Raw genomic sequence first — 60,998 nt, 5'->3', positions numbered from 1 at the left:
AAGATAGAAATAGTTTAGTGTAGAAATTTTGCCAAAAAATATTTAACCAGAAAGGTAACAACTTTCAGACATGGTCCACTTAGTAAAGAATAAAAAATTTTAATATTTATCATGTTGCCCAAATACAATAATGATGTATGAGAACAAGACTATGTGAATTAAAATGTCATGTATTACGTAAGTATTCATGAATGATTTGAATTAATTATACACAATCTTCTTTGTTTCCAACCTAAGGTATTTTCTTTAGGAAAACATGTAACTGTTAACTATTACAGTGAATTCTAGAAACATGAAAATTATTTTAGTAAACAATTAAGTATAGTATTAATTTAAAAAAGAATTGTGTCAGGACCAGCAGTTAGTGTAATGGCTATGTCACTGGACTCCCATGTAGTCAACTGCGATTCAAGTCCCAGACCCAGTAGCTTAAACTCATGCCGGACACATGTGTGTGTGTGTGCCCAAGATCCCCAGAGAAGAATTGTAGGACAAGGGATTGTGGTGTGGCCACCCCCGCCCCTCCCCCACGTATGTTATCTCACTTTCTGTCTCTCTCCCACTCTCCAGTGAGTGGAGTGCACATGCCCTATAGCAAAAATCTCTCAAAAAATTAAAAAAAAAAACAGAATTGTGTCTAGCCAGTAATGACCAGTGACTGTAATGAATACTAGTTCGATCCCAAAATTCTTTCCAAAGGAATTTAGCCAGTACCGCAAATTGTTGCTTCCTTCTAAGTCTCTTTCAACAAATATCAGGGCTAGAGGCCAAAGTGGGGCTGAAGAACAGAACTACAACTTCCACTTGCAGAGGGCTGCAAAGACTTGGAATTCAGCTGTGATTCAGAAAGGAAGTCAGTGGGAGGGAGGGAAGATGGCTCCAGTGACTTGTTAAGAACTCAGGGTTCACTCAGACAATTGATCAAAGCAAATTCAAGAAAGTTGCACTTCTGACCTTGCACATACGGAACTCTCAGTCTGAGATTTATCAATTCCATTTCTTCTTCAAGGCTTTCCTTGAACTTAACATTACCCTGATTTCCCCTGTGAAAGAACATGGGAGCTGGAGAGCTGAGGGGGAAGGAGTTGTTCCATACTTGCATTTATTTGACTTTCCTACCACCTACTCTAGGATGTCCAGAAATGAGCTAAGGCCAACTACATTTCCTGAAGTCACAATAGTGGCTATCTTTATGCTTCCAAGTACAAAATAAGTGTAAAGCAAACTATACCCCCCCCTCCTTCTACTCTGAGATCTAGGTCAGAAGACCTTCTCTTCTCCCAGTGCATCATCTCACCTGCCAAAACTTTTGGAGACACACACTTCCTCACCATCCCAGTTTGGAAAAGAGAAATGCAATTGCTGCTCCCAGTAAATAGCTCTTACCTTTTAAAACACAATGAAACCATCTCATTTTCATCCTTACCAGGGAAGTGCTTGAGCAAAGGGGCTGCACATCATTCACTTGTGAATTCCCTGTGCTGGCATGGTGCTTGGATCACAATAGTTGTTAACAGTGGTGAACCACACTCATTTCTAAGTCCTCTAACACTGAATTTGTTAAATCTTGGGATGCTCATTAAAGTCAGATAATGTGTTCGAGGCTCACCATTTAGTCTTTCCCCTAACTTAATGGCTGTATTTTTTTTTTCTTTGCTCATCTACCCAGAAAGCTTCACTTCAGGGATAGTTCTCAGAAACACTACATTTCTGATAGTATATGTGCTGAATAGAATCTAGTCTCATGCATCATCAGTGAATGAAAGAAAAGATAAATACTTTGCAGATATCACATCTTTGCATATATACCTGAAACAGGGAAACAAACCAAGTATAGCAAGCAAGCAATCCCCCTCATATAAATTAAGTTTCTCTTTCACTTCTTAGTTCTGCTTCTCTGCCCCTTTTCTTCTTGTCTTCATGTTCCCTCTACTCCCTTTTATATGTTATTCTTCTTTACTAGGGCTTTAGGCTGGTTGGGCATCCACAAAAGTGATCAACACTACCAAAGGCACTCAGATTTTCCATTTCATCTTCCTTATCTTAAGGATAGCTCTTGTCATCAGAAACAGGATGTCCAGGGTCTAAAAGTTGAAACTGACTTCTCTATTTTTTTTTTTTTAATTATAGGGCGCTTGTGCTCGCCAGACAGACAGAGAGAAACATAGAGACAGAAAGCGAGAAATCACCCCCGCAATTGTTTGTCCTCCACTCTCCTCTCAGGATCTTGGGCACGCACGCACACAAGCCGGACGTGAATTTTAAGCCACCGGGTCTGGGACGCGAGCAACCTATGTAGAACCTCCCTGTATATCTGTATGCCATGGTAAAATGACAGCAATCTACTGGTTAACTCAGAGAAGTTTGCATAATTTAAACAAAAATGAATTATCTCTTCAAAATCAAGATAACATTAGTCAACTCCTTATCTATGAGTTGTTTATTGAAAAAGAATTGAAATGCCCTAAAAGATTTTTTTTAATAACTTGATTTGAAATCAACACATATTTTTAAAGAAAAAGCATATTCACAAACACCGCTGGTTTCTAAGACACATGACAAATAGATCAGAGAAGCTGGTTACTGATGTCATAAAAAGAAAAAACAGAAACAAACAGATTTAATTCATTACTGGTTCATTTCCAAAGAGTTCTTACTTTAAGATTTTGACATACAATAAGATTTCAATTTCACCTTTCTTGATCATTTTTTCTCTCTCTTTTCTACTTCACAATATGTATATTTCTACCCTCAACCAATTCAATTATATAGTAATTTTGTAAATCATATCTATTAGCACTGGTGTCTTTTTCCTATAGACACTGTCCTAAACCAAGTAAAGTCAGTTACAGTAAAAAATTTTAAAGCATTAAAGAACTATTCTATTTTTTAAATTATATGATTGTAGAATTATTCTAGCAAATTAGGAGGCTTTCCATTAATATCCCCATTGTTTAAGAAATCTATATCTTTAAAGAATCATTCTGAGAAATCAGATCTCTTACAAGAAGTGAAATAAAATGTTTGAAACTCAGTTCCAAATTTTGCCCTTAAATTATTTTTAAAACATTTCTATCTGGATTTCAAAGCTATCTTACCATTCATACTACATAGCCTTTGAAGATTAAGCTCGATTACAATTTTTCAGCTTCTTCTAGTTTTTTTTTTATAAATTTTTGATTGAACAATGAAATAGAAGATTGATACTTTTGTCAGTTATATATCTATGTGGTCTTCAACAATACAGGCTAATTACGGCACCAATATTATTTTACCAAATGCATTCATGTTAATCACCTCAATGATTCCTTGGAGGGACCAAGTATTGAATCAAAACGAAAAACAAAATTCTCTCCCATACAATGATGCTTTCTTGGTTACAAGTCAGCCCTCAACTAGAGAAGATTCTATGTTGGTAGGTCACCATACATGAATTTGCAAAGGTATATGACTACTCAAGGCCAGTAGTATTTTCATTTAAAGCAGTGCCCTTGATTATCATCACTATGTATAAAGTGCTATGATAGCACAGCAGGAAGCAAAATTATTCCGAAACCCTCAGTGATGTTCTTCTATCTCCTGTGCAATCTGTAGATTTTCACCTTCATGATTAGAGTCCTCCTGTCACTCATCTTTGAGTCTTTGGTATTCTCTTAAATACTCCTTTGGCACCTAGTTTTTCCAATCTGTTTTTATCAGTTAATGACAATTCTTCAAACGATACGTTCCATCCAACAAAACTCCAGACGTTGAAATTAGACATCTCATTCAAACCTCAAAGAACTTATGAACCACTTCAAACAATTTTATGAATCTATCCAACCTGTTAAAGAATTATCTTTCAAGCTGCAAAATATAGGGACTTATCTAAACTTCATCACTAAAGGCATTCTGCAACAAAATTTATCAAATAGTGAATGATTGACCATTATACAAAATTCAGTGCAAAGTTTCATAAAGGTAGCTTTAAATGCACTTTTAGCCAGTTGAAGAAATAACATCCTGTAGACTTTCTGTTTTCACCAATTTTTGCAGGTATGGATTTTCAAATTACCAATTTATTTTTTAAAAATTTACCTGCCTATCCTTTTCCTGAGCTTCATGGCCTATTAAAAAAAATGATACTATAAATAAAATTTGAACTCTTAACTAAATGCCCACTAAAATTTTTAATCAACCCCTGGAACTTAGAGATAAGCCCATCTGCAAGGCTATTTTAATAAGTTTCATGTTTAAAAAGAAAAGCCTGTCAAGACCACAAAAAGAAAAGAAATGAAAAAGAATAAAATGGATCACTTTGGAGTAATCTGGTTGTTACTTTCAGCAGTTAAATTGCAGTGTATGTTTGGCCCATTTGGAATTGAAACTAATGGTAAAAGGAGAATGACGTCAACAGTTATTTGGCACGATGCTTGGCAAGCCAAAACATTTTAGAAAGAATCAACCCTCCTTCTCCTCATTTACAGAAAATTAAATTTGTTGTACTCTTAATCTTCAGGGACACAACAGTTTCTATTTAATCTGTTAATTACTTTTCACTAAGAATGTCAGAATTTCAAAATGGAGGCTTAAAGGTTCTAATCCCTCTACAAAACCTGATTTAAAAAAAAAAAAGGAAAGAAGAAATCATTGCTTGCCGCTGAAGCACTAATTCACTGCTTTATGCTAGGTGGACATATTTTCAATTCCACTTGATGGTAATAAGGACTGCTGAGTAACAACCATGGTTCTCTCCAATCAGGTCAGCATGCATCTCATCTTTGATTATCAAGTGCACGGGCAATTAGTGCCTTAAATTAACATCTTCACTATAAACGGTTCAGGCATTTAGAAACAAAGTATCAATGGACTTAACAGTTTACTTTAATTCATTTTGTAAATAAGCAACTGCGAATTTTGCTCCAAGTGGCTGCTACTGTAGCCCATCCCATAAATGGCATTCTCCGAAGTGTAAGGCACAATATGATACGAATGCAGCTCTTCGTAATACAGAGACTGAGAACAGCATTCCTGTACCATAAACTTCAGCCGTTTTCTTGTATCCGAATAACCAGTCTTATAACAGGGAGCTTCTTTAAAGTATTCATAGCTCTCTTTCTCCGTCTCTAGATGGATCTTCCGCAGCAAATTGTTAATTAACACAGACCTTCTTAGGTAGGTTTCTGGGTCTTCAAGAAACCTGAGCTTCTCCAGAGAAAGTTTGAGAATGCAAGTCCTGTCCTCAGGTAATATCAGGTGCTGGAAAGCAAACATAATCATTAAATCTACAGTGCAGAAAATGAAAGTGGAACTTTATGCCATGGACAACATTTATAAAATGAACAAATAGGCCCAGCCAATGACATGGTGTTTAAGGCGGCCGGATCCCACTTCACCCACTGAGCAGTTTGAGTCCCCAACACAGTAGCTTGAAATCAAATCAGATATGTTGTGAGCTTGCGTGCCCAAAATCCTGAAAGGGAATGAAGGAGAAAGGATTGCTGTGTGACCATTTGCCCCGAAGGGTGCTTCTCACTTCTCTGTCTCTATTTGTCTGTCTCTGTCTCGTGACCACACATGCCCCATAGCACAATTTAAAAAAAAAAAAAAAAAGATAGATAGATAGATAGAAAGAAAGAAAAAGTAATTAGCAAACTCTTACTTTTGGAAAATACCCATGGTAATCTTGATGTAAATCTTCTTCTTCTGCATATTTTCTCTTAAAGTAGGCTACCTTCGACGTTGTTAATGTATATGTTAATACTTTTGTTGGATAAGCTAAACAAGTAAAATAGTGGAAGAAAAGTTAGATTTCATTTGCTGAAAAGAATACTTAATCATATAAATTCTATTTGTAAAAATAAATTGGTGACCCCAGAAATGGGTGCCCTGTCTTGTCTAAGCAATATGGTGATACAACCAGCTTCAACTAGCCTATGATTAAAAAGCCTGTAGGCAAGAACATGCCATCCTCAGATGTGATGTAGATGTTCTAGGGTGGAGATTTATGTTGATTTCCTCCTGTGGCCCCTCAGAAATCAAATACAAATACTCTATTGAATTTCACGCCATTTAATGTCAGAACACACCCAAATTTGAAATTGATTCACAGAATAAAATGGGAAATAGTAACATTTTTTTTTTAGTTAAACTGCCTCATACACAGAGGACATTTAATGTTGCAGAGTTAATCAAATCAGCCTAAAAATAGTTGGCAAGTCAATTACATTTTAATGAAATGAATGTGTATCTACAGACGAAACTGTTAGGATGGTGGAGCACCGTCCTAATAAATGACTTAATAGCGGCTACTCATAACACAAATGAGAGATTTATGTAATGTTCTGTCTAGAAAATTTGACCTTGGAATAATATCTGAAAATGAAGACCTTTGTTTCCTTCATTAAAATGCTACTGCCATGGAAGATTCTGGTTTGTACGAGGAAGAACAGTGTCCAAAAAGATTTTTCAGAAAAGACATGGTGTGGTTTAAAGGGAGTTCCTAGGATCTCCTGTAGGTGGCACTCATACCACAGGAAGGACACAAGTCCAACCTGAAAGCAAACTACAGCAGCTTCCTAGTGAAAGAAAGCATTGAATGAATTCAAAAAGCAAAATTGAGTCCAATTCAGAACTCATTCAACTGCACCGGGCCAGACCAGGAAGAAAGTTCATATTTAAACAGTATTTATTTTGCCCTTGAACCGCACTCTCAAATACTTCTTTGTGTTAAAATCATTTAATTAAAAAAATGAATGGCCTTATTATCTAGGTGAAACAAATTTACAGTAAGAAATGTGGTGATTTTCCTCTAAACTCTTAAGAGCTTAAATATTATAAATGTGCACCGCAAGAACCTGCTTTTTCTAGTTTTTTCCTCCAACTCAGTAGCATCTGTCTAAAGCTTTCTGCAGGTTTTTGTAGCTGGATGACTTTCCTGAACCAATAAGAAAAGCTATAAAGTCACAACTCAAGCCTTCCAAATTTTTGTGGATCATGTGGCGTCCTTGTGGATTAGAAACTCATGAGAGCCTTAAGCTAGAATTGGTATGTTTCATTAGAAATATCAAGAATTTTAAACCACTGATTTATCTGAACCAAAAAGAGATATGCAGTGCTATTATGTAATGCATAAATATATAAAATGATCATTCACAATCGAAGCAAACACAACAGTTGCTACTATACATACACAATCTTTGCATTCAAAAAACAAAACTCAGCTTACATAAAATTTTCAGTAATTTCGAAATGTCAGAGGGAGGAAAAAGAGAACACATTTGATTACATAGAAAATAAAGGAAGGACCACTGAACACAGTTTCCTCAAGGTTTTTTGTTTGGTTGGTTGTTTTCGGTAAAACCGAACTTGCATTTTGTTAGGCATATTTTAAAAGGATTTTATCAAATAATTAAAAGAAGCTTCGGGTTATCCCATGTGACAATTAATTTTACTTCTTTCTAAATTGTTTAATTGATGTAATAGTGGGTCTCAAATGTTAGTGAGCATCAGGGTCACCTGTAGAGTTTGTTAAAACGCAAATAGTCGGGCCCCACCCTCAGACTTTCTAATTCAGGGCAGAGAACTCGCAACACTAACAAATTTCCAGATGCTGCTGATGCTGCCACTCTGGGATCACATTTTGCAGCCTGTATGCTACAGAGTGGGGCAAGGGGTGTAACAGTGCTACCACACAGCCAGTTGAAAACAGAACATTCAATCAATCAACAGATTGTCTCATTATCAGAAGGCAAGTAATTGCTGGATTAATTTTCGTTGCTGCTATTGCTTCCCTAAATTGGCTTAGTCGCTTAAGTGTCATGCACGAAGAGACTGCATTTTAACTACATAGTGAAGAACGAAGTCATTCTTCAACACCAATTCCTAGGGTTACATTAAAAAGCATCAAGAAGGGTCAGCAGATGGCGTAATGGTTACATTGCTGGACTCCCACGTAGCCAACTGCGGTTCAAGTCCGGTTCCAGTGGCTTAAACTCACACAGGGTGCGTGTGTGCCCATGCCCTCCTCTCCCAAGAGGAAAACGGAGGAGAAGGGATTATGGCATGGCCATCCCCCACCCCTACCAGGGGTAATTTCTTGCTTTCTGTCTCTCTGTCTCTCTAGAAAGCTCATGTGCCCTCTGGCAAAAATCTCTCTTAAAAAAAAAAAGAAATAAAAGAAGCCTCAATGGCTGTTATTAGCATTATAGCTGGGAAGATCACTGTTTCTTACATAAGGTCCAATGAATTATGATTACATGGGAGAGACTGATGAAAGTCTTGTACATAAGATTAACTTTATGACAGGTAAACATTATATTTTTATATGTATTTTTAAAAAATATCTGCTCACTTTATCTTCCTAAGTAATGCAACATCAACAGCCTTTATGACCAATTATAAATTTTTAATGAATGATACAGGAGAGGGCAGGTAGCAGCTTGGAGAACCAAATGCCAGATAAACTTAATGTTCTGTTTCTCACAGATTAAGACCAAAAAAACATATACTAAAGGATTCCAAGATTCATAAAGATCTGTCTGGTCATATCCAACCAAGTCGAAGATACTAATATATCAGACCCTTGAGAAAAACAGATGCACTCTCAGGAGGTCTAGATTTGAGTATCAGCTCCTTTGGGAGCAACACACTTAACCACTTAGTTTATTGCTCTTAAAAAACAGCCCCGTGGGTTGTTGAAATACTGAGAAGCTTTCACACTTGTATCAGTTTGGCAATTACCTCACCACAGACCGTTTAGCTATTGGCAATGTTTTTAGTATCAAATTTCGGTTTTGCCACTTTTAGGCTAAAATATATGGCAAATATAAGTTCCTACAATTGTTTGCCTGGCTGAACTAAAACTGAAAAATTCCAAAACTATTTCTCGATCATCCATTCAGTCTTCACAGGGTACAGATGAGGAAACTGCAGCCTGAGAGAATTCAATGATTTCCCGTCTGGTATGTGGCTAAGAATCTGGATTTTGAAGGCAGGCAGAAACTGGTTTGTGTTCCTGATTGAACTAGAACTGAAAGATTCAGAAACGATGTATTGATCATCGGATTCTGTCTTCACAGTGTGCAGATGGGGAAACTTCAGGCCAAGAGAGTTCAAAGCCTGGTGTGTGGCTAAGAAAGCAGGCAGGTTTGAACTCTAACTCTGCCGCTTCTTAGTTATACGCCCTCGAGCTGATGATGTAAACTCTCTACAAATCTCATTTGTAAAGTGGGATAGAAATAACACTGGCTTATAAGATCATTGAACTAATTCATGGAAAGTGACTGGCACCGTGCCTAGTACATAGTAAGTGCTCAATCAAATCCTAGGTCTTTTCGGTGCCAATAGGCAAGTTCTATCACACAGAAGCAAAACACAAGCACTGATTTGAAGACTTTCCATTCCCATCCCCGGCTCCCAGGCCTACTTGACTATATGTAGTTAAAAGACTGCAAGAAGATATTTGAAATAGTCCAGTTAAAAAATAAAGTATAGATTCTATATACCAACCCCCCAAAATGTTTCTAGCTTCTTGTCGCTAAACATGTTAGGTGAAGAAAATGCATGTTGTCTTTTAAATATCCAGATAATCATCTAGATAATTGATTAAAGTATATCTGAATATCCAAAGACGTTTGCCTGTTACATTCCAGTACACATGTAGAAATGTGTATCATTCTCTTGCAACCGAAAAGTGAAACTCAGTCCAGCCTGTAACTCAAATAAAGCTGCTGAAATGGACGAGAAAAAGTAAAATGACTTCATATCTTTACTACAGCGTCTTGAGCTCTGAGAACAGCTTATAAATTATAAAGTGGAATTACGCTGAACCTAAATTTATCTCTAAAGGTGAAATGGCTAAGCCTAGCTTGAATATTCAAATTGCCTTTAACGTGCTATCCCTTGGGCACATAAAACATCTGTGCCAGACTCAGAGCATTTCATCGTGTAAAACTTCAACAAGCCACAAACGTGGAGTCACCGAACAGAATGACCATCCCTGCCGTTAAGAGTTCTGGCAGGACAATTGATACATATTTCTTTAAATAAATGTTTAAAATGTAATTACAGACGATTGCTCACATGCTCTTCCTTATTGTTCTGCCTCTGCCTCCAGACAACTAAAATCCTATTATTGTGCAAGTGATTTCATTTGGTACACGGCCCAGGGACAGTACATTAAGGACACATCATCAGCAAATTAATTTACAAACACTCTGAGAGAACAGACAACAGTGAAAGAACAACTCCTATCACAATAATCCATTCTTTGACCAAGACCGAAAAGCCCAAGAGATGGTGAAGAAAGGATAAGTTTAATGTATCTTAATTGTAGTAGAGTTTTCATTTTCTCCCCCTTAACATTTTAATCAACGCACTGCAAAAACAGAGTTGAAACGATCCGTCTGGATGTGTGCCTCCTAGCCACAGCGGATGTGAAGGCTGGTCCGGGGGGAGAAATAAGGTGGGCTCTGTCTCAGATCAACAACTGTCTTGTGTTGTAGAGAAACCATACCCCCTAGCTTCATAATCGCTTAGTGATTTCCCTTTGTATGACATGAGCCTTAAAAAGTGCAAGCATTCCTAGCTACCTAAATAATGTTCTGCTGGTGGTGAAACTACCAGGTAATCTTTCCTCAGGGCCATGACCACTTTTGTTCAGAAACAGTTATCCCATTGGTCACTGTTGGCCATTTTCTGCAGTCTTGCTACATGGTTTAAAAAACTTAATCATCAAGACCAGCAGATGGCGCAATGGCTATGTCGCTGGACTCTCATGTAGTCCACTGTGGTTTGAGTCCCAGACCTGGTGGTTTAAACTCAACCTGGGGGCCTGAGTGTGCATGCCCAAGATCCCGAGAAGAGAATGGAGAAGGGATTGCAGCGTGACCATTCCCCCACCCCGGGGGGGGGGGGGATTTCTCGCTTTCTGTCTCTCTGTCTCTCTCTGTTTTTCTGACAAGCACACGCACCCTACAGCAAAAACCTCTCAAAAAAAAAAAAAAAAAAAAAACTTCATTGTCACCTTCTGTGCTGTCCCAGAGTCCTAGTTCAAATTCCAGCTTTACAACTTGTTTGCTTAGGGACTTTGACCCAGCTCTGTAACCTTGAAGGGCCTGAGTTTCTTCATCTTTTAAATGGAGGAATAATGTCAAACTCTGACTCATCTGTGAATGAGATGAGATGATGTTTCAAAAAGCACTTACTCTGTGCCTCTCACATTGGCTCATATTTTCTGCTCCATAAATTTATATATTATGATTATTATCATTGTAGTAGCTTCACTTTTGAAATCAGAAATGCATATCCTACTCAGAAGCATTGTTATATGTTAAGACATTTGTCCTCTCTTTAATGTTAAGCACAGGTTGCATGAGACAGTCATAACTGTATTCAAGAAGGAAGATGAGTGCAAAATTTGAGGCCATACCTCTGTAGAACTTCAGTTTTATGGATGTCTAATAATATGCAATCAGCCATCTTTCTTCTCTTATAACTCCTTGCCTAGCACCTTTCTGGTTACTATGCTCTACAGCAGATAAAATGCTCTGTAGCAGAAGTCAGTGCCAGTTTTTCGCTCTGAATCAATGGAGCAATCTGTTTCTTCAGATTTATCTGCCCCCAAGCACAGTATTGACTTTATTGGCAGTTTAGAATTACCAACAGGCTGTAGCTCCTGAAAGACTTTTCTAGGAACCTGAGGAATACTGACAGCTGGGAAGGTTAAAGAGTTTCTCAAGATACCAGCAGCATTGTCTGATACTAGATTCTACGTCCCTTGGGATAGCCAAATGCAGGCATGGAACATTAAAAGAAATACCCCCAGTTCCACCAACTTGTCATGTCCCAATACTGAAGGCCTCTGAACCAAAGAGAACAGCCTAACATGAGTTGTGAGCAGCCATGTATCGTGAACTTTTCTCGGATGCTTCACCAAAGCCAACTTAGGCCATAACATGGCCCTACTCCTGACAGAGACCAAATGTGGTAGGTTTCTTGAGTAAAATTTATGATTGGCCACCCTCCAGAAGTAAATTCCTTACTTTGAGGAATGATTCTTTCTTTCACTCCATGTTTCACCTTGAAAAGTGGGACTGAATTAGAAAAAAAATTGGCTAAGCAGCATTATTGGATATATTTAGAGAGATGCTATGACTTCTTTAGCTATGGGGACTAATTATCAGAGAGGAGGATTTAATTCCGAAGCAGAGGATGAAAGTGGCCTTTTGAAAATTACCTGCTCTATACCATTCACATTGTCCACACTTTGACATCACTCCTACCACCCCATGTTTGGGTACATTAATAAAAACTTTTATCTGGACCAATGTTGCTTCTGGTTATCCCAGAAGGCTCGTAAAGAAACAAAGTGGAACTAATCATTAATTTTAGTCACAAAGAATACATGAGGGGACTAGCAGTTAGCGTAATGGTTATGTTGCTGGATTCCCATGTAGTGGACCACGGTTTGAGTCCCGGACCTGGCAGCTTAAACTCATGCCAGGCACGTGTGCATGCATGCCTGAGGTCCTGAGAGGGGAATGGAGGAGAAGGAATTGCGGCGTGGCCATCCCCCCTGGGAGTGATTTCTCACTTTCTGTCTCTCTGTCTCCCTCTGTCTGTCTGGCTGTCTGGCGAGCGCATGCACCTTATAGCAAAAAAAACTCACACACAAAAAAAAAGAACTGCAAACTGCTTGGATGAAAACACAGCACCTGGGATGAAAACATAGCACCTGGGACCAGCAGACGGTGTAATGGTTATGTCACTGGACTCCTCTGTAGTGGACTGTGGTTCGAGTCCTGGACTCATCAGCTTAAAACTCAGGTCAGGTGTGTGTGCATGTGTACCCAAAATCCCAAGAGGAGAATGGGGAAGGAATTGTAGAGAGACCTTCTTCCTGGGGGGGTAGTGGTGATGATTCCTTGCTTTCTGTCTCTCTGTCTGTCTCTGTGTCTCTGGCGAGTGTATGTGCCTTATAGGAAAATTCTCCCTTAAAAAAAAAAATGAAAGAAAGAAAACACAGCACCTGGCCAGGTAGCGAGTTGAAACAGGCCCTTGAAAATGTGCCAGGGAAGAAAAACCCAATTCAAACCTCAGCAGTTTTCTGGGCAATTCATCCCAGCCAAGTAATTCTTCTTGGCTGGCCGGGCGCCCCCGCCCTAAAAAAAAAAAAAAAAAAAAAAAAAAAAAAAAAACCTCTTCAAAGAAAAAGAATCATGAGAATTTGCTCTGGAATTGGGGGTCATCACCCTCACACATAAGAGGAAACTTCAAAAAGTTCATGGAAATAAATAGGAGTTTACATTGGTGTGAAAAATAATTTAAAATTCATGCATGATTTTTCATGTTATGAATTTCCATAAACTTTCTAAAGACTCCTCCCCTGTGTGGTGTTTGGTTTGTGTCCCCATCTGGAATTGCTCTTGCATTCACAGGGTTCCTTCCTCCTAAAGAGATACGGGGGCCTCTTACATTGTTGTGTTCAAGTTCACACCATCCACTTAAGTATATGGTCTTATTCTGCACGTTAGATATGGAGAAAGTGAACCATAAAGTGGTGAAAACAAGTAGCATGCAGAGACAGAATTGAGACTCTAGGCTTTTGAATCCTAACTCCCCACAATACTTCTAACTTTTCTTGACATTCCTAGCCCATGCATCCCTTCAATGAGCACTTACAAAATAATGCATGCTCTAACATAACCTTGCAGAGATTTCCACTCCTCAGACTGTTCCCTACTCCACTTCAAAGCACCACTGATATTTAGAAAATGCTTAAGCATCTACCTACTAAAAAGGCTTTTTATTACACTTTATTTTCTATACTTTGCTTGAGAGGGATTTTTGCTATAGGGCCTGTGTGCTTTCCAGAAAGACAGAAAGCAAGAATCGTCTCCCAGTGGGGATGACCACGCCACAATCCATCCTCCTCTATTCTCCCCTTGGGATTTTTGGGCACACACGGAAATGTGCTGGTGTGAGTTTTAAGCCACTGGGCCTGGGACTCGAACCATAGTTGACTACATGGGAGTCCAGCAACGTAACCATTATGCTATATGCTGGTCCCACTTTCTATAGATTTTTTTTTTCTAATATGAGTCTATACACTAGTCCCCTCTTCTTTGTGATTTCAGCCCTTAGTAGTCTGCTCATTTTAAGAGAGACAGAGATCACATTCATATAAATTTTACTATAATATATTGTTATAATTCTATTCTTATTCTTGCTAATCTCTTACTGTGCCTAATTTATAGATTAAACTTTATTACAGTATATTGTTATAATTGTTCTGTTTTATTATTAGGTATTCTCACTAATCTCTTGCTGGGCATAATTTATAAATTAAGTTTTATCGTACGTATGTATGTATAGGAAAAAATAAAGTATTTATAGGGTTGGTACTATGTGTGGTTTCAGACATCCCTGGGGACCCGGAATGTATCTCCTGTAGATAAGGAAGGACTACTCCAATATAGTACCGAGCATATCGTTAGTAAACCCATAGTGTTTTTCACTAGCATCCTCCCAACATCCTCACCAAGAATTATTGCAGTAAACTGGATGACTCTGTTATTTGCCTGTTCATATAAATTTATTTAAATAAAGGAAAATAAAATAGTTATATTAAATTAAAAGGGGGAACATTAGTATAGGGCATATGTGCTTGCCAGAGTGAAAGAGACAGACGGAAATTGAGAAATTGCTCTCTAGGAGGGATAGCTATCTCACAGCCCCTTCTCCTCCATTCTTTTCTCAGAATTTTGGGCACACATGTACACACGGCCAGCATGCTTTTTTTTCCCTTTCTTTTTTAAATTTATGTATTTATTATTTTTATTTTTAATTTTATTTTTTATACAGTCAATCACATTATTTAGCTTACAAAGTGAATATTTTAACATGTGAACATTTCTCCCTAGTCCAGTTGACTAAATTATAAAATATCTTTAACAGAAATTGGCACATGTCTTTGTCCCATTAATGCTTTTCCTCCCCATTTTTCTTCTAATTGTTTTTCCTCAAATCCTGCACTTTCACACACTATATCTGTATTTACATCCGTTTACTGTGTTTCTATATCTGGGTCTGGGACTTGAACATTGATTAGCCATTTGGATATTCAGCCGTCTTACCCACCAGACCACATGGATGACCCAATAGATTATATATATATATATTTTTCTTTTTTGGAGAGGTTTTTGCTATAGGGTACGTGCACTCGCCAGAAAGAAATAGACAGAGAGACAGAAAACGAGAAATCAACCCCAGGGAGGATGGCCACGCTACAATTTCTTCTCCTCCATTCTCCTCTCGGGATCTTGGGCACACATATGTGCCTGGCATGAGTTTAAGCCACCGAGTTCAGGACTTGAACCACGGTCGACTATGTAGGAGTCCAGTGACATAGCCATTACACTAACTGCTGGTATATATATATGTATATATGTATATATATATACATATATATATATATAGTTTTTTGCTATAGTGCGCGTGCACTTGCCAGAAAGACAGAAAGAGACAGAGAGACAGAAAGTGATAAATCACCCCCCCCAGGGGGAATGGCCATGCCACAATCCCTTCTTCTCCATTCTCCTCTCAGGATCTTGGACACGCATTCACACATGCCCACCGTGAGTCTAAGCCACTGGGTCTGGGACTCGAACTGTGGTCAACTACATGGGAGTCCAGCGACATAGCCATTACACTAACTGCTGGTCCCGTCCCTATATATTTTAAGCGAGATTTTTGCTATAGGGTGCGTGTACTCACTGGAGCAACAGAGGGAATGGCCACACCACAATCCCTTCTCCATTCTCCTCTCGGGCTCATGAGCACACAAGCACACACCCATGGTGTGAGTTTTAAGTCACCAGGTCTAGGACTCTAATCATGGTTGGCTGTATAGGAGTTCACTAGCATAACCATTATGCCATGTGCTGCTCCCAGACACCATATTTTTAAAAAAGGGGTGGGAGGGAGAACTGACAAGGTTTGGCTCCTCAAAACCTGAAGGTATACTTCCTTAGTTTGGATCCTAAATGGTTTGGGTCGATTTATTCCTACCTCTACTTCTGAGATAATTATTTTATTTTAGCTTTAGTTTCTGAAACATATTGCTTTGACAAATAGAGCAATTGGAGATGGTTATTCCTTGGTTTTAGAGCTATTGTTAGGATGTCAGTGTTTTGACAGTGGAAGCCAGCTGGCATGAGTCATCAGTAGAGAGCCCAGGTGTGGAGGTAAGGTTTTATGCACTTCATACAAGTTCTCAATCTTTCCCTGTTTCAAGGTATGTTCCAAATCCCATGAAGTTTCCATGACATAAAACTAAACATGGAATTTTCACACATATCTAAAACCTTCCGAATAGGCTATGTGAGGAAAGAAGACTGAAGTTAGAACTTGGTTTCAGTTTCAACCTTCTTAATCTCAGTTCATTTCATCTTAAACCCTTAGATGCACGCCCTCATTATGAACCAACCCCAGCCGGTACGAGCACAGCTGACGTTTGCATTGATGAGGACAACTAAATCCTTAAATACAAATGGGCAAATTCTTTTTTCTACAATCTCAATTTGAACCCACTGGCTTGCCTAGGTTTATATTACAATGATATCATGACATTTGTTTTATTAAAAGCTAATACAATGCTAAAACTTTTTGATTCATGACATTTTAAAAAGATCGGTGCATCAAAATTCTACAGAATCTTTTCTGCATATTACACATGCATAATAAAATAAAAATTACATTTAAAAAATCTCTTCAATTTGATCGTTTTGACCGTTCTCAAAAAGGGCAGACTCGGGCTAGCAGGTGTGTGGTAGTTAAGATGTTGAATGCCACATGGCCCACTCTGTGGTTGAATCCTGGATCCCAGGGCCTGAAAAACATGTCGGGTGTGTATGCATGTGTGCCCCAAATCACAAGAGAAGAACAGAGAAGAAGGGCCTCCAGGGAGTGATTTCTCACTTTCCCTTTCTTTCTCCCTCCAGTGGGCTCATGCACCCTATGACAATATAAATAACTAAATAAATAAAGCTAAAGAAAAAAAAAATAGGCAGACTAGTTCACATAAATTAAAGAGTATTGAATAATTTTATATATTTTTTTTCAGAGAGGTCTTCGCTATAGGCCGCATGCGCTCGCCAGAAAGAGAGAGACAGAGAGTGAGAAATCACTCCCCAGGGGGGATAGCCATTCTCCATTTCCTCTTGGAATCTTGGGCACACATGCACACGCACCCGGCATGAGTTTAAGCCACTGGGTCCAGGACTCAAACCATAGTCAACTACATGGAGTCCAGCAACATAGCCATTACGCTAACTGCTGGTCCCCTGAATGATTTTAAACTTCTATGCATATTACATAAGAGAGAGGATGTATATAAATTACTAATGCTCAAGACTAATGCATATACATGAAGCAATAATTGTGGCTGCTTTAGTCAAACTTTCCTTAGATTGATAGCATGAATAGAACTCTGTACACCCCTAATGGCAGATGACAATAAATCTTATTGGCCTCTTTGGATTTGTTTCTCATCATAAAATGCATATAGTAATTATGATAAAGAAAAACGAATGGGCAATGGTAATAGCTAATGAAACCGACATTTCTGATGTTTCAATGGTCCTCCACAATATTTAAAATCATTAAATATTTTCATAAGTGACTACAGAGACTAATCATTTGAAAGTCTCATGATATTCTTAAACCTATACCACCAGACCAGAATTAATTTTTGCATAATATCTGAATACAAATTTTCAATTTTTTAAAAAAATAAAGATAGGTAAAGAACAGGAAGACATGCAGCATAGTACATTTTCATGAATGTGATCTCAATGTGCTAGATCAGTTACCTACAGGAACTGCACACGGCTAGCTCAGTACATATGAAAATTATACGGTGCTGGAGGGCTGAGCACTTGCTCAAACACTCTATTCAGTCTTTAAAAATTCCGTTTAAAATAGGTTTCTATCATCATGAACTTAATGCAAATTACATTTAAAGCATCACCACAATTTCTTTTGCAACTTGGAGAGTTCTCTTCATTTCCTTCACTCAGACATGCACCAGTGTGCTCAGAAGGCTTCTGCTTGACATGTTCCCAGAGCCAGGCTACCTAATCTGGCCCACGCTATTCACACGGGTCTTCGAGAGGAAAACCGTAGCCCACAGATATCTTTTTTTACAGAAAATGTCTATTGACTTCTACCCGGCAACCATCTCTTTAAACAACCCTTTATGTTGATCTTGCAAGTTACGGCAGTGCTACATGAGCATTTATTTCTCTGGCTCCATATTTAAACAGTCATTTCTTTTAAAATAGTGATTACCTGGTAATGCTGAATCAATCTGAAGAGTGTATTTCTAGGACGGCTTCAGAAAATCTGGTGAGAATTCCCCACTGCACAGCCAGCATTTCTCACAGCCTCGGGCTCATGAATGGTTACCTGAGCTCTTGAAGCAAGCAGACAGGCATAAATAGCATCGGACAAGTCAAGACCGCGCTGACATGAACTGGCTATCAAGTCAGGAGAGAGCACGCAATTGGAGGGCCACTATCTAAGATATTTGAGGTGGGGTTGATCTGGACTGGAAAGATAGATAAAGCTCTAAGCACACACAACCCCTTCGATGTCTCCGGATTTAAGGTTAAACATGAAGAATCTTAACTATCTTGAGAAATTTGGAAATAGCTGATCTCACCAGCTGTTTACTTGGGAGACTGTTTTTGGAGAATTATCAGTAGGTTGGTTAGGTTGATTTTTTTTTTTTAACATAGATCAGAGTCAGTTGTCCTTGTTTTTAAATGCCAGATTTTGTATTATTTGAAGAAGTAATCCCTCTAAAGTAACCAGCAGCTAACTCAAAACAGACTAACTGGATCTCTCTCGCTCTCTCCCTCTCCCCCCTTCTCTCTGGAAACACACTCTTTTTCACAAGATGTGAAATAGCCAAATGCTACTTACTGCTTCGGAAGACAGTTTTTATTTAGAGGGATATGTTTCACTGCACCTTTTCTACATGGATGTGTGCTTACAGATCTCATCATCTTCTATATTTAGAGAGATGAGCTTTCCAAAGGAAGATAGGCAGCCAATAAGGAGGATCCCATCAAAAGAGAGGTGAGTTACTATGGTTACTTTTCAGAAGGTTGAGGAACAGTGAACGGCTGCGCCTCGCCAAACGGACCCTTTCCAGGGGAAGACCCCCAAAGCATGCTGCTCTCCGTGCGTGTTGATTCAGCTAGTCGAGGTTACACTCTGTCGTTTTAGCCTTAACCACAGGTTTCTGTGGGGCTTGCTGCTTCCAGCTCTCCTGATCATACACAAGCAGCGAAATCACAGCAAAAAAAAAAAAAAAAAAAAAAAAAAAAAGGAGGATTGAAAACTTCTGAGCATAACCTAACCACGATGAGCAGGGGCATTCTCAAGAACCAATTCCAAGATTTTTATTTTTTTAATCAAGTCAGGTTATTTGCAATCGGCAGCTGGCCACTTCTCAATAGCTGGGGGCGGGGTGGGGTCTCGGAACTCGTCCCTGTCCTACCCTCAGAACGATAGAATCTTCTCTGAGCCTCAGAGGAAGGCATCCGGCTGGAGGAGTCCACACATACCTTGCGAGCTGGGTCCACTCACCAGGAGATGGGCGGATGCACCTGTTTGGTAAAGGCGCGCGGGGTTCGGTGCACACGCCTGCTTTTGCGGCGCTGTCACTCTTCAGACCGGCGCTGACAGCGACAGCGGCGGCGGCCCGGCAACTGCAAGCTCGGCGGGCAGCCCTGGCTCCTGCAGGTCCGTCCCTCCAGTCTCTGAAGCGCCTCTCACTCCGGGTTCGAACGCGAGGCGGGCGCGCAGCTGTTCTAGGCTCGCATTGGACCAGAGGGAGCAGATGTTAGCCGGTTGCTAGGAGCGTTGCTAGGAGGCGATGACGCCCCTCCATAGCTCAGGAGCAACTTTCCTGTAGGTCGGATGTGCTGGGCTGCTGCGAGCCAGGTTGAGAGGAGGAATTCCGAGGGCCGCGAACAAAGCCCCAGACAGAGGGGTCCCAGCTGCGCCCGCCTAAGCTGGGTCAGAGAGAGCGAGCTGGGGAGCTGGAGATGGGTGAGAGCCGCGGGTGCTGGCGGTGATAGCACCGCACCTCTCCGGAACAGGTCACGGGCTGCAGGCACTTGGGTGTCCCCTATGGAGATCTGGTTTGGGGGTGGGTAGGGATGCACTTTCAGCCGCTGAGGAAGCAACAAGATTTGGTCTGCCTTTTAGGACTTCTGGGATGCTCTTCGCCTTGGAGTAAGACCCTGGGGTGGCAAGGGGAGAGAGGAGTGTGTGTGTGTGTGTGTGTGTGTGTGTGTGTGTGTGTGGTGCTGTGGGGTGAGCTGAATAAGGTTGTCCGCCTTCTGGGACTCTCTTGCCCAGTATGCTCCTGTTTGAGTCTGCAGGTTTGAGCAGCTGATAGATTTCAAAAAGGAAAATACTAACTAATCCATGAATATCAGCCCAGAGTCTAATTCCATTTGGCGCTGTCTGTGACTGCCTGCAGGCATGGTGCCAAGGATTTCAAAAAAACGTTCCTGCGATATAAAATACCTTCTTTACACAGTTGGAAAGTCTTTATTTTGACTCAATAGCTAGCTAAAATCCCAGGCGAATGTGCAAAGTTTTGAAAAATAAAAATTCACAAAAATCCAAAGTACTTTCCACAAAGAAGATATTTTCAATCATTTTCCCTTTAGTATAAATTTACCCAAAGACTGCATTATTTCTAGCATCTTACTCAGGCTATAAAAAAAATTTTAACCATTGTTTTTTGTCATTATTGTAGTTTTTGCTAAATAGGGATGCTTTCAAGGGGGGGGCGGTGTAGGGTATGGTTAAATGTTAAAGTGGGCAAATTAGGGTACTCAGTAATCTAAATTACAGAGAGAAGATGAAAACCCTAGCAGAGCAATGTTGCCCAACGCTCTCCTCAGAGAGAGACTCTCATGGAAAAGGGAGGCACGCCACTTCTCTGGTTCCCTATTGGGTCAGGCAGGGCCTGGAAGGAAGAAAGCACCACTGGGAATCAATTAAAAAGGAAAGGTGCTGTCTCTAGAGAAAGGCAGGGCTGCAGCATGGTGTGATGCTGACTCCTGTGGCAGACATTCTGTAAGGCCAAAGGGGCTCTGTAACGTGGCCCTACAACTTTCAGAGTCCCCTGTCCCTTAGAGCACCTGATACCTGCTCAGTGCCTATGGAAACACTTCGAGTTAACAATTTGTTAGTCCTAAGTTTAAAAAGCTGGTAACCTAACTCAAGCTGACAGAAGAATAACAAGTCAAAAGGGGTTGAAGAACTGATGATAAAGCATCAGCTATTGGGTACGGCTTTGAAACTGGTGTGCCTCCAAGTCAGGAGGGGGACACAGTCAGAACATCCCCACCCCCTCTTCTGCTCTCTTCATCACAGTCAGCGAGGAGAAGAGCTGAGAGCTAGATCAGCCTCCCCTTCCTGTCCAGCTCCTCTCAAGAGACTCTCTCCCTCCTCCTGGGCTATTTTCAGTTTCCCCGAAGGAAGGTTCATTTGCCTCAGGTATTTTGTACATGCTGTTTCTTCTTTCTTAAGGCAGCTCCTTTCACCTGGCTTCCTCCTACTCACCCTTCACATCTTAGCTGAAAGGCCACTTCCTCACAGTGGCTCCCCCACCTCGCCTCCCTGTCGCCTCCCACCAGCTCCATTAGCCCCCTAATTTCATTCCCAAATGACTCTATACCCATCCCATTTCACAACGTTCATCACACCAGGTTCTGACACTGTGTCCCAGTGTCAAGCACACAGAGCCTGCTACATCAAAGGCAGTGAGGGCACATGGGCATAGATGGGTTCACGCTGATTGGCAGGAGGCGCCTGTTTTCACCTCTGCTCTGCAGGTATTGGTTAGAGAACTTACACAAGCCACCAAAGCAGCCACTCATTCTTGTCTTTGTAGTTACTCAAGAAGAGAGGGGAGGGAGTTATTAAATTGAAATTAGTTCCCTGCCCTTAATGAGATACTGTGTTTATACAACAATTTCTTTTCCTTCTCACAACATTTTATAAAGGTCAATCCTTATTTTTTTTTTTTCCCATAAGATACATGTACTCACCATAGACACAGAGAGGGAAAGTGAGAAATCACTCCCCAGGGGGAATAGCCACTTTTCTGGCACTTTGGGCACACACACACACATGAACCCAGCATGATTTTCAAGCCTCCAGGTCTGGGACTCAAACTACAGTTAGCCATGTGGCAGTCCAATGTGTCACCCACCATGCCACTATGTGATTTTTAATAGCATTGGAAGTTTTCAATTTACAGTAATCTGTACTTTTCTAATTCTCTTCTCCTCATGTCCTCCAATATGGATGTGAATCCTCTGAGCTCAAATGTCCCATCATTGCTTAAAATACCACTCTACCTTGGGTAAAAGCAGTCTTCATAAACATATGCTATATCTCTGTGGAGCAAAAGCAAAACCAAAACTACTTGGGAAGCACCTAGCTAACTTCACCAGTATGGACAGTCTTGTACTATGATACTCTATTTGAATAGACCAGCATTTTCTATAATCAGCTCTCTTTGTCTGGGACTCCCCTCAAGGAATAATACAAATACTAGATGACGTGAAGAAAAGATCAAGATAGTCTCAAGATCAGAATTGCTTCATGGTACGACTGGAAATAGAATACAGGTATGAGTTTAATCTTTATGAGATTACTTATGTCTGCTGATATGATTTTATATTGCATCAATTTTCTCCTAAGAGATTAGAACAAGCTTCTCATTAAACAATTTGGGGTTAAATACTAAAATACCAGGCAATCTACCTTAGAATTCATCCGAATTCAAATTCCAAGCTTCTCACAACTGAGTCATGGTCCTCCTCAAGTCAAGATGACCACAGATGTAGTGTTAATCCTGGAACCTATTTTTCATCTGCTGACAAGAGTATGTTTTATTACCCAGTGCAATGCACATAGCTCTGAAATATCACCCAAGTTTCTCCTTGAACCATCTTTCTGAATATTCCTAAAGAAACCCAAGAGAAAGTGTAAGAAGAGTATGAAACTTACAAGGCATATCATATGACTTGATTCATTGATAAAATGCTACTCAAGATGGGTATTTTTAAAACTACTACAAAAGGCTCACACACACACACACACAAAGAACAAAAGAACCAGCGTCAAAGATGGCTACCTCAATTATTTTAATATTTAAGGATTAGTAAGCCTCTGCTGATATGTCAGAAAACTGTGCATGTTTACTGGTGCACTTACAACGTGTGAAATGCTCAACCTTGCTCTGTCTACCAGCTCAAAACTCTTTGCCCTGGGGACCAGCAGTTAGCATAATGGCTATGTCGCTGAACTCTCATGTAGCTGACCACAGTTCGAGTCTTGGACCCGGTGGCTTAAACTCACACCAGGCGCATGTACATGTGTGCACAAGATCCCGAGAGAAGAATGGAGAAGGGACTGTGGCATGGCCATCCCCCCTGGGGGGTGATTTTTCACTTTCTATCTCTCTCTCTGTCTTTCTGGTGAGCGCACGTCCCCTATAGCAAAAAAAAAAAAAAAAAAAAACCTCTCCAAAAATGATTTTTATTTTCAACAGCACCCCCTTAACAGTGTTGAGATGCTCTAAATCTAAGATGACTCTGGGTGAACATGTAGAACTCTTAAGCAGTCCATAATATTCTAATGCAACCCTGAACTAGAAAAAACTTAAGCGAATGAGCTTACTGTTAGCAAGTCTTCCATAAATAATCACTACTACCACACCGTCAAAAATAAAATAATTTGAAAAAGAAGAAACATTTGTAAATGAGCCAGGTAGTGACTAGAAGAGTTTTATCCAGCCTTCTTAAATGTGGGTAAAGCCATGTGACTCGTTCTAGCCAGTGGAGTCTGGACAAAACCAAAGATTGTCATCTCTAAACCTGGCCCCTAAAACATATCATTTGATTCTCATTTCTTTTCTTCCTCCTCCAGAAGGACTCAGAAATGGGCAAGTCACAAAAGGAGCCTCAATCACTGGGAGCCCACTAGGAAGAAAGCTGCGTGGATAAAACTATCCCAGATGAGCAAAAAAATAAACCTTTTTTGTGCTAACACAGACAACTAAGGTTGTTCATTACACCAGATAGCATTGATTACCTTAACTAATATGATATGTAAAATGGTAAGATAAATTATCCCTGAAACATCTTAAAATGTTTTTCCCTATATTCTTTTTTGTTGGGTGACGTCAGCCATGTTTTTATTGCTATGGAAGCATCTGCTCTACTTCCAGCTTGCTGTATCCACAATAATCTTGTAAACTTGTTAGAACCAGATACACAGAGAGGGGAAAGGGTTCTAGACAAGAGACTCTGATAAGGATTTGCCTATACTTCTGCACAGGGACACCTACATTTTGCCTTCTCAGAATTCTCTTCAGATATGATTTAGTTCATTGAGGTGATTTTTATGTTTATATAACCCCTTACTTACCTGATTTTCTTATATTAAACTTAATACTTTTGCATTTGGGCTGATATATTGATTTGTATTTGCATTCGCCATAAAAGCCTACAGTACCTTGAAGCCAAATAAATTATATAGGTCATAGATTCAATGCTTAGAGTTATAATATATTTGTCTGAACGCGGTATGGTTTTGAAGTTAATGGATGTTGTATATACTAAAATAAGCAATATCATTCAGGCCCCATAAAATTTGCATGTTGATTCTGCAAAACTGTATCCTTTTTTAACATAAAAAATTCACACATGTACATACGAGCCATCTGCTAAAAATTTTATTGATAAAACCAGAAGCAGCAGTTTTACAAAATTGGAATGATTTTCAGTTCTGAACTATCATGAATTCAGTTGCTGCAGACATTTTGTACAAACTGGAGCTAATGCTTCTCCTATGTTTCTGTTTTAAACAAAAAGCAATTAGAATTTATCCTCATGCATTTAAATATCTAATACAGAAATAGTTTTTAGGCTGCATAATATATGCTTTCCAACATCTCCATGAGACTGAACATCTGCCTTAAGCATTATTTGTACAAGAAAAACAGCATAATTCTTCTAATCACAAACTTATTCTTGATCACAGGTAAACAATTTTGTATTTTCTAACATATTTTCCAAAGCATGGTTCTAACACAAGAGTATCGACATTAAATATTTCACTCATTTGCTTAGTTAAAACAAGATTTAACAGTAGAACCGTAATACATTAAAACTATTGTTATGAAATCTCAAACATTATAAAAGATAGAAAGGTATTCTAGTTTTTAAGTTCAACAATTTAAAGATTTCCAAACCCTTTTCTATACATTAATTATTCATTGATAGACATAGATTCAGGAATGGGATGGGTCATTACATTCAATGGCTGTTTGTTCTGGGAACAGCTAGAGATACATTCATGCTTCTTTAATAGGAGACACCATAAGTCAATAAGACTTAATATGAGAAATACAAGGGCACCTACATAGTATGTCCTGAAGAGTTTTAGAAGTTTCTAAAATGAGGCTTCAACCCTTCAGAGGAGAAAGTAAGTTTTCTCTCTCTTGACCTCTGGATCATGTAAGGACTCTGTGCTGGAAAACTCTAGAGGAAGAAATATGATAACAGACAGGTCTGAAAATGCCTATGAAGCACTAGAAGAGGTTTGGGGCAGCTCTTCCCTTACACGTGAAAGTCTAGGCTTGATGAGTTTGCCAAGGAATCCGTATAGTGACTTAGAAATCTAGAGGGAGACCAGGTTTTAAACTAAGTCTTGTGATGCTAAACTACCCCCAAATGTGCAATTCATAGAACTATTGCCCACCATTGACAACCAACAAAAACTCAGCACAGTCTAGTGCGTATAAATAATGTAGTAAAGTAAACATGGAACGGACGAGGTACAGGTTCACGATGTGAATGCATCTGCAGCATCCAGCTGTGAGTAGACTTGTAATATAATAAAGCATATTCCCTGCCAGGAACAGCGTGCTCCATGTAGGGTAAAATCTCCTGAAAATCTTCTAAAATAGTTACATATGTTCAAAATGAATGAATCATTCACATTTACATTTTTTTTTCATGCAAGTTCTTCAAGGACACCCATCAAAAGTTGAGATAAAAGGAAAACCAATAAAATATTTTAAAACAACAGAGCTGCACACAGCATGCATATGGTGAAACATAAATGTGTGAATGTGAACAACTGTTTCAGATGCCATATGAAGATAAAAAAATGGAAAGAGTCAGATTTATCTTGCACTGTGAACACAAATAAAATATTGCTATGAAATTCTAGCTGTGCCTTCAGAATGATTTTTAAAATCTTTTCTTGGGAAATAAAAAAGGGTATTTGGGAAGAAAATGATTATGTGGGTGAGGAAAATCACTTGGGAGGGGAGAGATGAACAAGACTGATTCTTCAAAAGAAAAATAATAATGTAGACCGAAGGGCCTTTTTTGGTGAAAGAAGACTTTTTCCAAATATTGTATTTAAATTCCATTTCATAGGAGGGAAAAAGCACTATGCAATTTAATACTTGCGCTGTACACAAAATTGTTCTAAAGAAAGATCTTTATTCAACTCAAAATAGGGTACGCCCACCGAAAAGATGGATTTGCAACTTTTTGTACAATTTTTTTTTAACAAAAACATTAGAACTTTATTTTTGTCTTCTCTGAGGCAGGTACAACTGTAACTTATAGATAAATTAGAGACATTTTATGAATATAGCTTAATGATTGGTAGAGATCTAAGTTTCAATTGTTGAATTGTTGGAAAAGTCATGATATATTTTTCTGTTTTTCTATGCAAAAATGTATCATGACTCTTCCAACGACCCAAAATTCTGGTATATTAAAATAAAGAGTTGATTTGATCTTAATATAAAAATAATAAATTATCTTACAGTCTTAAAAACCTAACAAGTATTCAAATAAATTCTGTAAAGTGCTTTTCCTTCAATTACTTCATCACACATATGACTCTGGTACCTACTACGGACTTTCATTATATTAATAAAAGAAAGAATGAATGGATCTTATTTCTACAACAGTCAGGAGAAAACAAGGAAAGTATTATTATTCCCATCTGATAGATGAAAAAATAAAGGCTTGACAAACTTGTGATCTGACATTTATTTTAGAGCTCATTAGTAGAAGACTTGATACCAGACCACAGGCCTCATTAATTCTAATCTAATATTCTTTCACACCTTCATCTCTGCAGTAATGCCATGTTACATAAGTTTCTGTAGCTACAAAGCAAATACAGTCAGTACACATAAAAATAATCTCAAAATTTTCATCAGATATCTACCATCTGTCAGGCCTTCCCATTTCCCCAGTGTGACCAACCTTGTTATGATCCCAACTTCCATCCACTTGCCATTCAGCCTATGTTTATCATGGGCCATCCTTACACTCAGAATTCAGAGCTGCTGTCTAATCCAGATGCTTACATGTCACTTGTAATTAATTTGTGTAATTGACTGTGACAGAGGATGTTCACAAAGCTTCCTTTCTCTTGGTAGTAGCAGTAAATATAAAGTCAAAGAAACCAGTAACAGAAGGTGGTTTCCTTTCATGAATCAGCAATAATATAATTAGCACTTTTATCAACATTTATTCAAAGTATTGTTCAACAAAAGAAACACTGCAACGTCACCAAATTTGCAATCATATTCTCATAGTCTTCAGAACTTCCTCAGTTTAAAATCCAATGGGGGAAAAAACAGACTTAGATAAGTTAACATACATTTTGAAATTATCTGATATATTTAATACATTTTCTCCCAAATGTAAAACAAGCCCAGTATCACATGGGTGAAATTAATTTCAGTTTGGAAGCTGCTACCTTTTATCTGATAGATCATATAAGTAACCTTTTTTGTGTTTTGCTTTTTTTAAAAAAACATGCGCTAAAAAAATTTGGGATGGCAATTAGAACTAGAAATAAAAATAAATAGGTCATAAACTGTGACACATCCAAACCACAGAATATTATTCAGCACTTAAATGAGCTATCAAGCCATGAAAAAGCATAAAAATTATATATTACTAAATGCAAGAAACCAGTCTGAAAGGCCACACCCTGTATGCTTCCAACCACATGATATTCAGGAAAAGGCAAAACTACACAGACAGTAAAAATATCAGTGGTTGCCAGGGCTTAGGAGGAGAGGGAGAGATGAACAGATAGAGCACGGGGCATCTTTAGGGCAGTGAAACTATCTTGTGTGATACTATTGGGATGGATACACGTCATCGAACACTTGTCAAAACCCACAGAACATATACCAAGAGTGAATCATACATACACCAAGGACTTTGGATGATGATGAAGTGTCAGCGTAAGTTCATTGGCTGCAACAAATGTCCACTGTGGTATGCAGGATGTTAACAGGGAGATTGTGTGAGAGTAAAGACGGGGGGGTTGTAAGGGATTCTATATATTTTCTGCTTAATTTTGCTGTGGATCTAAAACTTCTCTTAAAAACAAAGGTGGTATAGTGGTTAAGGAACTCCCATATGGCTGACGGTGGTTTGAATCCTGGACCCAGTGATTTGAAAATCACACTGGGTACATGTGCGTACATGCCTAAATTCCCAAGAGGAGAATGGAGAAGAAGGAACTGCAACACTGCCATTCTCCTGGGGGGGTAATTTCTCACTTTCCCTCTCACTGTCTTTCTCGGTCTCTCTTCAGCAAGTACACACACCCTATAGCAAAAACCTTAAAAATAAATAAAATAAAATATATTCATTATTTTAAAAAGAAAACGGATCACAAAGACCATTATGTTTTTTCATGAAGATACAGGTCAAATCTTATTCCAACAAATATAATTTATTTAATCCACAACAAAATATAGAAATATTAGCTTCTTATTCACAAACTTAATATAATAAAATCTATAATTAAATCACATTTAAATATTCTGGAATGGCTCAGCTGTGATGGCATAGGCAAAAGCTGGAACCACATGGGGGGCCTTGGTTTGGATCCTGGGTCAACCTGAACACACTGGGCATGTGCACACCTGTGATTCCAGCTGGCAGGAAAGAATGGGGGATGATCACAGTACAATGAGGCCTTGTCAAAGATACCTCTTTTCCTTCTCTCACTCATGAAAGATTAAAAACAAATTTTTTTGAAAGGACTTTGTATTTCATAATAATATAAAATCTAATTTGTGGCTGCGTTAGTATGGTGGAACAATAAAAGACTGCATTATAATTTGGTAAAGCTTTGAATTAATAAAGATTACCAGGGCCCACGGGGAAATGTGGCAAAGTGGAACTTGACAAAGAAAAACTCTTCAGGATGAACTATGGGGGCCAGCCACTGGCTTGTTGTTTGAGGCAGCTAGATCCCACATGGCAACTGCATGGTGTTTTGAAGTGGCCTGGAAGACAGGCCAGGTGCATGTGTGTATATACCCAAAATCCCAAAGGAGAAATGGAGAAGAAAGAATTGAAAGGCTAACTTCCCGGGGTGAAGGGTTGGTGCTTGCTATTCCCACCTCCCAGGTCTCTCTAGCAAGTCAAAAAAAAAAAAAATTAAAAAAAAGACTAAACTGTGGCTCTAAATGCGCCTGTATTATACAGAATAATTTACACCAAAATATCTTTTAGTATACATGTTCCTCATCTAATCGCAGTTTTTATTGGCATCTTTCTTTTCTCAAACTTCAAGATCTTTGAAGTTTGGAGATAAGCACATTTTATTATGGTCATCAACTGGGCAACACTGAAAAATTGTCTTCAATAAAAATGTTTAGGCCACCAAAAATACTATTGAAATAACCTAGGCGGTTTGAAGCATAGTAGACATTTGAGATGACCTTTTATGACATTAAGAGGTATAAGCAATAAATCGATTGGAAAAACTATTCTTATCTCCTGTTACAAGATTGAAAGCACCAATAGTGAGATTCAGACAAATTTTAAAATTTTTACTAGAAAAAATTATTGATTTATCTGCTAAAGTAGGGATACTCCAATGTTTACTTTTACCCAGTTCATAAGAATATTGTAAACAACTTATGTTTGATAACTAAGGCAAGTTTTAATTATAAAAACAGAGAGATAAGCAGTGCTCTTTGTTCAGACTGTCAGTCTTTTATCTGGCAGCTACTGTCTCTAATTCACCCCTTCAAAAAGCAAAGAGGCTCAACACCTTTCGCTATTAAACCAGGGAGTATGTAAGAATAGTCTCCCATTGCATCATACATACCTGGCATTCCATGGCTGAATTTACTGCCTTACAAGAGGCATTCTATATTCAATTATAAAAGTGAAAAATACTACATATCCAACTCTTATTTCATGCTATAACTCATCGCGTTGCTGGAGTAAAATGCTGCATTTCTTCCCTTAGATAGCAAACAAATCCATTTATTTTAAGGGGAAGCAGAGAGAACTATATTTGTTTCATAACTAGATAAAGAATAGAAACTTCCACCTTTCCTACATCTTCCTTTCTGAGGAAGAGAGACCATTGTGGAAATACACCAAGCCATAAGTTAAAAGATAATAAAAGATCTTATTGTTTACCTAGAATCTAGTAGAAAAAAAAAAGTGAATATTTAGAAACAACATCAATTGTTGAACTTAAACTGTTTTACTCATCTGCTATTCTCTAGTCCTTAGCCCACAGCTTGGACTTAACCTTACCAAATGTCTTTTGATTGAATAAACTGTATAGAAACTAAATAAAAAACAGCAAGTAGATAGTTTAAGGGGAAAATGAAGTAAACAAAAATAATGCACATATATGGCAATACCCAAGGGAAGTTAGACTTATCATCTTCAAAGTAGAATTAGTAACATTGCCACCTAAAGGCACCAAGTAAAATCTTGCACACAAACGCCTCACAGCAGCATTAGTGAGCAACAGAGAACAGTTTGCCATGTTCAAGGGTTTTATTCTAACATCGACAGCCCTCTAAAGCTTGCCTATGTGTTTGTTCTAGAAAGTCTCAAGCTGTTTCACAGGCTCTACCATGGGTATAAATATAGATGATTATTGTCTGTGTGTCTAGGATACTGCTCTGTGACCCAAGGGAAACAAAAACAGTCAAAGCACCATAGGAAAGGAAACTCACCCAGAGCCTGCAGGCATCCCCAAAGTCCCCTAAACAAAACCTGAACAGAAACTCCCCAGAGAAAACCTTCTATGATGCAGAGAAAAATCAAGGTGGAAAAAGATGTCCAAAGGGGACAAACCTGGAGTATTGTTTTTTATTGATTCTGTTTTGAGCTTCCACACAAAATATTAGACTAGACGGAACTTTGTAAAGGCTACATTCTATGGCCCTCCCTTTCTTTAGATAGACCCAACACTTTAAGCAGATGACCTCCTTGGCCATTCCCTTCTAATGCAACCTCGACTCACTGCGAGCCTAGGACTTCCTAGACACTTTCCCTGGCAAGTTCAGCCAGTATGTTTCACTTCCTTCCCATAGACCATCACAAGGAACTCCGCTTCTTATGGCACAGAGCGAGACCCGATCAGCAGTAGTGGGTTGGTAAGCATTGCTGTTTTTATTATGATGGCTAACTGCTACAACATGTAGTCACAACACTCCAGAAAGATTTTAAATTCTGTTCTATCCCAAATAGCATGACAGTAGACACAGAAAACCTAATGCATACATTTCAAATTAATGAGAAACAACCTTCATATATAATTCTCCTTATTTCTAAGTTAGACACTCCTGACTTGATGTGGGTATGCACCATTCTCTTGGTTAGAACTCTGCATTCTGGACAACAGCTACTAGAAATCATTGCACAGCCTTCTTACCTCCCATCCAACTCTTCTCTACATATTGAATTATTCTCTACTAAAAGCTCTAAGTTAAATGATTCTTCTGCAATGTCTTCATGATTCCCCTTAATTAATAAGCTTAGAATTCAAGACTACACTTTTGCAAGCTGAAAATATTAGGAGTATTGGGCTCATAATTCCCATCCCAGAACCAAGTTTAGTTTAAAATCATTAAGTATACACGACTGGTTCATGGCACCTAGTTACACTAAAGTTGAGGTGATTTGTTTTTGACTACTTCTTCAGATAAAATATTGACAAAAGTTTTGCTAAACGCTCAGGAAACTCCTCTTTATTCAAAGTTTGAACTATTTCAGAACAACTGAATATACTTTCACTATATCAAGATACTCTTAAAAACTACTTTTAAAAAGGAGTTAGTGTCAATGGATGGAATTTTTTTCATTATGACCTTTTAAGGGGAATAATTATAACTGGATCTGAACAGAACTATCCATCAAACATGCAAGTTTTGATAGCTGTGTTATCAAACTATTTCTAAAATTTTATCAATAGGGGCCAGGAGGTGATGAGGCATTTAAGGTGCTGGACTCCCAAATGGCTGACTGCAGTTCAATTCCTGGACCTGGTGACTTACTTTCTCACTTTCCCATTCTCTCTCCCTTTCTCTCTGTCTCTGTCCAGTCACATTTAATAATAATAATAATAATAATACCCCCAAAAAATAAATAAATAATTATTTGAAAAAATGTTACCTATAAAGATACAAAATGAATATTTAATATAGGGGAAAAGCATAGTCCATTTTTTAAAGGGTTAGTATAGTGTCACACTATTCATTCTACTTCTTCTAATTGAAGTTGGAATACACAGCCAACTTCCCATCTTCACCAACTCTTTTGATGGGTACTACAAGGTGCCCTATTCATCTATGAATAGTAGAGTACAGCTGGGGGAGGAGAGGCCTCTGTGTGCTTTATCCAGAAACACACACGGTGCCAAACTTTTGCATTTCCCCCAGGAAAGGTGCTAAAAGACAAAGATTTGGTTATACCTCAGTCTATTAAGATTCAATTTATTCCATCTACCATGCTTATCTTTGACTAGGTTGTCCTGGTAAGACCTGCTTTACAAATCCAGGCTGGCTTTATAAGCCTATCCTTTTTAAAGTATCTGAAAATTGTTTTAGGTTTTCTCTCATGTCCTTTCTCTTGCCCTTTCTCTCTGTCTCTGTCCAGTCACATTTAATAATAATAATAATAATAATACCCCCAAAAAATAAATAAATAATTATTTGAAAAAATGTTACCTATAAAGATACAAAATGAATATTTAATATAGGGGAAAAGCATAGTCCATTTTTTAAAGGGTTAGTATAGTGTCACACTATTCATTCTACTTCTTCTAATTGAAGTTGGAATACACAGCCAACTTCCCATCTTCACCAACTCTTTTGATGGGTACTACAAGGTGCCCTATTCATCTATGAATAGTAGAGTACAGCTGGGGGAGGAGAGGCCTCTGTGTGCTTTATCCAGAAACACACACGGTGCCAAACTTTTGCATTTCCCCCAGGAAAGGTGCTAAAAGACAAAGATTTGGTTATACCTCAGTCTATTAAGATTCAATTTATTCCATCTACCATGCTTATCTTTGACTAGGTTGTCCTGGTAAGACCTGCTTTACAAATCCAGGCTGGCTTTATAAGCCTATCCTTTTTAAAGTATCTGAAAATTGTTTTAGGTTTTCTCTCATGTTATAATTACTTTTGCTAGAAAGGGAAAGAAATCTTTATTTTCCCCTTTACAAACATGACTATGAAGAAGAAATATTGAATATATTCCAGGCACTATGCAAGGTGTATTATATCTAAGATTTCAGTGATATATTAATATTTTAAAAAGAAAACTTATGAGGTAGGTATTATTTCTATTTTCCATTTGAAGAAACTGGGACACAGGCTGGCTAAATGATTTTCTTTAGGCCACACAGTTAAAAGATTTCCATCCAAACCCAAGCTAAGATCACAGTCTATGCCAATATTATTGGGTTTGGCCAGTTTCATTTTCCCCATCTTCAAGTATTTTCCAAAATTTCACAAATTGCGGAAAAAATATATAGTTACTCTAGAATAGAATGCCTTTTGGCTTATTTATTTAGTGTTCTTGAATATGTGCTGGCGATGCTAAATACGTCCACCATGTCTGTTTATTCTTTAGTTCTTCCATATACATATATACACAACTCATATTTTTTGCTGATGGTATTTTAGATTCCTTTTATAGTTTTGGCTGAACAAATGATTATTTTTTATGACAATGTAAGTCATTTTTCCAGTTTAGGATTACCTATTACTTGTTTTTCCTTGAACCAAATAGAATGGATTTTTTTTTTTTTGAGAGGTTTTTGGTATAGGGCGCGTGCGCTCACCAGACAGAGAGAGAGAGACAGAGAGACAGAAAGCGAGAAATCACCCCCCAAAGGGGATGGTCATGCCACAATCCCTTCTCCTCTCGGAATCTTGGGCACGCACGCACACATGCCCGGCATGAGTTTTAAGCCCCCGGGTCCGGGACACGAACCGTGGTCAATTAGGTGGGAGTCCAGCGACCCAGCCATTACGCTAACTGCTGGTTCCCTAGAATGGATTATTTTTAAAGAGAGGTTTTTGCTATAGGGTTGTGCACTCACTAGAGACAAGAGAAACAGAAAACAAGAAACCACCCCCCAAGGGGGATGGCCAAGCCGCAATCCTTTCTCCTCCATTCTCTTGGGATTTGGAGCGTGCGCACACACACATACACACACACGTGCCCAGTTGAGTTTCAAGCCACCGGTTCTGGGACTTGAACCACAGTTGGACATGTGGGAGTCCAGAGATGTAACCATTATGCCATCTACTGGTCTCAGAATGGAATGTTCTTTAACCACAGCAGTTTTCTCCAATAAGGAGATACCACAAATATTTTCTAGTCTTTTTTCTTCTCCTTCTCCTTCTCCTTCTCCTTCTCCTTCTCCTTCTCCTTCTCCTTCTTCTTCTTAAGGTTTTTGCCATGGAATATGTATGTTGGGTATGATCATGCCAGTCCCTTTTCCTCCATTCTTCTCTCTGGATTTTGTGCACATTTGTACATCTGCTTGGTGTGATTTTAAAGCTGTCAGGTCCAGGACTTGAACCAACGTCAGCCATATGGGAATCCAGTGACTTAACTACACCACCTGTAGAAACCTAGACCTGTTTCTTTATCAGTATACAATATGCCTCCATTTGTTTTTATATCATTTATAAATAATCATTTTCTACTCATTTTTCTGATCTTGATATACTAAGTCCTCTGCTTTAAAAGAATAGCTGAGTTTATAGGAAACCCAGAGTTTGATGTGTACAGTGAACCACAAGAAAATCAATTTAGTAACTATCAGAGAAGCACTTTGATTTAACCAGATGGTCCTTTTTACTGAAAGTACTCCTTTACTCAGAAAGGAGCTTTGGTTCTTCAATGAGATCATCTAGTAAAGCACAGTGACTGACCAAGAGGTAACAGTAATTTGTAAAACATTGTAAGATTTACAGGCTGAAAAGGCAGAAACTGTTTCAGGCCCACTGGAGCACCCAGTACTGTGGTGAATATCAATGTCTGAGAGCAATCAGTTAACTGTTATGGAGGATGTCAGAATTAATTGCACCTAAAGTGAATGACAGTGCAATATTCTCCTCTTTTCCCTTTGCAAACATGGAGATGATTCTTTTCCCAACTTTGAGCAGGTGGAATGCCAAATATCTAAAGCACTACAAATTCTTCTCATGTTAGGAAAGACAAGAGGCCCCTGACAGTTACAGGGAATCAGCAAGAGCAGGGTCCAAAACAACCGTTCATCACACTGGGAGCCAGGGAAGGAAAGGGAACCGAGAGCAGGTGTTTGGCTGCCTGGTGAATGGTCCATTTAAAAATTCAACAAGAGTCAGAGAGGGGAGCAGAGAGTACAACCACCACCACGAGGACTGGTGAAACCAGCACTTCTCAATTCGGCATAAGCTCACACCCTGAAAGAAGGCTCACTATGAAGCAGATTTCTATAAACCTAGTGCATCGAGATTATTTTAAAAGCTTGCTCTTCAGGAAAAAAAAAAAAATTAACTGAAAGAACTACTTATATGACAAAACCCAGCGCTGCTTCAATGTCAAATCTCCCTAGGAGATATTAATCATTAGCTAGATGAAATAGGCAAAAGCAGCTTTTCACGGCAGAACCAACTAATTACCCTTCATAACTCTTTTGAAAAGCAAATGTAGATGTAGAAGCTCAAGTGAAAAACATGTTAAATGCATTTGTGTCTAGACTTTGCCAAGCAAATAAGGGAGTTTAAGTGCACAAAATTAAAAGATCTTACTAAACTAGAATTTCAAAACAAAGTAAAAAAAAAAATCAGGCTCCTATTTTAATGTATCTTGTCTAGCATTTTGTGTCTACGCAATTGGCTGAGGGTGAATGCTGCTGTGTAGTCAAGATGTGCATGCATCCTATATGGTGAATGGAACCAACATAGTAGAATTATAAAAAATTAAAATGCTGTTCAGGCATCCCTTCCCTGAAAATGTTGCAGTTCTTGCAAACGGGAACAGGCTATTGGAAAGCAGATCAAGCACCCAAGGATTTCTTCACTATACCAGCAGAAAACCTTAAAAACAGGTGGGTCAAGGAAAACAGAAAAATGAAGTCTAGGTGATTACTAGACATCATGAAACCAGGGTTGCAGCAACACACAGAGCAGGGAAATATGAGGGGGGAATTCAGGGCTGTCTGTACAATATATACAGATTTTTTTCAAATGTAAATTTTAAAGTGAATGCTGCTATTATGTTACTGCGTAAAGGAAAGCATAACGAGGCTCTTCTACTTCCCTTTAAACACAAGGCATAAAGAGTAAGGGATGTGAAAAGCCAGTTCTCTGTGCTGCTATTTAATCAATTGCACTCAGTTTTACTCAGTGACATAGCCACACTGCAAAGACCACTCACAGTTAATGGCGATAATGCTGGAAAAGCACTTTGAGGTCTTCCAAAGAAAGGTAGGGTAAAAACCCAAAGGAGCATGGTTTTATTACTTAGTCCCCATAATGCGGCAGTATACGTGAAACTCCCATGACCTGAAAAGAAATGACCATACAGATTTATTTTGCACATTCTGATTCTTTCATATGAAGTCACTTTTTTCAAAGACTGAACTCTGAAATTTTAGTAGAATTATCCTGTGCCCTAGTCTGGTCTTCCAGGATAACCACTGCATACTGTAAGGGATAAATATGATCTTCAAGTGTTACAGCCTACTCTTACAATCTGTCAAAATGCAGAGCTGAGGAGGAGTTACGGGTTTTTAACTGCACACATCCATCACTAGCTATCACTCTTCCCACAGACAGGAAAAAGTCAACAATGAAACAGACGCTAAAAATAAGTGACTGAGCCATTGCTTAGAAGAGCAGCACGTTGGGCGACAGGGTTAAATGTATGCATATTCTTTCCCTGTTATTTTATTTTATTTCTCATCACTGCCAATTTAAATTAATTGAAATGAAGGACTCAAGACTAAGAATAAAGAAAATAAACGTGCATAGCATAACTATGTGAAAGTCTGCCTCAAGTAAAATGCCATGCTCATAACCATGTAAGATCAGTGTTGTGAATGGCACACACCCAGAATCCAAGTAGTGACTAAGATATGCTACTGAAGATGCCATGAAAAATGACAGTGACAGGCACTTCAAATGCTCAAAGGAAAATTCAGTGTCATTCCACACAAGCTGAAAATATTTCTTTATTCACGGGTGTTATAACATGTTCGCTTCTAAGAGTCAATCAAATCATTATTTATTAAAGACCCATTATGCACAATTTACTATGTTCTACTGATGGGAAATACTGAACAAAAGAGCATGGTTTACATGCACGAGTACATTCAAAATATATGCATGAGTATACATAACTGAATATAAAAACAGCATAATCCAAAAAAGAATACCGAATTAATAAATCCATGACTTAACTAGATTTTTTTTTGGTTTTCTTTTCATTCTATAAGAATTTATTAGGTGAGAAAGACAGCATAAAAACCTTGAAAGTTACAAGTTTAAAATACTACATACCCAAAAGGAGAGACATTGTTTTATAACAGTAGTTTGTAAACTCTTCTCTTGCTTCAAAATGATTCATCTAATCAAATCTCATAGAAACCACAATATATAAGAGAGATAAAAGAGGTATTTAATTAATACAAATTTATTTTATCAGTGCAAGTTTGTAACAGTTTCTTGTAAGATAGATTCATTTGATAAAGAGGAAAATGTGAAATAAGAGATTATGGATTACTATTACTACATTCTTCTATGAGATTCAGCATCTGAATCATTTCTGTATTTTGGAAGTTTTTGCACTGCATTAAGAAAATTGTGATTCATACACTTAAATGATTGCAAATAGTAACATTTAACAACTCCCCTGCAATTTCAGGTTACTCTTTAAGTAAACAGAGACAGCAGAAGCTTCATTCCATAGTCTGAACCAAAACTCACTAATCTATTAGCATAAATTAATTTATCATCACTGGTATCAACTATGGTAACATTTCCCATATAGTACATTGGGCTGAGTAAGTTTTCTTTAATTACAATAATTAAATTGAAGTTAAACCTTGAGAAAGCTGAAGCTTCCACTCGCAATGTTCTAAGGGTCAACAGAATCTCTGTTTGAAAGTCTGACAAGCTCACCAGCGTACGCTAACTTGGGGTAAGTAGCCAGCAACATGGTTGGCCAAAAGGGACAGGGCACACCATGGCCTGTTGGCACACCTAGGATTCCAGTAAACTGTGCCATCTGCAGATCTGCTGGCCTTTGTTTTCCTTCATTTCCTCCCAATGATCTTGTTCCTCCTCTCCACTGCTGTTTTGACCCAGTGCAATCCAACCAATCATCTCTTTACGTTTCATAGTACGCCTGTTATAAATGGAAATCATCAATGTGACATCAGAGAGCTGAAAGAGAGCCACTTGGAAAACGAAGGTCTCCTTATAGACAGGATTGGGCTGACCACGTCGAATAGATGTCTTGCAACGAGACATCTCTTGACCCACAGAATTGAGGAGAAAGAGTTTTCCATATGTATCTAAGACAAAAAGAAAGAGAAGGGAGATGACAAAACATCATTGCTTTCTGTCTTGCAAGTTTAGTTGTAATATTTATTCGGGATGCGAATTTCTCCTTAGACCCGGTTTTTGCTATTAGACTAAGAAAGCCTGCATTGATTAAGGAAAGGGATTATTACCTTGAATACCTAATGTATCATGTGACTTAGTACCTGGTACACTGCTGATGTTCATTAGAACTTCTACATGTCCAAGCATACTCATTTCATGCAACCATGTTTGTGAATATTCACAACTCTTCACCCACATTTATACAAAATGTGTGTGTGTGCATGTGTGTGTGTGTATACATAGATATATGTATATATGCTCATACGAATATGTGAGATATATATTCATTATATACATATAATGCTCTCTGTGTACATTTTTTATAGTCAAATTTCTGTTTTATGCCTGAGTTAGTCTCTTCCTTTCTCACTCTCTACACATTCTTTGGACCATCTGATCCACTCCATGACTTCAACATCAAATACCAAGTCCATAGGTTTGACCAATTGAACACTCAATTCTCTAGGACATGCCACGCACATTCACACTCAAGACACCCCCAGCTCTAAACATATGCTGGTCCAGTGTTCCTTAGCTCTGTGCATAGTAACATAATTCACTCAATTATGCAAGTCAGCGGTCAGAACTTCATTTTTTGACAAAACTAGCTTTGTCACTTCCAGTGCACCCAATCAGTCATGAGGTGCTTTTGATCTACCTCCTACATCATCCCCAAATCCAACCACTGCTTTCTAGTACCAAAGCCTCTGAACGTTCAGTGCATGAAGTGGCTCAAGTCAGCAGTGTCCCTCCACTCCACCTTTATGCATTGCCCCCTCATTTCTCAGTCAGTGCATGACCAGAACGATCATTGCAAGATGCAGATCTGGTCATGTCACTTTTGCTAAGAAACAAAAGTTATTCATCAATACTTCCCACCAGTTTCAGGATAAAAGCTAAGTGTCTTGGTGTAGACTCTAGTCTGGCCTGTTTATCTCCCAGTCTCCTTGCTCACTCCTGCCATTCTCCATTGTTTTCCCACTTCATTCAACATCCTCCATTTCTCCAACCCACCTGTTGGCTTCCCTTTTCATGTCTGTATTTGCTCTCCTTGCCTTGACACCCCCCTCCCGTGACTTCTATTCATTAAGCTTGGTTTGGACATCACTTTATCCAATAAACTATATGGAGTTCTTCCCCTCTCCCTGACCAACTCTGGTTCAGCTAACCCTTCCATAGCCTCCACCAAACCCTAGTTTTAACCTGTTTCAGCACCTAGCACTCTATAAGCCACTACTTGTTTATTTGTCTGCAAAGACTATCAGCCCCCCAATGGTAGAGAGGGACTGCTTCTGTTAGCATCACACCCCACATGCGTGGCCTTTTGCCTAACCTGTGATCAACCTTGAATAAATACTTTGTATTGAATGGTCATGACGAGCCAAGAAACTCAGCATCTTTCCCTCTCTTTCTGTCTCATTTCAAACTTGGAAAATAAAGCTAAAACCTTCATTTTATAGCCTTATCACTAGAATGCTATAAAATAACATTTAGCATCTAAATCTTACTAACATGGTCTACTCTTGCTAAAATTCCTAACTGGAGAACCAGCAGTTAACGTAATGGCTATGTCGCTGGATTCCCACGTAGTCGACCGCGGTTCATGTCCCGGACCCGGTGGCTTAAAAAACTCACGGCGGGCGCGTGTGCGTGCGTGCCCAAGATCCTGAGAGGAGAATGGAGGAGAGGGGATTGTGGCGTGACCATCCCCCCTGGGGGGTGATTTCTCGCTTTCTGTCTCTACATCTCTCTCTGTCTGTCTGTAAGGCCCGCGCCCGCTAAGGAAAAACCCTAAAAAAAAAAAAAAAAAAAAAAATTCCTAATTGGATCTCCTCAATTATATTTTTGGTAAAAACATCTAATATATTGATTGATTTATTACTTTTTTTTTCTTTTTTGAGAGGTTTTTGCTATAGGGCACATGTGCTCACCAGAAAGACGAGAGAGACAGAGAGACAGAAAGCGAGCAATCACCCCCCAGGATGCCCATGCTGCAATCCCTTCTCCTTCATTCTTCTCTCTGGATTTTTAGCGCGCGCGCACACACACACACACACACACACACACACACACACACACACCCAGCATGAGTTTAAGCCACCGGGTACGGGACTCAAACCACAGTCGACTACATGGGAGTCCAGCAACGTAGCTATTGCGCCATCTTCTGGTCCCTATTACTTTTTCTTAACTCCAATTTTTACTACTAATTTATGTGCATACTATTTTTTTTTAAATAAAAACTTTAGGGTGGGTTCCTAAATTCTTTCATTCTGTACATGATGTTCATTACAGGCAGCAAGCCGATCAGTGTTTACTGCTCACTTTCCCACCTAACGGTCAGTCAAACTTTCGGAAGTGTAAACCCAGATCTCTGTAATTTACTGTTCTCTCCAAGAGCATTGTAAGATAGGAAATGAATTACAACCTGCAGTTTCTTTCTATGTTGATCTTTTTCTATTCCGGTTTGATGTGTTATTTTATGCACTTATCTGCTGAGAAACACAAGGTGTGAAATTACACTTCAGGTGTGAAAACACTTCTCTGTCTCAGAAACAGGGCACTACGCTCTTCAAACTGTTCTGCAGAAAAAGCTGTCAGAAAACCGACAATGGGGGAGTGAATTTGTGTTTCCACAGCTGTACAGCTACATGATTCCTGCAGGAAAAGTTCAACCTCATCACCAAACAGCGCTGGCAATTCTGCTGCCAGTTATAGCAATGGGAATTGAATTAATCTTGAAAAGACACGCTCATTTCACAAAAAGAGCAATTTCAAGCTTTATCCTGTCACAAGATCATTTTCTAATTACAAGAAAGTCCACTTATTTCCGAACCACCATCACTAAAGTTGGATTACATGTATATGACACAGAGGGAAAATAACTTTATAAACAGTCTAGTTTGAGAACACCTAACCAAAGGAAGAGAAATGTCGATTGTTCCAGTTCAAAAAGAAGCTTTTAACAGTAAGAATATGCTTATTCCTTAATATCCAGAGCAGAGACTATGCTCAGAAATTCTGCTGTGTGGAGTAGCTGTGAGCAGACTGGGTCATTAAAGGTTCAGTGATCTATTTTGATGAGCACCTATTAAAATGGCTGCAGAAAGAGACCAGTTAAGAAAATATCTAATTCAAATGAGCTATTTTAACTCTTCACAAATTGATAATGGTAGCTACAAAATAATGCTGAGTAATATTTTATCTTTTGATAATGATTCATAAAACTATTATTATTGGGACCAGCAGTTTGCATAATGGCTATGTTACTGGACTCCCACGTAGCCGACCGCGGTTCACGTCCCGAACCCAGTGGCTTAAACTCACGCCGGGCGCGTGTGCGTACGTGCCCAAGATCCCGAGAGGAGAATGGAGGAGAAGGGATTGTGGCGTGGCCATCCCCCCTGGTGGGGGTGATTTCTCACTTTCTGTCTCTCTGTCTCTCTCTGTCTGTCTGGCGAGCACACGCACCCTATAGGAAAAACCTCTCCAAAAAATAACTATTATTATTTTTTAAGAATTATTTTAGTTAATTTTATTTATTTATTTTAATTTACCAGAGAGGGACAGAGAGAAACAGAGAAAGGGAAACTGAGAAAGCAAGCCGCCAAGTCCAGGACTCAAACTGTGGTTGGCCACAGGGGAGACCAACGCCCTTAACCACCATGCCACCTGCCGACACCAAACTATAGTAGTATTAATAACTCAAAACCATCTTCAAAAAACCAGAATAGGTCATAATCCCTTGATAATCTCATCATCTGTTTTGCTTATTACTTGCCTTTCTTGAAAAAGAAAAATACCAGGGCCAGCAGGTCATAGTGGTTAAGGCACTGAATTCCCATATGGTTGACTGTGGTTCAAGTCCCAGACCTGGCGGCTTGAAACACTTTGGGCACATTGTGCATGCAAGCCCAAAATCCAAAAAGGAGAATGGAGGATAAAGGGCTGCAGTGTGGCCAATCCCCCTGAGGGGTGATTTCTAGTTTTCTGTCTCTCTCTCTCTGTCTCTCTGGCAAGCTCATGCACCCTATAGCAAAAATCTATTTCAAAAAAGAAAAAGAAAAATGCTACATATACCAAAACATTTATAATAGTACATATTGCCCAATTTTTTATGGCACATTGGAACTCAAAAGGCAATATTCCAAGAAACAACATGGTATAGAGTGGCTAGTAATTTAGCCCACACGAAATACCTGAAATGTGCAGCATGATATTCTACCAAATGTACTACAGATGGAGTCTTGGGGTGGGAGTCAGGGAAACCATGAGTCTCAGGGGTACAAGGCAAAGGAAAGAAATTGTGCCATTTACTATTTCCTCCACTTTTAATTTAGTAATAATTAAAAGCAGTTTAAACATACATAGTAATAATAACAAATACAAAATTAAATACTTTTTTTAAAAAAAGACCACATTGGCATCTCTACTACAATGCCTGCACTCTAGATTTTCCAAAAACAGTCTTTCATATCTTGACTCCCCAGACATCCAACTTCTAAAGCCTGTAACAGACCACTTCTGACCCAATAACACCTAGATTATTTTCTACTTTCCTGACAAAATATGAATAAAGTAATTGGTGATCTGAACTGGAATATTAAAGGAAGGAGGAGGAGGAAGGACAAGAAAAGGAGAGAAAAAGGAGGAAGGAAAAAGAAGAATTGGTACTGGCTTAGAAGTCGGTAGCAGGTAATGAAAGTAGATGCTAGTGAAGATCCATAACCCATAGAACGGGACGGTGAAATTGCCATCTGCTGTAACTTGGAAGGAAAAACATATGCCAAATGAATTTGTTACTCTAGAGAAACAGATTGAAGTACAGAATGTTCGAAGTGTGTGTTTTAACACTACTGGCTTCATTTAGGAGGACAGGGGGAAAGGTAAGCCAGAAAAAGAACTGACCACTGTGTAAACCAAAGAAAACAAAATTTCAGATCTTATTATGGTTGGAAAGGTGGTTGCTTCCAGACCTTCAAGTAGTAAGAGATAAATTTTAAAACGCTTTAAATAAAAAAGGCCCAGGAAATGCTCTAGGTTGAATAATATATTTCATTTCGGTCAAATATCAAATCAAGGGAATAGTCCTCTGACCAAATCTAAGTGGTTGGCTTTGTAACTGAGTCCTGAACAACGGGAACATTAAAAGTGATGAATGTCTCCTTCCCTCCTGGCTCTATTCAACCATTCCCAACCAAGCAAGACATCTTCCAGGCCGTCTCCTCTTTGATGGCAACTATGGAGGTGTTTTAGCTTGGAATCATTGCCTCAATGAAGAAAAAGAGCCTGTATCCCTCAGTCACAACTTAGAAGAAAGTCCCATGATTTACTTGGGGTTGTAATACAAAAGAAAAATAAGGTTTTGCTGTGTAAGTCACTATGAGTGCAGGGCTTATTTCTATTGCAATTTGGAGAAATGTCTACTTAAATCCTTTAGCTGTTTTTCAATTGGGTTTTGTTCTTATTGTTTAGTTTTAGGAGTTCTGCATATGTTTAGGCGATTAAATCCTTATCAGCTGTACAAGTCTGCTAAGGGTTTATATTATTCCAATATTCAAAGTTATATGATTATATTGGGTCATTAGAAAAGTCATGATCTACTTTTTCTAGGCAAAAATGCATCATGACTTTTCTGACGACCCAATAATTATATAAAAAATTGCAAATATTTTCTTCAATCTATAGATTGCCTATTTATCCTGTTGTCTTTTTTTAAAAAAATATACTTATTATTTTTTTTTAATTTGCTATAGGATACATATGTTCCCCAGAAAAAGAGAGAGAGAGAGGGAAAGTGATAAAGCACGCAGCCAGGTTCAAGACTCCAACTGTCGTCAGCCACATGGGAGTACAGCACCTTAACCACCATGCTACATTCTGCCCCCCTCCACATTGTCTCTTCACTGCAAATATTTTCTTCAAGAATTACAATTAGTCTACCTTTTATTTTATTGCCTGTGCCTTTGATGATTTATCCAAGAAATCACTGCCAAATCCAATGTCATAAGGTTTTTGTGCTATGTTTACTTTAAAGAGCTTTTACTGTTATAGGTCCTACATTTAGGTCTTCGATGAATTTTGAGTTATTTTGTGTGTGTGGTGTTAGGTAAGTGTCCAATATCATTATTTTACATGTTAAAATACAGTTTTCCAAGCACCATTATTTGAAAATATTATTCTTTTCCAATTATTTGGTCTTAACACCCTTGCCAAAAATCGTTTAAGCTGACAGCTTAAAACTCATGCCAGGTACGTATGTATGTGGGCCCAAAATCTCAAGAGACAAATGGAAGAGAAGGGACTGTGGTGTGGCCATCCCTTCTGGGGGTGATTTCTTGCTTTCTGACTCTCTACCCTCCTGTTAAAGTGTAAAGGCCACAGAATTCTTGACTTCCAACTCCTCTTTCCATCTTTCATGTTATTTCTATCCAGAATTTTACTTGCATTTCGTAGTCGCAGTCCCAATAGTAGTCATTTTTACTGCTGTTTCTGCCCTTTTTTTTTTTAGTGTAGTTCATGTAGGTTTGTATTTACTTCCATATTTATCAACTTCCTTGTTCATTATCTATATTGCATCTTATTACTCCCTTCTAATTAAATTTATTTATTCTTGAAATACATCATTTAGCAGTTCTTTCAGTGAACACCTTCCTCAAACTTTGTAAAAAGTATCTTTCTTTTTCTGTCACTCAGGGAACAAAATACTCATTTGAGTGTTTTTTCCTCTCAAGGCTTTGATAGTATTATCCCATTGCTGTTATCCCAGCCAATAGCACTGCTGTAGGCTGGTCCCCTCATGGGACTATCAGTTGACGTAATGGCTATATGGCTGGACTCCCAGGTAGTTGACCGAGTTCGAGTCCCAGACCCATTGGCTTAAGCTCACACTGGGTGCATGTGCATGCATGCCAAAGATTCTGAGAGGAGAAGGGATTGTGGTGTGGCCATCCCCCCATGGCGGGGGTGATTTTTTGCTTTCTGTCTCTCTGTCTTTCTGGCAAGCACACGTGCCGGATAGCAAAAACCTCTCCAAGAAAAAAAGTCTGTCCTCAGTCTTACTGTCATTTCTTTGTAGGTAACTGGTTGTTCTGAAATAGCTTTACTGAGATATAATTCACAAACAATGGCAACTTTTTTTTTTTCTGACTCGCTCCAGGCACGTGTGTGTGTGTGTGTGTGTGTGTGTGCCCAAAATCCCAAGAGACAAATGGAGGAGACGGGATTGTGGTGTGGCTATCCCCCTGGGGGGTGATTTCTTGCTTTCTGTATCTCTGTCTCTCTCTATCTCTCCAGCAAGTGCACGTGCCCTATAGCAAAAAAAAAAAAAAATCAAAAAACGTTTTTTTGCTCTAAACTCATAATGTAATTCAATTTTTCTACAGACTTTTCTATGTACCCCCATACATTTCATTGAAAACTGAATGAGAATTTTAAAAGAATATTATATATCCGATATCAGCTCATTTTCATAAGTCCTATTTCCCTCTATTCCATTTGCAGTATATCTTCTTCATCCCACTTATTCTTTGCATTAACCAGGAGGTAGCTCGGGACTAGCAGATGGTGTAATGGTTACGTCTCTGGACTCCCATAGAGTGGACCACTGTTCAAGTCCCAGACCTGACGGCTTAAAACCCACGCCAAGTGCGTGTGTGTATGTGTCCAAAATCCTGAGAGGAAAATGAAAGAGAAGGGATTGCAGAATGACCATGCCCCTGGGGGACGATTTCTCACTTTCTATCTCTCCGATGAATGCCCACGCCCTATAGTAAAAATCTCTCCAAAAGAAAGAAAGAAAGAAACAACAAAAAAAAAACAAACAGGAGGCAGCTCCATTTGCTTTTATTTTTGTTTTCTTTCCTCCACTCTCTGCTATTATGAGTGTCTAACAAGGTTAATATGCTGCTGCTGATAAATATTATCATTTGGGATGTAATTACCATGTGTGGCTAATCATGCACATGCTGAGAAGCTGTGGAACTTGTTGTTTTTAACTGGAGGGGACATCTTAATGATAGTTTTTGACAAGGACCATTATATGTGTGTATACACACACATACACACTGAGGTAACACATTGTAGAAGGAGACGAAGATGGAGAAAGAGAACCTGCTAACAGAATAGCTCGTTTTCTTTTAACATAGCATATGTATTCACAATGTTAGCTTATTAACCTTATTTAAAAGAGAAGGAAGTAAAATTCAGAGAGGTTAAATCAAATATTGAGATTGGTGGCAGGCCTAAGATAAGAACAGAACAGAGTTGCTAAAATGTTATTCAATTGCTTTCCCATGAAGCCAAATTCAAAAGATAATCAAATGTTTCTAAATTTTAATGCTATTTTGAAAGAATTTATAAATATACATCAGGATTTCAGATATTCACCAGACACTAAGCACTGCTTTTTCATACAGACCTTCAGCCACATATAGACTGGGAGTCTACCCTTACCCATCAGAAGATTTGAGAACTAAACTGTACCATCTGAAGAGCAATGATGACAATATTTTTGAACACTGACCTCATGTACTAAATGAGATATTGCCTTGAAGTAACTGGAACAATGTTTGGTACACTGTTATTTAATTTGGGTTAAGACTAGTTCATGTAGTAATCTACCATGTATGATTTATAATATAGGTTCTATGGGCAAGTTTCAGTCATTTTTAAATAATCCTATTTTATCTTCCTTAGCCCACCAATATGATTCAAAACAAGATAACATTTCATAAAATGGGCATTTTCACCAAAAAAAAAAAAGATTGTTTGATTGTGTGTTTTTTTTTAATCCCTATCTACCTTAGATGAGGAGAGAAAAAGATTAAGCTTAGAAATGAAGAAATGCCCAGCCACATACTTTCTCTTGGAATGAATGTGGTATATGGGGGAGGGGGTGCTATAACTCCATCAATCTTATTCAAGACTGAGAACAGGGATCTTAAGATGTCATCCTAATTTAAAATACATATACTTATATATAGCCAACCACAGAAACCCCTATCTATCGCTAAGGTTCATTTCATTTTTACTCACTTGACTTAGTTGACCTAGTCTACACCAGACTAATTTATTTCCCCTAGTACAGTAGAACCACTATCCACAGTGGAGAAGTTGCAAGATATGACACCCCTCCGCCCCGCTGTGCAGGCCTGAAACCATGCACGGTCACCAACCTGCATATGCCATCAGTCAGAGCACATTTCTGTTTACGTCTTCCACTCACAAATTTAATACCGTTTCCATCTTAACTAAGCGTTTACCACACACTGTGACTGTAGTTTTGCAGTTTGAGGCGAGACAGAAAAACTAGCATGGATTTCTTTCCTCTTCTTCACAATCTCACTAACAGAAGAGTCATCCTTACCATAGATCTTAGCAAGCTCAGCATGTAATTTTTTCTTTTCTTATTAAGTAGAGGACTATCATCTTTTCACTTAAAGGAGGTACTTTCCGGCTTCTCTTTCAAATAGTCAAGTTGCCAGCACTACTCTTGCACGTTGGAGCCATTGCTAAGAAAAATAAAGAGGACTTGAAACCCAAGTCCTGCGATACTGTGACAGTCAAGCTGATTAAGCAAGAAGGCTACAAAGTGACTGTGACTAATGGACTGGTAGCATCTATGGTGTGGATACAAGGGACAGAGGGATGACTCACATCCCAGGTGGGATGAGGTGGAACTGCGCAAAATTTCAAAATGTTCCTCAGAGTGACACACAATTTAAAACTTGTGAATTGTTTGTTTATGAAATTTTCTACTTAATATGTTTGGACCGTCGCTGACCACAGATAATTGAACCGTAGAAAACAAAATCCCACAAGGGGATGCTTTCTCCTTCCCTTTATCTCTGTCTCTAGTGAGCGCACGTGCTCTCTGGCACTTAAAAAAAAAAGAAAGAAAGAAAGAAAGAAAGAACGAGACTGTTAAGCCTTTTCCCAAAGTAGTGTTCTTCCCTTTTACACTCTCATAAAGAATGTATACTGGGCCTTCAAAAAGTTCATGGAAATGCATATTATGAAAAAAAAATATTGGGACCAGCAGTTAGCGTAATGGCTATGTCGCTGGACTCCCACATAGTCGACTGTGGTTCATGTCCCGGACCCGGTGGCTTAAACTCACGCCGGGTGCGTGTGCGTGTGTGCCCAAGATCCTGAGAGGAGAATGGAGGAGAAGGGATTGCGGTGTGGCCATCCCCTCTGGGGGGTGATTTCTCGCTTTCTATCTCTCTGTCTCTGTCTGGCGAGCGCACACGCCCTATAGTGAAAAAAAAAAAAAAACTCTCAAAAAAAATGGGTTTTTTTTTTTTTTTTAGGAAAGATTTTTGCTATAGGGTGTGTGCACTGTCCAGAGAGACAGAATGTGAAAAATCACCCCCAGAGAGGATGCCCACGCCACAATCCCTTTTCCTCTACTCTCTTTTGTGATTCTGCGCATGCATGCATGTACACACACACACACACACACACCTGCTATGAGTTTCAGGCTGCCGGGTCCAGGATTCAAACTATGGTCAGTCATGTGGCAGTCTAGTGCCTTACCCACTACACCACCTGCTGGGCCTGTACATATAAATTTTTTAAAATCTTTGCACCAAAATAAATTTGTACTTTAATTTCATTTTTCACAAACTTTTCAAAGTCCCTGGACATCTCTATGACTATTCCCACTAGCTCCTGCCTGTCAGAGTAAATCACTGAACCCACTTTCCCACTGATTTTTGCCTCAGAAGTTTGGGGAGTGTAGGAGCTTATATTCCAGTGGCTTTCTTCTTCTAAGACCTGAAGAAAGGAGAATAGCTTCATCTATTTGTCTAACTCTTCTACCTTGCCTACAAAGAAAATATAAATTATCAGAACAATCACCTGACTAGAAAAGTTAGTTCTATGCTATTTTGTGTTTGTGGTAAAAGAGTCTCATTTATAAATCCCAGATTTTGTCTCTGTTTCCAGCAAGATTTAATAATAGTCCACAGAAGAAAAGTTCCCAATACTCAGGCTCAACGTAGCCTCCTTCATACTCCCTTCAGAATCATTGTGTAGGGACCAGCAGTTAGCGTAATGGCTATGTTGCTGGACTCCCATGTAGTCCACTACGGTTCGAGTCCGGGATTTGGTGGCTTAAACTCATGCCTGGCGTGCGTGCATACATGCCCATGATCCTGAGAGGAGAAAGGAGAAGGGATTGTGGCGTGGCCATCCCCCCTGGGGGTGACTTCTCACTTTCTGTCTCTCTGTCTCTTTCTGGCAAGTGTACGTGCCCTATAGCAAAAACCTCTCTAAAAACAACAACAACAACAACAAAAATCATTCTGTATATGATCACAACCACCCAGTAAGGCGGGACTGATGCCCCAGTTTTACAGAGAAGGTAGCTGCACCTCGAGTGCAGGGTTGTGTCCCTGAAGATAGATGCTCCCCACCTGTCTCTCCCCTCTCAGGCAGCTCCCACGGTGGACTCTGGGCAGCTCTCAGCTCTTTCGTGCCTCCCTCCCTCCACGTGAGAATAGTGCTCTTGGCCTGCTTCCTTCCCTCCCCAGCCCCACTCAGCTCCTGGCTTACATCCTCTTTCCTTCTTTCTTTCTTCCAAATCTGCACAATTACTTCACAACATTCTTGTTCATCCTTCCTCTCCCTTGTTCTCTTCCATATGGAAACTAAAAATGAAAACTAAAAATGTATCCTAAGCCTGCCTGACAACTGTCAAAGCAGCGTTAGTGCCCTAAGGAAGTAAGCCACACTGAAGCCCTAATGCCGTCAACATCTAAAGCCCTTGAAAATACTAAGAAGTCCTTTTCAGAACCTCCACAAAGGAACCTTCCACTTTTCTCATCCCTTCCTAATTAAACTGGCTTTTCCTCAAGAACCAGCATGCTACATAAACAAAAAACTTTTGGCTTCACTATTAAGTTTCTATTTTAATTAATAGCATCACAGCAACATGGTTTTCTATCACTTTGTTTGTAAAGATAGAGTATGTCAGCAACATCTTTAGTTAAATTGTAACACTGTGGCTAAGACAAATCATGAACTAAACGCCTTTCCAGAACAAAATTTCTTAATTAAGACTTGCCATTTTTCCTCCTGAACTTCAGGTATGTGTTAGACAAAATTCGCTTTGCCATAGCATCTTTTATATGAGAGGACTTCAGAAAGTTTGTGGAAAGATGGAGTGAAAGTATGAGCTTATTTTGGTGCAAAAAATGTGTAAATCTATTCATAGTTTTTTTTTTTTTTCATAATATTCACTTTCCAGGAAGTCCTTGAAGACCCCCTCATATAGACATTTTTGAAGACGCAGCTGAATTACCCTTGGCATCATGGCTTTATATGTATTATCCCTACCTGTAGTACATATATTGATATTATTAATATTATTATGACTCCCATTTTGCAGATGAGAAGACTGAGATTCAGAAGAGTTTAGCAACTCACTGCTGGTCAGTGACCAAGCCTAAATTGACCCCAGCTGCAGCATTCTCATCACCACGCTGCACCTTCTCCCGACTGCCTGGGACCACTAAGCACACAAAGTAAAGTTTCCCAGCACAGACTCGGATAGGCTACGCATGTGTGACCCACATCCCTATCTGCATCTCCGGGGTGTTCCCAGACAATTGTTCAGACCTCGCCATATCCCGGGAGTGCAGGAAACAAAATCGGCAGAAGCTCAAAGGCGAAGCATTAAGTCCAGATGTTCAGGAGATTCAGAGCTATTCTGGAAAACAAAGTTTTATCTAGAAAAGAGTTTCAAGCTGAACAATGGATAATCGGCATCGATTATGTATTTTAATAGTTGACCTGGCGCTGAGCACTGTTACGGAATGTGCCTGTGTACATGGTCTGTTCTGTCATCAGAGCCCTGGGGCTCTCCTTGCTTACTTGCTGTAACAACTCAAACAACTAACTAAGAGATCCCCCACTCAACAGAGGCTGTCAGTTGTAGCACACTTAAGGGAAAAAAGGGTGAGAACTCAGATTCAGTTGTAGGAACTGACTCTTTCCACTGGCTACCCTGGCTCCTCGCCTGCTACTGATACCTGAGGCCAGAACCCATGGGGCCCTTTCAACCCCCCATATGAAGTATGGACTTCATCCTTCTTTCAATAAAACTTTGGTGTCCATGGTACATAGACTCTTGCTTTTCACTCTAGCCCCTTCTAATTTACCTTTCTGTGCTTGAAAGTCTAGAATTCAACCTTTTTCAGGTTCTCTTGCAGCTAGCATTCTGGATACAGATTAGGTGCCATGATTAGATGTGTTTGTATGAGGCCCAGAAGGCAGAAGTTAAGGCAGAATCCATATCTCTGTCCCTTTCCAAGCTATTTTTGCTGACAAGATCATAAACCATGAGCTAATTTTGCCACATCATTATTTCAGTGTTCAGCATCTAACTTCCCTGAATGTTGAGAAGCCATCCAAATAGTTGGTAGCTACAACCTACGAGTCTGGCTTCCTAAACTCTGGACAGTGGCATTAGAGGAATGTCTTGAGCCCCTCCTGCCAGTGGTCATCTCAGCAGTGGTAGTTCTCCTGGTGAATCAGTCAGTCCTGCTGTCCCCCGGATCTGCACCCCCACCTCACCCGGCCCCATCACCACCCTAAGTGCTAGCAATTTTTGTGTGCTAACTGTGCTAAACACTTCACATAAATCATTTTGTTTAAAACCCTGAACAACCCTATAAGGAAGGTACTATTATATATCCTTTTTTCCCAGATGAGTTAACCAGGGTTCAGAGGAAAATTGCATAGGATCAGAGCAAAGTTACTAAGTAAGGTCTAGAGGCTGGAATGTGATCTCAGATCTGCCTCAATCTAAAGCCAGAGCTCTCCCTCTTTAAAGTTGAGGGCTTAGGACATAATAGATTTTAATTGCTCAGACCCATGAAGTTGCTCAAAAGACATCATTCTTTTCCTTTAAACAATATAGACACACAAGCCAGTCTATTTCATGTCAAGATACAACTAGATATCGAAAAAAAAAAAAAAGCCTCCCATCTAATTAAACAGAAATCCATTTAAAAACCCAGAGGTATTGCTTTGTGAAAACTTGTTTAAGCCACACAAAAAGCATTTTTACTGTAAAAATTAAAGAATTAAGATGAAAGCAGGCACAGCCTTCTACTAGCCTCTGGAAGGGCCAGAACTGGGGAAACAGACGCACACTTACCAGGCGCTCGGTTAACAGCGAGGTTTCTGAAATGGCTGCCTTTGATCATTTCCACAGATAATCGCCCCGTTGTGGGATTGTACGACAGCCCCACCAACAGCTCTGGCGCCCCTCCATGAGACAGCGACTGCGTGGATGAAGCACTATCGCTGTGAGAAATTGCAGATGGGCTGAGCGGAGACTCTCCACTCTGGAGGGGAAGAACAACAAAGAACCCATTGGCCCACGCCGTACTACTCTCCTTGAGAGAAAGCCGATATTATGTTTGGTGGAATTGTGACTCAGTCTCAATGACTGCCAAAGATTACGAGCAGCGCACTCAGTGTGAATTACAATGGGCCCGAGGAGCACAGTCCTGGATGAGATGCCCTGTATTATGAGCTGACATATTTGTTTCAACAGTTGTCTCCACTCAGTATCTCCTCTCTGAAGACGGAATGGACAAAAATGTTATTACTAGTGTAAATCAAACCCTCTAAGATACATGGAGAGCTAATAATACATTTACTATAGACCCACATTCCCTCCTGTGTAATTTGTACTTGAATGTTTCTAATGAACTCATCCCCAGTTTAGGCCTGAGTTTTGTTTCTGCTCACTGCCGCTTCCTGACGAATGTGGAGGTATTCCTCTCACCTGTCAAAGAAAATGCCGAAATGACCATGAGACAACGTTTGGCCCCTGGTTCTGTGTGTTAAAGCCATTAGGAATATGCCAGATACTAAATGTTTTCTCCTAAGGAAATTAATCACATAGAAAAAGAGCTCTTTTATAACTGTTAGATAAGGAAGCTGAAACTTGGATTGTGGATCTCAGACCTGAGCACTAGGTCAGCCTAGGAGATAACTCACATGTGCTGTCATGTTCATTCATGTACATGTTTGTCCTGAGCACCCACTTTCATGTACCAGGCACGTCAGGACAAGGAGAATAAAGCAGATCAAGATACTGATTCTCACTCAAGGAGTGAGGAGTGGAAGGGGGATCCGTCTTGCAGGGCAGGCCAGCCATCCTCCCAGAAATGCCACCTTCTCTGCCAGAAACATGTGCATTGGACTTTGCTTTAATCTTTCTCAACATCTGACATCATTTCCTAAAATATCTTATTAGGAAATCAGTATATACAATAAAACCAATCAGTAAATACATTTGAATAAATGGCTAATTGGTCCAATAGCCCAAGATACTATCTGATCTTTTTAGGTATTTTTTTGTTTTGGTTTGGTTTTTGTTTTTTGAAAAGGAGGTCCTCACACTAGGTGATAGAGAACCACAGCCAGCCCAAGAGGGCAGTCACTCTTGTAGACACACAAACTATGGTTTGAAGCCCTGGGGGCATCTGAGGAATGGGGCATGTGGGAAAAACACAGGAAGGTCTCAGAAGAGGTGTCGGGAGTCCCCCCCAGCCATACTCATTAAGGACATTACTTTGAAAACCATGTCTCTGAGATTCATCATAATGCATATTGGGGGTGAAGTGAGGGGTCTGGGGGTGGTAAAAACACATGATCACTAACCAGGAGAGCAAGCAGCCTCTCCAGTTTTTCCATGCCCTCTACCACTGCTGCTGTCATTTCCTAAAATGGACAAGGAACACATCCGTCAGGTTATCGGGAAGACAGGCATGAAAGACCCATTGTACCATGAAGTGCAAAGCATGGCTTATAAGGATGAGGAGAGCCAAATGGAAAATTAAATTAAGGTTTCTGAATTCACAGGCAGAATCAAGGGCTGACAACTCTAGGCCTTCGAACACGCCGTGTCATTAGCAGCACCATTTAACATACTCACGCTTATATTACTTCTTGGCTCCAGAACCAGAGTCACTTTCATTTCCCCTTCTGGGTGCAGGTGACTGAGATAGAAGAGCTTCTCTCCCATCATTCTCTCTCGGGTCATTTTACGGGCAGCGTACAGGCGGAAACGGATAGCACAGGCAGCCACCTCTCTGGACTCCAGCCTGGAGAAGGTGACCTTCTCTTTGAAGACAGGGTTGGGCCCTCTCTGTATGCTTGTCCTGCCCCTCTGTTTCTTGCTGGGCAGCAGCACCACACGAACTTGCCAGGAGTTGACGCCACTTCGGTCCTTTTCTGGGAGGCCCTGTGCTTTCACAATGGTCACTATGAGCTTCTGGCTTGCAGGTCTATATTCGAAGGTGACATCTAAGTCGCCACACTTGGAGATGGGCTCTGAGACCCCAGATGGCACCTGCAAACTGGTTCCATCCTGCTCCTGTTGTGGGCAGAAGAAGAGATTAGGAATGGAAATGATAATGCCCAATTACATTTTGGCAAGTTGGTGCCCTGCTGAGCTCTTTCAGAATCCCATACCTTCTGTCCGTCAGTGCACAGCCCTCTGTTAGAAAGGCCTATGTACTCATCTATTTTTTCATTAGACTTTGAATTCTTTTTTTTTTTTTTTTTTTTTAGAACACAGTGCCTTGCATGTGGTGAGTCTTCATGAAAGTTTTTGGAAGGAATAAATATAGCTTTTATATTTTATGGTCCATCCCTGAGGCCTAAGGGTAAAGGAAGCCAGATCCCATATGACCCATCACTGTTTGCAGTTTGAATTCTGAGTCTCACGGTTTAAAAAACACAGCTGGCCCCAATTCCAGCAAGATGGAGAAATGGAGGTAAAGGCATTACGGTGTGACCATGCCTCACTGCCACCAGGTGCTTTCTCCCTTTCCTCTCTCTTTCTGGTGAGCGCACGTGCCCTCTGACAATTTGGGGGAGGGGGGAGCTTTTATAATTTTGCAGTGTTTCTATGTATACTGCCTCTCAAAAGCACAATTGCCTGCTATTATTGAAGCCAATTGAGATGCCAAGTCTAAAATGAGGTTGACAACGCATTTGTCCAAACGTGACTTTTCCTTGAGTTTCTAGGAGAAATGGTTGCACCTAGGCCTGTTCTCTATAGTCTAGAAACGCCAATAAATAAAAATCCTAATGGGGGTCCAGGAGGTCTATGTAGAAGAAGAAGGTTAGGGGTGAGTATGTCAAATTTTAATGTGGACCTGAATAATCCAGGGATTCTGATTCAGTTATGGGGTAGGATCTGAGATTTTGCATTTCTTAAAAGCTTGGAAATGGTGCAAGGGCTGTTGGTTATGCTGGCCTCAGATCGCACTTTGAGTAGCGAGGGTTTAGCCGGGTATCTCTAGCAGTCCTTTTGGCAACGGAAAACTGGACCTACAAGCAGAACACCAAGAACAAAGGCATAACTCTATCTACCACCTACTAGCTTTTGTCCCGGGTCAAATCACCGAGCCTCTCTCTACATTAGTTGAAAAATGCACATGAAGATGCCCACTTGACAGGGTGGTTGTGTGAGATTTTAATGGATGTGAAAATTCTTGCCCCAGACCAGATTTCTTAAGATATTTCCACCACTAGAGTAGTGCTGTCCACATTGGAACACATTGATGGAATTTCACCCACAGACAGCAACTCACTTGTAGTCACTCAGATCTGGCGTGTTAATTTTAGACATAGCAACTCAGTTGTTTTCGATGATAATGGACAATTGTGCTTTTTTCTCACTGGGAAAACTGGGTGGAACTGCATTACTATAATGAACCACCCTGCCAACAAATTATAAGTACTGTCGACATAATTCTACTTTTCCTCTGAAGGCATGACTATTACTTGTAACTAAATTTTGAACTGATTCTTACTGTAAATCAGATCTTATTTATGTAATTGAACACCAGACATTTCTAACTGAGAGACTTCTTCTTTTTGAAAATTATAATAAAACATCTCGAAATACACCTTGATCAAAATGAGACCCTCCTACTGATTTCAGGTGAAAGCACACAGTTCTCCAGAATTACATACCCCTAGAAGCCCAGGTCTTCCACTTCCTAGCTCAAAGACATTGGACAAGTTACTTAATCCTTTCCACATTCTGTTTTTTCAACAGTAAAATGAGGATTGTATCTACTGTAAAAGATTATTGTAAAAAGTAGAGGACTTGACATAGAAGTAGGTATCTAATATCTGCCTTCTCTTTTAAGATTCAAATTAGCCTACCAAGAAAATTAACATTTCTTGTAAAATAAAGGAAGCTTCTTATACCCCTTTCTCTGAGCATGCAATCCTGTGTGAGTGTTTCTATTCAGAGGTACTTAGTTTCAAGTGATAAGTGGTTGCTATAGAGACTTTTGAATACAACTGACTAGTGTATATATAATATTAGAAGCAAGTCTCCAAGGAGTTAAGCCAACTCAAAAATCAAGTCAGAATCTTTTCTCAAATTCTCTTGTCTCTTAAAACTCCCATGCATCTTAGCCTACTCTTCATTATCTCTACATTGCTTGCTTGACTGTAAGTAATAATAGCTAACAACTACTAAGTCATCCGTTCCGCTAAGTACCATACTATGTCCTTCACAGACTAACAAACGCCAGCTCTTATATACTTCAGATCTTCACGGCCTCATCTCTTGTTCTATCTTCTCCAACAGGCACAGTCTATTTGGGCTCTAAGTGGCTTCAGTCTGGCACAACCCAATATAGTCTTACCTCCTATCCATACAATATCATTCTCAGCTCTTATGACTGGCCTCTCTGTTGATGCCAAGCTGAAAAAGCTGCAGGACCTTGCCTTGCATCTATGCATGTAAAATCCAGTGTGGGGGAGGTTAATATCCCAAACTCATCTCCCCTTTATCTGAGATGAGTTTATATAGCTTCTTGGAGTCTAATCCCACAAGATCAAGCAATGATTCACATAGTGGTGGCCAGCTCAAATGCTAGATCCCACTTCTTCCCTGCCACTTCCCTTCTCCCTCACTCTTGTTCCTTGGGATTCCACTCACTGACTAAGTAGGGAATAAAAGCCTTTGCCTTAGGTTCTGCTTTTTGGGAAACCCAACTAAGAAATATTATCTTCTTACATGTTTACATCAACCTAACGAGGTAAGTATTTTAATATATTATTTGTGGAAGAGGAAGTTTAGAAAGGCTAAATAACTAACACCCTCCCCCGCCCCCATGCCAAGATCATATGCCTAGTCAGGATGATAAAGGATCCATATCCTGGTAGTCTGAGTCTTAACCAGTATTTAATACTCAAAATCCCAAACCTTACATTGAACCATAAGGTCTCCTTTCTTTTCCTCCAAACCTTGTAGCACAGCAATTTATAAGGATACTGAATGTGAAATGAAGAGGGAAGAAGACGGGAATTAGAAACATTTACTACCATGAAGTTTGTATCATTTTAGGCCCTGTTCTTACTATTGGTTGATATTTCCTTGTTTTGCCATGAACTTCACTATTGAGGTAAAATGTCCTAGTCAATGAAACTGTCTTCACTTACCCATCAGGCTATCTATTCAACACATGCTCACTCTACCTGCAGATTGCTGGGGGAGTCCTAAGAACTCTGAAGAAAGCACAGCTCCAGCCCAGGCTCTGATGGGCCAATCCAAATTGTGGTTTATAAAAACTAGGCTTTGTGGCCCTCCCTAGGTGGATTTGAAACAAAGATTTGTGAAAGTTGGCATTTTCATAGCAATTAATTATTCCAACACACATTACCTATCACCAGGCAACTAAAGGGGCTCCTCATGGGGGTTCTGTTTATACCTCTAATCCATCTGACCTTCCTGCAAGGCAAAAATCTCTTCATTCTTATCCCCATTTGGCAGATGTTAATTAACTTCACAAAACCAACCAACTAATCAGTGGAAAGCAGAGATGAAAAATGGGACACCTGTCTCCTCATGTGCTCCAAATCACCAGCCACTATCTCATTGTCCCTTACAAGCCCTGGATTTGCAGGAGAAAAAGTCAATGGCCTTTGTCTGCAGAGAAGAGCAGTACCCAAAAATCCATAAGCCTACAGGTAGTCACATGACATGACCAGTTTCCTTCTGAGGCAAAATAAATGATTCCTTGAGCTCTAAAATCTAGGATTTTCTTTTCAAGTGGATACTTGTGCCCAACTGTCAAAACCCATGTAATTTTAAAGATTTTTTTTCTGTCAAATTGAAAGCCTTTCTGTTTTAGTAAGACAGTGTTGATGTCATCTGTGTCACCCAAAGTAAACAGACCCACAATGTGTTCCCATTGCCAGATACATGGGGGAAGACGAGGTTCTTAATACAGCGAAGAGGCAAATATATCAATTCTTAAAGGGCAAGTTAAGCTGCAAAGCAAGCAGTTACAGGAGCTGCCTCTGAGTTGGATTTGAAGTTCTACTGTCGGAGCACCAAATTACAGTTTTTTGTCTCAAAATAGATAGGAGGTTGAATGGAGCACACAGAGATGTCTGGGTATTTTTAGAGTCAGAACATTTAGTATCCTCAATACCAAATCTTCTATTAAAGCTCCAGGAGGCAGGTAAATGGGAGGTTACCTGGAGAAGGCAATTCTAAGCCTGATGGCACAAATTATCAAGAAGACAGAATCCATTGGCAAGTAAATGGTTCTATTTCAATTTTGTGATGAAAGAGCCAAAAATAATATTTTTAAATATTAGACATTTTCATGTAAGATTATATGACTCTTAGCAATAAACTGATGGCGAAGTAGACACTTTATTTTTCCCAACAAAACTTACATTAATGTCCTGCCTTTCAACAAGCCACAACCACATATCCAAATTACCATTTTTGGTCCTTATCAGAAACACCAAATGGGGCATGAATGCACATGTATTCAGTTCACTCCCTACTGTTTCTAAACTCTAACATGTTAACATAAGGCTGTGGAACATCATTTTCTGTGATTTTTCCCCTTTTCCTTGATCATTTATTATGTAAGATAGTCTAGGACCTAATAAGAAATTCATCCTATTTATTTTCTCAGACTAATGTTAAGAAAATACAATCATTCTTCTACTTCTTCCTCCATCTCTAAAAACAAGTCATCTTGTATGACTTATTTCATCAAAATTGCTTTCAAAATAGGAAACAAATACCACCATTTAACACCTTCCAATGTCATATAATCATAATAGGAGGGATCTATCTAATGAAGAATAACCACTAATGCCTGTAAGATAAAATCATGTTTATAAAACACTTATTGGAGTGCCTGTTATCTAGAAGTATGCAACAAATGGTAGCTACTACCATCATCATCTCTAATTATAACTCTGGATGGTTAGACTTATTCTAGACTAAGCTAAAAAGAAATTTAGAAAAGGGTTTTTTTTTTCCTATCAGATTTTATTCCAAAAAGCAACATCAACGCCCATTGCTCTATTTCTCTAGGAAAAAACAATAGATCATTTAGACTAACATTCTCCTCTAAACTTTCAGTTCAGTTCAGAGCTAACAAATATATTCATACTGTAAGATCCTCATCATATCTTAATTTCATTTGGAAGGCCATTTTCTTTTAGTTCAGTTTTTAAACAATATTCATATTCAAATATTCATACATCAAGGTAAATAAAAATAGACTCCACTTAATTGAAACCATAAAGGAAATAAACTATCTCTCTACAGAACTAAAACCTCCTTTACTGAAAATTAAGGCTATAAAAAGCTTTTATATAATAGAAAAGTCTGACTGGTTGGGTCTATTCTACCACCATTCTTATTCCTATTTATTTATATTTTTGCTATATTTTTTTCATTTTGAAATAAATTTAGCTATGATTCTTTTTCCTTTTTTTAGAGAGAGATTATTGCTACAGAGTGCATGTGCTCACCAGAGAGACAGAGACAAAGATACAGAAAGCAAGAAATCACCCCCTCAATCCCTTCTCCTCCATTCTCCTCTTGGGATCTTGGGCACACATACACATG

General features: G+C 39.2%; 1 protein-coding gene and 2 long non-coding RNA genes across 3 annotated transcripts in view; 1 reads left to right on the top strand and 2 right to left on the bottom strand.

Annotated features, from left to right (window-relative positions):
- Positions 1-2,234: 2,234 nt before the first annotated feature.
- Positions 2,235-19,751, bottom strand: LOC102485687 (uncharacterized). The gene is made up of 4 exons (XR_336470.3): positions 19,614-19,751; positions 18,331-18,454; positions 5,642-5,757; positions 2,235-5,238 (listed from the first exon to the last, which is right to left on the bottom strand). It is a non-coding gene; the product is annotated as an uncharacterized LOC102485687 (long non-coding RNA).
- A 202-nt stretch (positions 19,752-19,953) lies between these two features.
- Positions 19,954-25,146, top strand: LOC102485264 (uncharacterized). Its single transcript, XR_001371388.2, has 3 exons — positions 19,954-20,100; positions 22,613-22,703; positions 24,007-25,146. It is a non-coding gene; the product is annotated as an uncharacterized LOC102485264 (long non-coding RNA).
- A 12,982-nt stretch (positions 25,147-38,128) lies between these two features.
- SYT16 (synaptotagmin 16) overlaps positions 38,129-60,998 on the bottom strand; it is a 93,779-nt gene continuing 70,909 nt past the window's right edge. The window contains exons 4-6 of the mRNA XM_006161773.3: positions 55,023-55,463; positions 53,232-53,421; positions 38,129-38,973 (exon numbers count right to left, since the gene is read on the bottom strand). Of these exons, the coding sequence (XP_006161835.1) occupies positions 38,660-38,973; positions 53,232-53,421; positions 55,023-55,463 (945 nt within the window). The 3' untranslated portion in view covers positions 38,129-38,659. The remainder of the gene's footprint in view (positions 38,974-53,231; positions 53,422-55,022; positions 55,464-60,998) is intronic.

Source organism: Tupaia chinensis, unplaced genomic scaffold (assembly GCF_000334495.1).
Source record: "Tupaia chinensis unplaced genomic scaffold, TupChi_1.0 Scaffold138921_1, whole genome shotgun sequence".
NCBI classification, from domain to species: Eukaryota; Metazoa; Chordata; class Mammalia; order Scandentia; family Tupaiidae; genus Tupaia; species Tupaia belangeri.
This window is presented reverse-complemented; position numbering and strand designations above follow the sequence as displayed.